This window comes from Dermacentor albipictus, chromosome 1 (genome assembly GCF_038994185.2).
Source record: "Dermacentor albipictus isolate Rhodes 1998 colony chromosome 1, USDA_Dalb.pri_finalv2, whole genome shotgun sequence".
Taxonomy (NCBI): Eukaryota; Metazoa; Arthropoda; class Arachnida; order Ixodida; family Ixodidae; genus Dermacentor; species Dermacentor albipictus.
In genome coordinates, this window is record NC_091821.1 from 433922666 (window position 1) to 433994754 (window position 72089).

General features: G+C 46.7%; 1 protein-coding gene across 2 annotated transcripts; it reads right to left on the reverse strand.

The window, feature by feature from the left end:
* Positions 1 to 16290: 16290 nt before the first annotated feature.
* Positions 16291 to 37772, reverse strand: LOC135907295 (lactosylceramide 4-alpha-galactosyltransferase-like). 2 transcript variants are annotated; one of them, XM_065438988.2, is made up of 3 exons: positions 37628 to 37772; positions 23362 to 23430; positions 16291 to 17160 (listed from the first exon to the last, which is right to left on the reverse strand). In XM_065438988.2, the coding sequence occupies exons 1-3, from the start codon at positions 37731 to 37733 to the stop codon at positions 16334 to 16336; spliced, it is 1002 nt and encodes a 333-aa protein (XP_065295060.1). In that variant the 5' UTR covers positions 37734 to 37772; the 3' UTR covers positions 16291 to 16333. The 2 variants fall into 2 exon arrangements, with proteins under 2 accessions (XP_065295060.1, XP_065295065.1); XM_065438993.2 differs by lacking the exon at positions 23362 to 23430.
* Between the last annotated feature and the right edge of the window lie 34317 nt (positions 37773 to 72089).

Genomic DNA, 72089 nt, shown 5'->3' on the forward strand with positions numbered 1-72089 from the left:
ACATTCTTGCACTATATAAATCTGCTTCACTGAGAGTTGAACGCTCCGCGCCGCAGCTGCGTAGCCAGTCGCGCCGACGCGAGGCAACCCAAGCGCGCGATAACAGAGAGGAGCTGTTCCCCGAGTTCACGCCGCGTTTCGACACGTACGAGCCATGCCGCGCCGTGTGCACATGCGTGGGCGCGTGAACGCGAGCTTGCGCGCGTCCGCAAGCGTACGTGTGGCCTGGGCTTTACTTCGCGAAGCCGTGCGCTCTTTGCCACTTCCCCGAAGTCAGTCCGCCCGATCCATCGAATCCACACTTCTTCTTGCGTTGCGCCCGCTGGACGGCAAAACAAAAAGCTTTTTGCCCTCGCTGTGTCTGTTGCGGCAACCGATGGCGTAGCAGCATGGCATCGCAATTAAGTTCTCGGCCCTACACATTCTATCACGCTAATGCACTCCGTCAGACCGCCTGCCGTACTTTCGTCGCGCAGGCCCAACAATGGAGGTCGGCGCGCTCTGGGAAGAAAAAATATACAGGATGTGTAGAAAAAAGCGCGGCCGCAGAACACCTACACAAACTTAGAGAAGCGAAACTGCACCTTCCACAGTGCTACGGAAATAAGCATAGAGTTACTGTACTGACTCTAGAGGACAAGCTACCCATAGGGCCCATGCTTTGAAATCGGGAACCGAAAGAGCACCGCCATGTTGCTACGAGCCGACGTTGCCAGCTCCTGAGACGCTTGCTAGACTTGGTGACAGCAGTCAGTTTTAATCCGGCAACCGTAGCAGCGTAGCAGTGGTAGCAGCATGGCGTCTCGCTTGTAGTATCGTGATGCGTGCGTGGAGCCGTGTGTTTGGGCTTTATAAGTTGGTTCTTTATTCTATGTTGGGGGATGGTATGGGTGTGGTTTTTCAGCGGTCACGCCTGTTGCAGGAGTGTCACTGGACAAGGTTACGAGCTCGAAGATGTGGTCAGATTCCTCGTTGGCGTTCCGTAATTCTCTTCGCACGAGCGCGGTATGTTGCAAAAGCCGCTTTCGCGATCTATCGTCGCGGCGATAGATCGTTTTTTTTTTATTCTTACAAGTACTGATCCATCTGTAGGGCATGTGTAACCGACAAACGGTAATCTCTGGAGAGCACCTGAACTAATAAAAAAGCAGGCGGCGCAGGAACTACAGGGCACCCAAGGGACAGTGGGGGGATCAAAGCTCGAAGCAGAACGGTACGTAGGTTGGGGCCGCCGAGGCAGGTGTGTGCCAGGGAGTGTTCGCACGGACAGCTCCCCTGACACGCGCAGCAGTGCCTCGCAAGGTCGAGATACTCTAAAGGCACCTGCGCCCATGATCTTTCTTTGGCCTCGGTGCAGTGTGCACGATTAACGAGAATAATATGGAGGGTATCCAGTGCAGTCGCGAATGCGTCATGGCAAATGTAGCTCGCGTCGCCTGTCGTGTGTAGTAACATCAGAGTTGGTTGTACGAACTATATGCATAATATACTTTGTTACGGTACTTTAACGGAAGGGACTAGAGGACGGTGTTGGTGCATATTTTCGTGCCGCCCTAATCCTCTACCCCCACTACAGACACACACACATGCCCCCCTTTTTTCAATGTATACATACAATTCCTTGCCATGACGGATCACAGCCTCCTTTATTTTTGAAAAATAGAAAAGGCTGTGAACGGATTGACCACCTCAAGTTGTCAACGTATCAGTAACTGTCATAGGAATCACTGTAATAAACAATTCCACGATCGGATTGTTTACTTTCATTTTTTATTGTAACACTGAGGACTACGTAGAACTCTATTTTGCATATGTGAATGAACCATGTCGATATCCCGATCTTAAGCCAATGTGCGATACACAAAGCAGCTGCTACAACATGAACTGCATTGAGGGCCACACAACATATACGTAATTAAAGGTGCAAAATATAGGCGGAAGCTTCAAAATACGCTCCGTAGCACTTCAAAGTATAACATATATAGTATGTGTACAATAGATGTTCAAAAATACAATGCATCAATGTCCCATTTGCCTTCAAGTTTATTATCAAGTTCAAGTTTACTGAAGTTTATTATGAGCATATGTTCAACAGGAATCTACTGACACACCCGCAGTCAAGGTGGCTGTTCGAGGTGTGCTGGCTGCCTCAGTGTAAGAAAAAGAAATTGGGTGAATGTCGACACCAGTGCCACTGCTTCTTGCCTCTGACCTGCACGTGCATACGCGACATCTTTGTGCACAAGTGTGCTGGCGTGGCGAGGCGTAGGAGTCATCCGAGAGAAAGAGTATCGTTTACATGGAGAAGTGGCTGTTCACATTGCCTGTCGCTTTCCCTCAAATGTTTCCTTGGCGACTAGGGTGACACATCCGCAGTCAAGGTGGCTGTTCGAGGTGTGCTGGCTGCCTAAACGAAAGAAAAAGAAGGAAATTAGATGAATGTTGATACCAGTGCTATTGCTTCTTGCCTCTTACCTGCATTTGCCACCACGGCCTCTTGGCTTGCGGAGTCATTATGAGGGAGCTGCTGGGGCTAGGCGTAGGCATTGTCTAAGCAAAATGAAAAGGCCATTCAAATGGGGAATTATGCAAATAAATGCAGTTGTTATGTCTGCTTCTTGCACCCATTGCCTAAAAATTTTCAAACATAGTGTACAGAACACACCAGCACTTTGACTGCTTCTGCTTTTTACCTGCAGGTGTTGCTGCGAGATCCTTAGTATGGCTGCGTGCAGCATTGTAACACTTGGTGGAGACATTTGAAGTGGTAGCCAAAAATGTAAAGAATCATCCTTGTCTGCATGAATGCTTTCAATTTCTAAATGCAGTGGTAACTATCACTATTAGTGCAAGGCCCCCCACATCCATGCGGCAAGTGCCATAGCTTGAAACTGAATTTTTCCTTTAGTGTTTCACAAGCGTATCATATGTCCACATTAGATGTGATGTGTTTGTTTTTATTTATCCCTGTGTGGAGAGAGCATCATTAAATTGTTTTTTATTTTTGCGTGTCTTGTTTTTTGGTTTATTTCTGAATTTATCAAGCAGCAGTGTCATGATGCGCAAGTGACTCGTGTAATGGCAATCATCTTTTGTTTTGCAGAAAAACAATGCATTTCCTGACCCATTGTTTGACATCGCCTCACTCGCATTATTTTGCAGAGTATTCTACCTATAGTGACTTGCTTGACCTCCACTAAAGAGTCTTGCATTTTGAAATAGCATTCTTTCCTTAAAATCATTCAACACTTCTCATAATTTCTCCACCTTGTGCTTCTGATACTCTGCAATCACTATTTTTGCTTGTTTCTGACTAGAAATGTCTTCTTTAATTTAGAGCTTAAGTTTTACCTTTCGAACACACAGAAGGGCTTGCCATTGCATATCTGCATAAAAAGGAAACATGTTTCATTAAACATTTGCAAAATCTAATTGAAGATTGATGAATGCAGCTTGCAGTGTGATATGACTGAATGAGCCATAAAAGTGACTCATCTCACTTGGTAAATTAAAGCACATATTAGTGTGATGTACAAGATACGTTACACTAACCTGGTGGGTTCTCTTGCTTATACAGCAAAATAATCGGTGCGCGAGAAAAAAAATTATTTTTCCATACCCCTTGTACACACTGATTTAAGGAAAATGAGCTGGAGCTGTCCACATAATCTACTTATTTTACCTGCGAGTATGGTCAACAAAAATCTGTCCCAGCTGCTTAGTGGTATTTGAGATTGTGTCAGTATTGCATATGTGCCTGTTGTCTAAAATAATTGAATTTTGAAAATGCTCTCAGCGATCTGATCTGCATATCTGCCGTTTATGGATACATGTAAAAGACTCAGCATCAAGTGCAAGTGAACGGTCCCACAGGCCCGGAGTCGATCATTCAAATAGATTCGCTGCACAAATTTGTGACCAGAAAAGATATACCACATGAAATGGCATGAAAGGAAGTGTTGAAAATAGTGCACAGTTAATAAAGCGCCTATGCTATTAATATGTGGGTTGCTGCACTCGTTATGCAAAACGGAGGTGAGGCGCGCAGACAGGACACAAGAGTAGAGAACTGGACGACACGAGCGCCGTCCATTTCTCTACTCTTGTGTCCTGTCTGCACGCCTCAACTCTGTTTTGCATAATGAATCCTTACCAACTAGCTCAGCTTTCTGTCGTTCCAAGTCTCGATGCACTCGATTTCGTCCGCATTAGGCGCTCGCCTCTTGATTACTTCGTCGCACCGAAACACTCGGCATGTGACTGTTTTTCTGCTGTGGCCTTTGTAGAAGCATGATTGTTCAAAGTGCAACAATTAAACAGATTCTATGAGTTGCTTGTGGCTTCGCCAGTACAATTCCGGTGCGCTGGTCCGCCTGTCCAGATTTCCTACAGAAGGGAAACCTGCAAGTAAAAACACCGCTCCGCATGCAGAAAAATGCTCTACTGTGACGCTTCTCAACGATTGTGATGCACCACAAGAACTGCCTACTCGCATGATATTCTCAACAAGGAGATACGTTCGTTTACTTACGTGAGAAGGTATATGCCAGAGCACTTCGGGTCTTCAGTGGCACATCAGGCACGAGTGTGCCATAGCGTCCGCTGTCGACGCGCGATCGCATGTCAAACCTAAACTGCCTAAATTGTACGAAACGACTACGCTTCCAAAAAACAGATTCGCAACCGAAATTCGCGTCATCTTTTATTGCACGAATGCGTGCATCGTAATTTACATAAGTAATGGACGTAGCGATCGCTTTCTGTAAACCCAATATTAACGTACCACTTTCATAAAGCCATCAGGTATGCGTTTTTAGATGACACAGCATAAGGTTACCTGTCGTTGTTTTCAGCTCTTTCAATAATAATTGCGCTGGCCACATTGACCAGTAGCAACAGGGCGGCGCCCTAGAGATTCCCACTTTTCCGGCCCAGCTTTTCCTCTAGAGTGGTTCTACTAACTCCATGGAAATAAGCGTAGCGGTGACGTCGTGAACTAAAGTATGCGACCACAGGTGGTGCTGTACAACAGGAAACGGAAACGGGGTTTTGCACTGCTTACCAGGTGTTCTGTGGCTATACTGGGTTTCTGGCTGCTGCGCCTCGATCGTGCTCCCGCCAGTTAACGCCTACATAAATGAAGGCGCTACCATTGCCACACAGCAACCAAACTGGCGGGAACACGATTGAGGCGCAGCAGAATACATGTAGCGCTGAGTCATATCGAGTTAGGACACACTCTGAACTGACGTTTAAGAGCATCCCGAGCGGTTTTTTGTTTATTACGCCGCCGTTACCTCGAGTTGTGCCGCCGCGCTCCAGCTGTTGCATTTCGTATAGGGCTACTGACAGAATGCGGTTTCCAGGTGGCACGAAGGCCCAGACTGGAATAAACGCACACGACACCAAAGATTGAGTAAGCCTGAGAATATTTTATTTGCATTTTTCAAGTACAACCAAAATCACCTGTCTACGCATCCACACAAACGCGGTTACATAGTCAAATACATAGTCAAGAAATGGCTCATTAATAAGGGTAGCACAAACGCACAAGAAAGAAGACCTAAGCTACAAAATGTACGGTCGGCTGCTAAGTATAATAATTTCCCTGTCACCGCGTGTCACTTTTATAGAGCATATTTACAGCACTACCAGGCCGGGTAGTTTTGCGGAAAGAACGCAACAGCTCACGGCCGTCAGCTGCCTCTTCCTTACGGGTGTCATAATTATCCTAATCTCCGCATCAACGTCGTGCAACTCCGCATACAGGCATCTGTATCTGAACCATATATGCCAGTCTAATACATGTATATAGTGAAATTATGATAACCACTGCGTCTTATCAAACGTATTGGTTTTGCAAATGCGCATTACAGCTGAGGGAACGACATACTGTAAGTGAAGCACTAGAGAACAAGGACAAAAGGAGGATACAACATTTGAAGAAATGAAGAATTAGTAGGCCTTCAGCAAACAAGCGATGACGGAGAACACACAATGATGCTTCGGGTGTTCTGTGATATCGGTTTGCATACATACGGTGTTGTGGAGATCAACGGCATAAAAACGTACCTTCATGCGTACTCCCTACACCTCCAGCGCATTCATTATGATAATCAACGCCTAAACAAAATGAGGCACTATTTTTTGCCAAGAGTAGACCTCTTTATAGCAAGTCTATGTAATGACTCGCAGACGAAACCAGCATGCTTTCGGAAATGTTTCGGAAAACGCCAACGGCCAGGAAACACATCGATACCAATAGGCTGTCGGTGGCTAATCAAGTACAAAAATATTGACGCTATGACTAAAAAGCAGCTTGAACAATCAAATTAAAAAAAAATCAACTGACTATTTGCGTAAGGTAACAAAACATCCTTAGACACCTCGATTGTTTATGTCAATGGTTTGTGTAAAGTAAAAAATTCAACATGCTCAGCGCCCCTAGCAGAAACAGCACAAATTAAAAATTAAAGTATGCGACCAAATAAGAGTACCTCCACTTGCGCGCTTACGCTGAAACACGCATCGATTGATTTTGCGCCCTCTGTGGCCATTTGTTGAACTTGAGAGTGTGCGGGGCCTGGCGCGGCGCCTGCTCCGCACTGGAAAGAAAAAATATATAAAAGCGCGGCGCCTGCTTCCGCGTGACTATTTTTTACTTTGCACAAACCATTGACATAAACAATCGAGGTGTCTAAGGATGTTTTGTTACCATAGGCAAATAGTCAGTTGATTTTTTTTTTAATTTGATTGTTCAAGCTGCTAGATTGGCCAATGGGGCAGCGGAGGAGGCTGGGGCGACAGGAGGCGTGGAGGAAGAGGCGCCAGGGTGAGCGCGGTGGCGGAAAGATCTTAGAATGGCGCTACTTTTGAAAAATTTAGGGGCTTTAGCTGTACCACGATGGGTGACGCCAGGGCTGCCATTGGGGGATGACTTGGTGACAATGTTCCTTGTCGTCTCAGGCAAAAGTCCGTGCTCGGGGGGCAGTTGTTGCAGCCTGCGGCCACCTCGCTGGTTCTTGGCGACGTTGGTGTTGTCGTCCCCGTTCGAGCTTGGATCACGGCTTTGTGGGGGAGTCCGGTACATGAACGCAAAGCACCTCCACCAAATGTCACGTGGTAGGGACTCTAAAGAACGCAGTAGCAATACGCTGAAACACGAAGCGAACTTTTATTGGGTGAACCTGTCCCCACAAAAACAGGCTACGCTCAAAGAATGGCGACAGCGGCGAACACAGTGTGCGATCATCTAAACCTGATCATCGGGTCAAGCGCGTCGGCTTTTATACATCAGTCGTCGAACGTTGCAGAGTTATCGCTGGAACCCGCGTGCCTTCGCCAAAGTTCTACACCATTCGCCTCGAGCATACATGCAATTAGATTACACAATGTTCGGCGACAACAGACAGCAGATAGAAGCATCGATAACATCCTAGAAACTTCCAATACATGTGGCGCTTCCTGCGCTGAGCGATAAACTTTTTTAGATGGCAAAAGCGTGCATCTGTAAAAGATAAACGAGTTCCCGTGTCAGTATACTACTGGTATCTTTGACTGGTCGCCTGTATTCCGCGAAGCAGAGTCGGGTAGATCGGGCGTTTCCCGAGCTCAAAGGTAGAGGACAAGCGCGCAAGCCGAACGTGCGACTCGCTCTCGGAGGAGGGAATTGCTGATGCGAAACCACGTGACAACTGCCAACGTCCGATGATTCGCCTGTCCAAAGCTCCTGGCGCTGCCGGAACAACCGGCGGATGTGCCGGCGGGACGAGCGTTCGTCGAGACACGAGCATGCAGTGGCCTAGGTTGCCAAGGTTATGGTGGGCCGTCGCCAACCGCAGCGACGCGGCGCAGCGATGACGTTTCAATCTCGATGACTGCTCCGATGACAGGGCTCGGAGTGCCTCAGAGCGCCCCAAGATGGAGGAGAGCAATCGAGAAGAACCAGCCGAACGCAGGGCGCGCACCCTCGTTCAACCAGCCGAAGACAACGCCGCTCGCGAGAGCGCTCCAGAGCGCTCAGAAACGACCAGACGACGATAGCGCATTTCTGGCTTTATTGACACGGTCGTGTTTCCCCCCCAAAAAATGTGTATCCCAGGCACTGTGGGATTCGATGTGCGCGAAGTTTTCTTTGCTGTTTGTTTTGATTGGCCATAAGTAGCGACGATGTTCACGGCGCATGAATAATTTATTCAGCTCTGAGTCCAACCCAGAGGGGTGAGTTGATGTTAAACGTTACTTTGCGTGTACCACTGCTGATTGTCTGCATAGTACACAAAACACATAGGGGGAGGTGTTAGCTCGCGGCGTTCTAGCAGACTGTACTTCATAACCTCATAAAGGGTTTAGTATATTCGTTGCCTGACATGGTACATCTTATCGTGGCGAAAGTTGAAAATTTTATTTGAATTATGGGGCTATATCACATTTGTGGCTCACATCACATTTCACTAAATGATAGGAATCAAGCTCCAATCAGTGCCAAGGAATGCCCAGTCGTCTTTAATGAATTTTTTTCATCCATATTCACAATAGAAGACCATTCTAATCTGCCGGAAGTCACTGATCTAGATTACCAGTACATGCAATCCATCGATGTAACAGAGGATGGTATCACAGGTCTCATAAATAACCTTAAGTTGACTACTTCTTCGGGTGTCGATAATATTAACTCAAAAATTTTAAAGAATACAGTCACGTTATCTAGCAAATTCTTATGCAATATATTCCGCCAGTCGTTGTCATCAGGCCAGCTTCCCTTAGACTGGAAAATTGCAAAAGTGATACCAGTTCACAAAAATGGTAGCGAGAATTCCCCAGAAAACTATCGGCCTATATTATTGACAAGTATTTGCTGCAAAATGCTTGAACATATCATTGCATCTCACATATATCATCATCTGGAATCAAATATTTTTTTCTTTATTAACCAACATGGGTTTAGGAAAGGTTTGTCATGTGAGACGCAGTTACTAGAATTCACTACAGACTTGCATTTTAACATGGACCATAATCTTCAAACAGATTGCTTTTTTCTCGACTTCTCCAAAGCCTTCGACCGTGTGGCTCACTGTCGTTTAATTTCCAAGTTATCCGTTCTCAAATTAGACTGCTTAACGCTCTCCTGGATTCGTAACTTCCTCACAAACCGTCAGCAATTTACAGTCGTTAATAATTTTACGTCACCCCTTGCATATGTCAGTTCCGGTGTACCGCAGGGTAGCGTACTAGGACCCTTGCTTTTTCTTATTTACATCAATGATCTGCCCAATAACATCTCATCCTGCATGCGTGTTTTCGCCGATGATTGTATAATATATCGACCCATTCGCAGCCTTGATGACCATCGCATTCTTCAAGAGGACCTTCATCTCGTTACCAAATGGTGTGAAGACTGGCAAATGAAACTTAACTCATCTAAATGCCAACTAATGACATTCACGCGAAAAACAACAACTCATAGGTTTTCCTATTATATCAACTCAAATATAGTATCTCAGGCATCAGCATATAAATATCTAGGCGTAAATCTTACACCGAGCCTTTCCTGGGCCTTTCACATTGCAACTATATGCGCAAACGCTTCCAAATCTCTTGGGTATATTCGCCGCAACTTGCGTAATTGCCCGTCTAACATCCGTAAATTAGCATTCGTATCATTTGTACGCCCTCAGCTCGAATTCGCGTCCCCTATATGGTCTCCCTACCATGAATACCTAATCCACATGTTAGAAGCCATCCAAAACCGAGCTAGTCGATTTATTTCCCGAAATTACAGCTACCAGTCAAGCATTACTCAAATAAAACTCGACCTCTCACTTCAATCACTGAGTAGCCGACGTGACATAGCCCTCCTGTCCTTGCTCCATAGATATGTTCACCAAGTCAAGCCATCAAACTTGCCACTGGAACGCGCGTCTTGCACATCACGACGACTTTATAATGATTTAAGCCTCACTCGCATTTATGGCAACACTAACGCATTTAACTTCTCGGCTTTACCACGAGCGATTCGGTAATGGAATTCGCTTCCTAATAGCACTGTCGCTCAAATGAGCAATGATAAATTCAGACAACTACTAAACCTACAGTCTTCATCATAACAAATATATTCATCTGTACATATGTCATGTCATATAATACGTGACTTTCTTGTTATTGTGGTTTCAATTTTGTTTGCTTTATGTACTCGCGCAATGTACGTCATTTCGCGGAAGTGTTACATTGCCTTTTATGTTAGAGTGAATTGCCCTTTTCATTCCTTTTCCGATAACGCTTTGTATTGATTTAGCGTTTTTTTAAACACTGTTTGGAAGCATGTGATCATTACAAACGTTTTTAGCTCACATTTTTTAGCGCTCATATATATGTTTTCTCTTGTCATTTGTTCAATGACGCCCCCCTTACTCAATGCTCCCCTTGGGGCCTGTAAGGTACTTTGAAATAAATAAATAAATCAATATGTGCCAAAACCACAATCGGATTATGAGGCCAGCCGTAGTTGTGTACTACGGATTCATTTTAAAACCATAATGTTCTTTAACGTGTCCGTAAATCTAAGTGCACGAGACTTGTTTTTTATTTCACCCCCGTCGAAATGCGGCTGCCACGGTCGTGAGCAAACCCGGCATCCCGAGCAATGCCATAGCCGCAAAGCTGCCGCTGCGAGGACATAAATGTTCATTTGACGTGTGACCGCTTCTACAGTGTCGCCTAGACCGGCACAATGAGCTTTAATGCCGCTGTGCTGCAGTACGCCCTGCGTAAGTTGTCCGCTTGACATATATTTATGGTGTTTAATTTCATAAATAGCTGAAACGTACTCTACCTTCAACTTAAATATATCCCATTTATCTGCTACCACTGTTGTGTCTCTAGTAGTAGCGCTACCTTGCCTTCTCACGTCATCTTTTCACCATTACCACCCCCCTCCTTCCATGGGAACTGCGAGCGAAGAGGGGTAAGGCTGCTTGTTATTCACTCGTTTCGCGACTGCATCGCTTCTGCTCACTCTATGTTTCCTCTCCCCCTCCTCTTTGCCATTCCATCTAGCTTCACTCTGCACTTGCACGTTAGTCGAAAGGTAAGCGCTCCAATTACTGCCAGGCCACGGATAAGTATACCCCTCAAGACGCTAATGTGCCGACGCCCAGAGAGCTCCACAGAGCATAGTGTACATTCGACGCGGTGCAAACGTCAAGAGTGTTTCTCTCGCCGCATTTATGCTCTGTCGCGCTCCTGTCATGTGTACACACACTTTGTACCACCCCCTGACGCGGTGTGCCAGACAGCAGCAGCAGCAGTAGCGTAAATATCGAAGGAAGATGAAGCGAAAGCTTCCCTTTCAAAAAAGCGGCATGGAAAGTTATTAAATAACCTGTGTCCCGAAAACGGGAAATATTTCGCAGCTATGAAGACATTTTAGAACATACAGTTTGCAGAGTGAAAGAACACTATGACGTCAAGCACTGATCTTCTGGCCGACAGAAGATGAGCTTCCATGGTTCAGTTTTCTTCGTATACATAGTAGACAAGTAATTCTGCGACCAACCAATATTGACTCTGTAGTATTATGTAGTCAAGAACTGTCTGAGTCATAGGAAGGAATTGTGAAGGGATTAGAAATTAGATGCATTTATCTGTTGTCAACAAAGTTCCAAATTGCGAAATCTATCAGTTGATTGTATAAGGTTTATGTTTGAGAATTGGCTGAAATCATGGAACGAGTGCCAAATTCCGGCTCAGTATCAGGTGGTGTACCCTATCTTTTGACAAAAAAAATATTTTGGAATCTCGTAATTACGTTTTAGTTGTGTTGAATCATTCAGATAAATTTTCAAGAATTTCATGTGTATGGAAAATTGCAGGTTCAATTGCCATTATCGAAATTATGGGTAAGGATACACAATAAACAACATTAAACTAATTGAGCTAACCAAAACTTTAGCAAAATTAATGCTGCCCATTAAGTTACGCTCTTGCATCACGGCTAAGTTCGACAGAATGCCGAAGGTAAAACGTGCAAATTTCCTCAGTATGGTATAAAAATAAAGAAATGAACAAGGGTTCAGTGATTACTTCCAAAACTCCTAAATAGGCACTCAAAACTCAATTTACTCAATATATTTCAGTAACATCCCAGCGGTTATAACCGAATTTGAAATCAGCGTCTCCTACAGTTGCCTTATGGCAAGGGTACACATTACGGACAGTGGCGGTGTGACATTGGAGAATGCTTGAGTAAACAATTTTCCACGACGGCTATAATTAACGCGGACAGCTTAAACATTCATCGTTCGTGCACTTGCTACTTCAACGAAATATAAACAAATTGCACTGCATAGTCAACCAAGGAGTCCTGTAAGATCAGCTACATGGCTAGTACTCAAATAGCGAGTTAATGCTTATTCAATATTACTGCGAAAAAGATTCGTCGGCATTCCCATCCACATATCTTCCTAGCTGTATATCTATCTAAGTCATTATATAGGCTGATTTCAAAGATACTGCAGAATGAAAACGTGTGTCCCAACCTGGGTCACGGGTTATCCGCCATTCAATACCTGTCACTGAGTACGTTTCAACGATCCTCAACGATCCTCTTTCAACGATCCTCTTCGACACCAACTTTACTTACTGTCATATACAGTAGCAATGTGGTATGTGCCAGGGAGTATGCACTTTGAGTAAGTGCACAGTGTAATAGGATTCGCGTACTTGAATAGTTGTCTAGATGAATTTTGCCCAAGATGTGCATTTGATCTACATAAATTATTTTCAAAACTTGCCTACACTATGAATGACGCGCAGCCAAAGTTCAATACACACATGGAACTTTCACTGCGCGTCATTCATAGTGCATCCCCCTTTTTTTAATATGAAATTCCTTCAGTATTCAGTGCTTCTAGGGCAGTGGGAAACTGGTTGGTTCATATGACCCTCTAAATAGGCAAAAAAGAATGCTGAAGCAATTTTTACGCACTTCATAAATAACACGCAAACTTCAAAATCCGCCCGCTTATCACATCTAGTATTTCCTGCAAATACAAACTTGCATAACTTTCGTTCCACAACTGTACCTAGTGCCGATTACAAAATTACCCACGACAGTGGACGGGAGCATAGCCTGAGCCGTAGCTCAATTCATAGAGCATCTCGTACACAATGCTGCAGATGCGGTTTACGCTCCCACTGGCGGCAAGACTGTCGTTTAAGGTGCAGCTCTCAGGCGCCCATTCCTGCGGCGAGCGTCAGGGTCGGCGTTACCGAGCGAACGAGCGCGCCGAAGAATGAAGGAGCGAGAGCAGAGCACCGCGGAAGATGAAATACCCCGGTAGCGGAGAGTGTACGAGGAAGAAAGCAGTGGGGGACCGTGCAGCGGTACCAGGAGGCGGAAAGCGGAGGAGGAGGGTATGGCGAAAGCGTGATACGAAAAGCGTAGTACCGCGCAAGACATGCGCCGATGGCTACGAGATGGCACCGGAGTAGCGCGCGTCGTCTGAGAGGTCTCCGTGGGAGGTCTGAAGGCAGCTGACGATTTGCATGACTTGGACGATGGTCTGCTTGAGAGGTTGGATGGTGTATTCGCCTCTGCCGTCCTGTTGCATGTGGAGGCCGAGGTTGCGGACGCGGTTTACTATAGGTATTACTTTGCCGTAGAGAGTGAGTGTGACGTGGGGCATTCTATTGAGCTTTCATCGTGATTTCTGTCGAAGACTAATAGTTCCGACTTCTCGGGGGAGCATCGGAGACCACTTGTTTTTGCATATTGCTGGACGACGTCAGTCGCTTATTGGAGAGAGTCTTATTTATCTCCTTCGGAACCAGTGGTGCTCCACATAGTGATATCATCGGTGTAAACTGCATGCTCTATTCCTGGTACTGCGTTGAGTTTGTCAGCAAATTTACTCAGAGCAATGTTGGAAAGGGTGGGTGATAGAACCGCATCTTGTGAGGTTCCATTGTTGCGGGTAGGTAACGCCGGGGTTCGGAGTGAGCCAATGCCTACTGTGGCCGTGTCTTTGCTTAGAAAGGCGCGTATGTAATTTTCGGTGCTACGACCACAGTTCGTGAGACAGATGTGTAAGGATAGCATAGTGAGCCATATTGTCGAAAGCACCTTTGAGGTCGAGTGCTAGAATTGCTCCGTTGCTGTGTGGGGAGATGCGTTCAAGGACTTGTTTCTTCAGCTGAAGAAGGATGCCATGGTTAGAAAGGTAGGGCACGAATCGAAACATTGTTTCGGGAAAGAGGTCACTGAAATATAGATAATGTAGAAGTCCGTTCAAAATGACATATTTCCGAGGCATGAAGTCTGATATTGTTCTCATATTTTCCATGGTGGAGGGTTTGCCTCGCTTAGGAATGAGTAAGATGTTCGCATGATTCCAATTTGCTGGTAGCGTACGCGCTTACCAAAGATGATTAAAGAGCTAAGTAAGAGATTGAATGGTGCCGTCATTAAAATTGCGCAGGAACTTGTTCGATATTTTGTCCTTGCCTGGGGTGGTGCTTCGTGTCAGTGCATGGGTTGCTTGTTGCACCTCAGAGAGAGTGATCGGCTCGTCGAGGCCGTAGTTCTCGCTCTCGCTGTACGTTGAGGTTGTCCCTGTGCGGGTTCGAAATGGCCTATGTACCGCACCCAAAACTCCTCCCGGATGCGTCATCAGAACTCAAATGGTTGTGGATGATACGTTGGATTGTTTGCTGGCTACCTGCTTTGCTTTGGGGAAGGGGGGGGGATAAGTAACATGGCGTAGCAGCGACCATGTTTTGGCCGTGCTACGAATGCCCTGCAACTTCTTTCATAGTTGTCGCCAGTTGTGACGGGTGAGCTCCCCAGCTTAAAATTCTGCTGTTGCCGTGAGTTTCGCTATACGTAGTTTCAGTTCGCGATTATGTTTTTGGCGCTTCCATCTCCCGTTCCCCACAGTGGGATTACGCTTGGTGTCATTTTGGCTTTACTTATGTACTGTCTCAATGATCTTTCCTTGCCTTTGTAGGTGCGACAATTCCATTGTCAGATGAGAAGTGGGTTTTTGTCCCTATGGTTAGTTTTGCTGTTCATCCTGGTTTACGGGTGGACCGGCAGGGTGTGCCTGCTCTACTTATTCCTGTTGTGCCGATGTTCTCACTTTCTTCCGTCGCTGGTATTTTGCGAGCCCTGTGTCTTCGATTACGCTTGCCAATTGGTGGATTCTTTGTTGCATTGCTAGCAGCTGCTTTTGCAGTACATCGACTTTCTTCTCGACCTGTGCGATACCTGTCGGTTTTGAACATTCCACGAGAATCATGTGTTCAGAACGTTCCGAAGATGACGGCTTTGAGGGTGCGCTTATTGGTGTAGACTGCCGAGTGGCAGTACGACGGGCCTATAGTTCCGCAATGTGCCTGCGAAGTTTGTTGTATTCCACATGAAGGCGTTTCTCTTCCTCTCTCATGGCATTTAGTTCAGCTAGAATTTGCTGTTGAATATCAGTATTGTGTATGGGTAAAGAATTGATAAAGGAATTTGATAAAGAAAATTAGTAATAAAGTTGAAAAAAAATGTTACAAGCATGTTTATAGGTCAAGGAATAAAACGTCGGTAGGATGTTGGTATACGATTTCTATGAAGTATTAAGGTAGTAAATCCTGCTTTTATTGCTTGAAGCATGTTCATTTATGGTTTAGAGAAAGGTCCTTAATATTTTTTTTATTCAATATAGGTGGCCAATAGTCGAAAGAATGTTGCTATGAAGTATTTAGGAATGAAGAAAGCGGTACGAAAACATTTAATAAACCTTTGGTAGCTTCTAGAAACTTTTCTCTAGAAAATATTTATTCAAGCTTACTACAAATTTTTGTAAGGGCAGAAGCAGCTGTGTCCAATGGACGCGCGTGTGACATATCGATGCTCATGCCACCTGCAATGCTTCACTAAGGAGCTTACATAGTAAACCTCTTTTCGCGAAACCACTTCTTTCATAGAAAATGAAAAATGTAGGCGCATTTATGGTGTGTACTGTGGAACATATGAAAATCCTTATTATCATCCTCTTTTGGCATCGTATCTACGACAAGTAACAGCACGAAATCACATTCCAGAAAAAAAATACACCCGTTTTTTTAGCGTGGAGGACATCATTTATTAGTGGATGATTGCAATGCAGGCTTTAATGTGCACAATTTCTGCTCAATCGTGTCCAGCATCACACCAGGGGTCATGGGGAACATTGTTTGCTAGGACCAAGTGAAGGCATTCGTCATGGCAGGATGCATCAAAAGAAATAATTATTATGGCATTCCTTCGCCTACACAAGGTAGGCTAGAATTTCCGGATGAAATTTATTCAAATATATTTCTTTGAGGCGGCTAACTTGTAGACTTGCGGACAGTGATTACGGGCGAGAATGTCTATGGCACAACCAGATCCGGCTACCACCCGTTTCTTTACGCTCAACTTGTTCCAAATGTGAACGCCGTGGCTGCCGTTTATTGCCCTGAACACCGCGGGTACTTTTGAGGGATCGAACAATGTCCGCCAGGATGGAAATCCAACGCCGAAGAAGGTGGACGGGTGCAGGAAATTTATGCGCCGAGAGAATACAGCGTCTGAAGGCAGCCGCGACATCAAAAGGGGCCCGCATGAGGTCCAAACACCGGGATTGTATTCGCGCGCGCATTCATCGATAAGCTCTCTGAGCACGGGGTGCTTCTTGTCGAAGGATAGTATACTATTACCCACACTCCCATTTTCGTACTGGTAGACGACACTATTTCTTATTCCTTTCAGCGACTTCATTACGATCACGTCCGTGTCCAAATATACACCACCGCGCTTCCAGAGCACGACAAGGCGCAGAAAGTCACTCAGATGTTCCACTTTATGAGGACTCCGATTTAGTGCTCCCTCTTTGGCATGTATTTTGGCTAACGGAGTCCCCGCGAGTTCTCTGCTCGCATTGAGCCCCGCCGAGCGAAAATTCGGCAGTTTTGAAAGTAGGCGATGGTAAGGGCAGTAAGAGGAGCTGATGTTTCCTGACGAAAGCAGATGCACCGTGTAGTCGGCATTGTGTCGGCAAGCCGACTCAATGCTGCAGGCTTCCCTGGCGTTGAGTCTCCGTCTATAGGATGTTTCGAGGAACCATATGTGGTCTTGCTTGTTCTTGAGAGACTCTGCAATAAGAATAAAGAAGAAAGGTAAAGGCTCCAGTGACAGTTTGATATCCTGATGTTAACTATTATGAAAAGCACTTCGGTGCTTCTCGCATTATAGTAGTCAGATTCCCACTTGATTTTGTAGAGAACCCCAGGTATATTTTAAACCCATGACTTTGAACTTTTCGTAAAATTTTGCTAATGCTGGGGCCATATATGAGGAAACTATATGATTTTAATTTTGTGTCAATGTTCTAACGTCAAACTAACGCAACCCCTGACGCCATGCAATAGTAGCCGAGGGCCCACAGCGCTGTTTGAACAGATTAGGCAAGAACTCTTCTCGTTAATAGGAGGTTAGTTTAGTGTGCTTTCAACGCGAGTATCACGGCCTACTTTGACAGCTTCTTCTTATCTAATTATCTCACAAAAGGTGAGCAGCACGTAAAAGGGAAGACGGTTTCTGTGGGGCTGAGCTGACGCAGTGAGAGCAGATGAACTTTGGAGGAAAATGGTGCCGACGTGTGTAATTGGTGCGCTTCCCCTTGCTTAGATTGTGGCGGCTAGTCGAAAATCGCGGCGGTGTGAAACGATGAGTTAAGACCGCTATATCGAATCCTCAGCAGAGTTCGTAAAGCGATGTCGTATACGTGCTGAGCGGGCTCTGCAACGTTTTACTGCTACGGAAAATAATTTATTCTTAGTAAAGGAATCCATTCTCTCCGGCAGCTCCGAGTAGCTCGTGGCGAAGCAATTGGCAGTTGCGCTAAAATATCATGACACAGGAGCGCGACAGAAATATTAGTAGCCAAAGTTGTACAAGAATGTCATAGGACAGAGCAAGTAATCACGCTAACGATTACTAGATCGCACCCGTACACACTGTTCATCTTATCTAGGTGTACATTAAACAATTTTCGTGGCACTATTGTTTTGCTCATTGTTGACACCTTCCGAGTATCGAAGAAGAATTAGAATTTGAATAGTATCATTTCGCTTGCACAAAACCGTAGTGGCGTAGCGACTAAGAGTTACGATTGTAACATTCTGCATAAGACCCCAGATTTTTGCTCTCAGTAGAGAAAGCCAGGTGTTGTGTTAGGAACGCTGTCAGGCGGATTGGCTTTGTATTGTTACGTGTAGCTGGAGCCCAATATTGTATACAGTTTGTTTACAGGGAAGCTAACCGAAGGCCACATTGGCGACGCTATATCAAGTGGGCCCACGTCGTCTTCTTCCTCCTCAGTGCAGCCTCACTGTGGCGGCTGTTCCGTAGCATCACCCCCTGTGGTAGAAGCACCGTCCCGGGGCTTAATCTACACATCCGCGGTGAAAGGTGTCCAGTAACGCTCTAGTCTCGCCACGTGAATGATGTCACTTGCCGCCGATGATGACGCTGACAAGTCGGCGGGGATGACTTCATACGTGACATCGCTCACTTGTCGCACCTTACGGTATGGACCAGTCTAGTGGGACAGCAGCTTTTCTGAAAGGCCCACACATCGAATGGGTGACCAGAGAAGCACCAGAGAACCCGGAGTAAAGTGCACGTCGCAATGGTGGCAATCTTAGAGGCGTCTCTGATGCTCCTGTGAGGCCTCGAGGCGGGTGCGGGCGAGCTAGCGCGTGCGGTCGGCGTGTGCGATCGCGTCGCGGGCGTATTCAGTGGTTGAACGTGTGGTCGAGGGCAACAATTTATCCAAGGGCAACGCGGGTTCTCGGCCATATAGGAGATGGAATGGTGAATAGCCGGCGGTGTCGTGACGCGATGAATTATACGTGAACGTCACATATGGCAAGTGAAGATCCAAGTCGTGGTGGTCGGTCACAACGTACTTTGAAAGCATGTCGGTGATGGTCCGGTTGAGGCTCTCCGTGAGGCCATTGGTCTGTGGGTGGTAGGACGTGCTGAACTTGTGCTTTGTCGAGCAGGAGCGGAGGATGTCCTCGACGACTGCCGACAGAAAGCTGCGGCCACTGTCAGTGAGTCATTGGCGCGGAGCACCATGCACTAAAATGATGTCATAGAGCAGAAAGTCAGTAACGTCAGTAGCACAACTTGTCGGGAGGACTCTGGTGATTGCGTACCGCATTGCATAATCAGTAGCGACGACGACCCATTTATTTCCGGAGCCCGAGAGAGGAAACGGTCCAAGAAGGTCTAGACCAACACTGCAAAAGGGTTCCGGTGGGATGTCGATCGGCGGGAGACATCCATCTGGAGGTGTGGAGGTCTTGTTCCGGCGCTGACAGGGCCCACAAGTGGCAACGTAGTGCCGCATGGAGTGGGCGAGACCCGGCCAAAAGAATCAACGGCGTACACAGTCGCATGTGCGCGAGACGCCCAAGTGTCCACTCAAGGGAGCGTCGTGAAGTTGTTGGTGGACACTCGAACGCAGGTGTGATGGGATTACGAGCAGAAGGTCAAGGCCCTGTAGATGGAGATTGCGGCGGTATAATGTCCCCTCCTTAAGGAGAAACATCCTGGGAGAGGCGTCGCCAGGCGTTGACTCCAGATGGTCGATGAGGGCTCGTAATGAAGGATCGCGGCGTTGCTCGTTGCCGATTGCAAGCCACTGGGAGACAGAAAACGCAAGCGATGGCGTCCGCATCAGCCGGTTCGTCGACGGGGTAGCGGGACAAACAATCGGCATCCTGGTGCAAGCGTCCCGTCTTATATACCACGGAGAAGGTATATTCTTGCAGGCGTAATGCCCAGCGAGCGAGTCGTCCCGTGGGGTCCTTGAGTGAGGATAGCCAGCAGAGCGCGTGGTGATCAGTGATAACACAGAAGGGCCGTCCATACAAGTATGGACGAAACTTCGTAACAGCCCCCACAAGAGCGAAGCACTCGCGCTCTGTGATTGAATAATTGCGCTCAGCGGGTGATAGAAGGCGGCTGGCGTAGGCTATAACGCATTCACAAAGCATCGGAAATATGAGCACAGCCATTCGAAACTACGAACGTCCTTGGTAGACTTCGGAACAGGAAAGTTTGTACCGGCGCGAATATTCTCCGGATCAGGTCGCACGCCTCTGGCGTCTACGAGGTGTCCAAGGACGGTGATTTGGAGGCGAGCGAAGTGACGTTTTGACGAGTTCAACTGGAGACCGGCGTGGCGAAACACGTCAAGAATAGCTAAAAGGCGGTCTAGATGCGTTTCAAATGTGGGCGAATAAACGATGACGTCGTCCAGATAGCACAAACAGGTGGACCACTTGAACCCCTGAAGCAAAGAGTCCATCATTCGTTCGAATATGGCGGACGCGTTACAGAGACCGAAAGGCATCACCTTGAACTGATAAAGGCCGTCAGGGATAATAAATGAAGTCTTCTCTCGGTCCATGTCGTCGACGGATATCTGCCGGTAGCCGGACCGTAAGTCGATAGAAGAAAGATCGGTGGCATCGTACAAGCAGTCTATAGCGTCGTCAATACGTGGCAAAGGGTGCACATCCTTTTTTGTGATTTTGTTCAGGTGGTGATAATCTACACAAAAACGCCACGTTCCATCCTTCTTCTTGACAAGAACGACGGGAGAAGCCCAGGGACTACAGGAAGGCTCAATAATGTCCTTTGCAAGCATCTTTTTGACTTCCTGTTGGATAACAGCTCATTCGGACGCAGAAACACGATATGGACGTCGGTGAATAGGGTTCGCATCGCCAGTGTTTATGCGATGAATCACGACGGACGTTTGACCTAAGGATCGATTGTCAAAGTCAAAAATGTCGCGATAGCCGTCAAGAACGCGGCAAAGGGCTTCAGCTTGAACAGGTGTAAGGTCAGAGGAAACCATCTTCTCGATGTTGACGTCATTACCGTGCGATGACGTCACGGTATGGGCTGAGCTGTGACGATCTTCCACTGTGAATGGCTCGATCTCATCATCCTGCAAAGCACCAATTATAGCCAATGAAATCCCCTGAGCCATAACTTGCGCGGTTAGCGCGAAATTGGCAATAGGAAGGCAGGTGCGGTTGCCAGTAATTGTCAGCACAGTGTGCGGCACGGTAACACCATGTGTAAGTATAACTGCCGGAATTGGTGCGACCACATAATTACCACCAGGTACAGCTGGTGAGGACAACAAGTCGACGTGTGTCACAGATTGAGGCGGTAGGCGAATAAAATCCATGCAGCTCAAACGGCTTGGAGGCGGGTCCACAGGGTCGGCAAGGAGAGGCAAGTCAAGGTGATGTGAGCCGGCCGAACAGTCAATGAGGGACGAATGATAGGCCAGGAAATCCAGACCGAGAATGAGGCCGTGAAGGGAATGGTCGATGACGGTGAAGAGACCGGCGGTTTGTCTCTCAGCAATGGTGAGTCCGGCAGAGCACATGCCAACAATAGCGACAGTCCCTCCGTCGGCGACTTGTACAAATCGGTTCGGGGCGGGTGTCAGAACTTTCTTGAGCCGACAGCGAAGAGGAGCACTCATAATGGACATATGCGCCCCAGTGTCAATCAACGCGCACACAGGAACATTGTCGACGAGAACATCCAAAAGATTCTTGTTCGTGGGTAAGGTGAAGCGAGGATTTCGTGCCAATGTCGTCTTTGCAGCTTCACCTCCAGAAGCTGCACTGTCTAGTTTTCCGGTCGGTGGTGCGGCGAGTAGGTCGGGACTGCCGACTCCGTTGCAACATCAGGACTGCCGGCTCCGTTTAAAACACCAGGATCTCTAGGAGGGGGGGGGGGGGGGCAAACCACGACGTAGCTCGGGGCTGCAGGTGGAGACGGTGGCGTAGATTAAGTGCCGCCAGCAGGAGCCGAAGTTGCACTGTCGCCGTTGAGACCGCTGCGAAGGTCCATGACGGGTACGGGGAAAGTCCACCTCCTCCAAATTAATGTTACGTGTAGCTGGAGCCCCATACTATATACATGATTATTTACAACGAAGCTAACGGAAGGCCAAAATGGCGACGCTATATCAAGTGGGCCCACGTCGTCTTCTTCCTTCTCAGTGCAGCATCACTGTGGCGGCGGTTCCGTAGCAATATGTTTCGCAGAGGAAGAAGACAACAGAAGAAAGCTTTATCATACGAAGACTCTACTGCGAGTTAACTTTGTTTGAGGAAGTGGCACTTCCAGGCGAGCTGTGCCAGTAGAGTGCAAGTATTCTGTTTGTGTGGGCCAGCTCGCTCTTGTACAAGTTATTCGTGGTGCGTGTGACAATGATGGGTGAGGATAAAACGAAGGTACATGTCTACCACGCAAGGATGCATCTTGCATGGTTTCGGATGTCGTGTTTGTAGCATCTGGACGATGCCTTTTATCAAGGGGCACTGACACGTGTAATTATGTATTCTTTTTCCGGGGACTGCATTTGACCCGCCGACAGTCTAACGTTACGGCTATGCGCAATGCGCGCCAGCGTGTTTTCGAAATTACTCGAATGTTATCTTTTATTCAACCTGTTGTGTATGTTCTCGCCGAACCTTGTGCAGGCAGACTGTGTGTGCGACCCAAATTGTGCCGTAATTTCTTGAAGGCACGCGCACGCAAGCGATTATGGCGGAACATTTGGCAAGGCAATTATAAAAGCCGACGCGCTTGACTTGAAGATCAGGTCTTCGACGAGCCCCACGGTGTTCCCGTTATCGTTGGTCTTTTTATGTCACTTGCATTTAGGGGCACAAGTCCCTATAAAGAGTTAGTCTCGTCATTCACAGTTTCGCTACGGTGTTCCTGACAGTCACTGCAACGCGACGATATCTACCAATATATGCGTATACATATATGCGTTTGCGTGCGCGCATGTGTGTCTGTGTGTCTATGTGTGTGCGCGCGGAGAAATTGTGCGAGCACATAACGGCATCAGAAATAATCTGCACCGCTTCTACATAACAACATTGTCTCAGTGCTGCACTGAAGAATGCCGCAAGCCAGGCTCTCGACTGAGGGCCTTTCCATCACACCAACCATCATGAAAAAAAAGTTTTTTTTCTCTCTCTCTCTCTCACCATGCTCGAGCTATGACGACGAACACGACGCGACGCGCGCGGATGTTCCTGTTTACAGATGAGAAAAATTTACACGTGATGGAATCTACAGATAAGCAAACGAAGATGACATCACACGTTGCGCTGACCCTATTATAGTACAATCTATTTACTATTCTACCCACTGGTCAAGAACTAATATAATATATAATGCGGTTTAAGTATATTCAGACCAGGCATGACTTCAAGTGTGTGCATAAAATATTCACTTGCCAGAAATTAGTATCTTGTTGTACCACTTCTCGTTGAAGAATAGGGACCATGGTAGCTGTTTCTGTATACCTGAAATATAAGTGTTGATATTATTGGCAAACAGCACCAAGTGAAAAACCTCACCAACATTAAAAGCAACCGGTATTAAGAAAAATATTAGCCATTGCAATGGAAGGAAACCGGTAGGCCTCCAGCATTGTGTCATACCGTGCTATAATACAGCTACCCCAATGGGTAGGCATTAAATTAGAAAGCTGTTTCGTCCTATCTCATGTTCGACTAGTACTGCTTGCAAGCGTACCGGAGGGAAATAATATTGTCACGAAAAGACAAATGAAGATGCACCCGGCGTAGGCGAGACAGACAGTTGTTCAAGATGGCGTACACAAAGCTCAAGCCGGCGTCCTCAGTCTCTACTACTTCTTCTTCAGCGCCCACCTCTTGCCGAGCGTGCGTTCCAGTCACTTCTTTCGCAGCGCTGGCGCGTGACACCTAGCGGCATTATTCCCCCGCCAAAAAAAAAAAACATCGACCCCAATGCTTACTAAACCACGATGCTTACTAAGCGAAAGTGGAAGTGTGGAAGTCGTATGACATCGGGTTGGCGCCGCCTTAACGCGCGAAATACGTTTTGAGGCGAATAACATGCACTATCTCCGAGTGGTGCTGTCGACGCTGAGGCGACGCGGCACCGTCGGGAATGACCTCATAGTTCACTTCACTAACGGAGGCGTATCACTTTGTAAGGTCCAAAGTATCTACTAAGCAGCTTCTCAGATAAGCCCTGGCGACGGATTGGAGTGCACACCCAGATTTGGTCACCTGGCTGGTACTCAACTTGCCGATGTCGAAGGTTTTTGTGTCGTGCGTCTGTACTCTGCTGCTTCGTGATGTGTATGGGCGTGAGTTGACGAGCTTCCTCTGCGTGTTAAGTAAGTTGCTCGGAACCGAAAGTAAGTGATGCGCCGGTGTCGTGCGGGGGCATTGCGTCTAGCGTGGTCTGGCCCTCGCGCCCGTAGAAAAGACGGAACGGTGCGAATTGTGTTGTTTCCTGAATGGCAGTGTTGTACGCGAATGTAACGTACGGCAGGACTTGATCCCATGTTTTGTGCTGGACATCTACATACATAGACAGCATGTCAGCAATGGTTTTGTTTAGCTGTTCCGTCAGTCCGTTGGTCTGCGCATAATAGGCTGTGGCCTTGCGATGCCGCGTGCAGCTCAACTCGAATATGCCCGCTATCAGTTGGGCTGTAAAGGCAGTTCTTCTGCCAGTGATGACGTGTGATGGGGCACCATGTCTGAGGACTATCTGATCGATGAAGAACTGGGCAACTTCGTAGGCCGTGGCACGTTGTACAGCTTTCGTCTCGGCGTAGCGTGTTAGTCTGTGGCGACTATAATTCCACTTGTTTCCGCTGGCTGACAAGGGAAAGGGTCCCAGAATATCCCTGCCGATTTGATCAAACGGCGCGCTAGGTGGTGCGATGGGTTGGAGTAACCCCCCTTGTTTCAAAGACGGAGATTTCCTGCGTTGACACTCACGGCAGCTTTGCACGTAACGCTGCACCGTGGTAGAAAGTCTCCGCCAGTAGTACGTCTGGCGTACTCTTAAAAGTACGTGAAAATCCTAAGTGTCCAGACGTGGATTCATCATGGCAGGCTAGGAGAATTTCATCACGCAGGGCGGCAGGTACAACCAATAGATACTCTTTGTCGCTGGCACTCGAGTTTTTCATGTAGCGGACATCCTTTCGGAGGCAGAAGGTCGATAGATTGCGAGAAATGTGTCGTGGGATTGTAACATTCTTGCCTTCTAGGTGATCGATGAGAGGGCGTATTTCGGCATCCTCGCGCTGCCGTGTAATCAGGTCAGACGCGGTGAGGGCCCCAAGGAATGCGCCGTCTTCGTCCATGTCCTTATCACAATCTTTGACCGGAGCGCGCCACAACGTGTCCACATCTTCGTGTTTGCGGCCCGATTTGTAGACGATGGTAACATCGAACTCCTGCAGACGGAGACTCCATCGATCAAGTCGTCCGGACGGGTTTTGTAAGTTGGCTAACCAACATTAGGAATGGTGGTATGTCACCACCTTGAAAGGGTGACCGTAGAGATAAGGCCGAAATTTCATGATGGTCCACACAACCGCTAGACACTCATTCTCGGATGTGGAGTTGCTGATTTCGGCGCGTGAAAGGGCGCGACTGGCGTAAGCGATCACTTCCCCGACTCCATCCTGGTGTTGAACGAGTACAGCGCCAAGACCGATGTTGCTTGCGTAGGTATGTAGCTCGGTGTCAGCGTCCTCGTCAAAGTGAGCGAGGACGGGTGATTCCTGCAGGCGCTGCCGTAACTCGGTGAAAGCTCCGTCCTGCTCCTCCATCCAAACGAAGGGTGTATCTTCTCGCGTGTTGCGTATGAGTGGTTCGGCGATCCGGGAGAAGTTAGCGATGAGGCGACGATAGTACGCACACAGACTGAGGAAGCGGTGTACTGCTTTCTTGTCACGAGGAGTCGGAAAAGCAGCAACAGCAGATGTTTTGTCTGGGTCAGGCTGGACGCCATCGGCATTCACGACCTGTCCGAAAAACTTTGACTCTTCGTAACCGGAGGGACACTTTTCTGGCTTTAGTGTGAGGTTCGCGGAGCGGAGCGCCTGATGTACCGCCTCTAAACGCTTCAGATTTCCTTCGAAGGTCACCGCAAACACTACGACGTCAACTATGTATACTAAACAACTGTGCCACTTCAGACCCATCACAACAGTGTCCATAATTCTCTGGAATGAGGCCGGTGGAGAACATAGGCTGAATGGAAGTACTTTAAATTCATACAGTCCATCCGGGATAACAAAGGCAGTTTTTTCGCGATCTCGTTCGTCGACTTCAATTTCCCACTATCCACTCTTCAAATCTATGGATGAAAAATACCTGTTTCGCCGCAGTCGCCGCAGCCGCAGACAGTTGTACAAGATGGCGTAGACAAAACTCAAGCCGACGTCCTCAGCCTCTACTATTACTTCTTCTTCAGCGCCCACCTCTTGCCGAGCGCGTGTTCCAGTCACTTCTTTCGCAGCGCTGGCGCGTGACACCTAGCGGAAATATTAGGAATATTATAGTATGCTCCCTCTACTTCGTAATTGTCTTTCCCGTTAACCACCTAGGTCATATTCAAAACATAGAGCGCAAATATAAGACGTGTACATAAAAGCAGTTTCACAAAGGTTGCTGCAGCCGTTGCTTCCGTTATTCTCATCACACCAGTGCTACCGCACAGGCTCACCACGTGAGCATCGAAAGGGACCAAATGGCCATCAAGCCACGTTGCGTTACTTTCACTTCACTTCAACAGACACTACAACTTGATTTGGACAACCTTTTGGCTTGTCTTTCCAATGTTTTGGTGATTGCCCCTTTTAGAATTCATGCTAGCAGAAAAAGAAATTGAAGGATGTGCAAGTTTCTGAGAGAATTGTTACTAGACACGGCTCAGCCAGATTAGACACCTCAAGCTTGCAGAAGACCCGAGTGAACGCCGCCATTGGGCTCCAAATTTGGATTGTGGTAGGGGTCTACGCAGTCATAATCACCGCTCGTCATTGTCTCACCGATCTCGCGCGTATAGCGATCTCTATCCCGGGACACAATCACAGGGTGGTCAGAATATAGGATGCGCCCATAATTGCGGAAATGAGCCATAAGTTGACTACTTCCTCTGTTCAGTGCTTTCAATGCCTTTATCTTGAACGGCGTTAACGTAGATATCAACGCAAATCATTTATATGACGTGGCAATGCCATTACTGAACGTCATTATTAGTGCAAAAAATTCATTACCCACAGCTCCTCTTGAGCGCCACGGGATGCGAAAAGTTGTGTCTCATTAGTAGAGCGGCTCTCGTGAATCCTGTTTCATATCTGGAGTGAGATGGTGGCCGCAATTTCGTGCATGTGTGAGAAGTGGTGGTAGACTGTGCACCGTTCAGGAGACAGTGGTTGTCCCAAATAAAATGCTTGAATTCATTAAAGTGCTATCGGTAATTCTGTAAATATGCGACATTATAGTATAAGTGTTCATTATTTTGACATATTTATATTAAATGTCCATTGGCTCACTGGTTTCTTAATTTCATAGATTCTACCATTCACGTTCTGCTATCGATTTTCGTTTCTGTAGGGCAGCGCGAGCCTCACTTGTTTGAGCCGTAGAACAAGAGCGCTTACGGTGACGTTCATTGAATTCGGCTGAGATGAGAAACTTCTTGGGGCGAGCAATTTTGGTGAGGAAATGGTCCTATGGGAGGAACCGGAGACTCAGTACAGCCCTTATACGTACTGAAATGGGAAGGAACGGGTCAGTCAGTCAGTCAGTCAACAAACTTTATTGAGGTCCTAAGGAACTACTAAGTCGTAGTTGCGGGCCGCTCCCACGTTGGGGCCGGAAGACCATGGTTCTCCGCCCGTTCGCGGGCCCTTTGGACAGCCCTTAGTTGGTCCTGGGGATCGCCACTTTTAAGGGCCTCTTCCCAGTCCTCTTGTTTATTAAAAGATGTGTTTTGTAACGCAGAACATTGCCAGAGCATGTGTGCTAACGAGCAATACTCTTCATTGCACTCGGGGCAGTGTGGGTCGATGTCCGGAGCAAAGCGGCTAAACTTTCCTCTCGAAGGGAAAGATCCCGTTTGTAACATTCTCAATGTGGAAGATTGAGGTCTAGTTAGCTGTGGGTGTGGCAGCGGGAATTGCCTGCGCCCTAGCTGATAGTGTTTAACTATTTCATTAAAAGAGAGTAGAGGATCAGAGTTATGCTCACAATCCCGACTGCTTAGCGTATCAGGACCATTGCGGAATGTTAGATCTCGCGCCTGGTCATGAACTAGCTCATTCGGGTTGGGTTTGCTGGGATGTACATTGGTTCCCATGTGCGCCGGGAACCATGCGATAGTGTGAACAGCATCAGGCGGTCTGTGCTTGATTATAGCCGCCGCCTCCTTCGAGATTAGGCCAGTTAGAAAGGCTCGTATGGCTGATCTCGAGTCAGTGTAGATGTAAGGCCGCGAGGGGTCATTCATAGCTAGCGCGATGGCAGCCTGTTCAGCCGCCGCTACCGTGGTGTGTCTTACCGAAGCTGCATTGAGAATTTTGCCGTGAGGATCAGCTGCAGCAGCTACAAATGAATCTGTGCGCCCATACTGGGCAGCATCTACATAGGTAGTTAATTGCAGGTTTTTGTGCGTAAAGTCAATGAGAGAGCGGGCTCGTGCCTTGCGTCTAGCTGCATTATATTGGGGGTGTACATTACGAGGGAAAGGGCTAACCCGAAAGGTTGCCCTAACGGTGTGAGAGAGCATGATGGCATTCTCGCCGACCGCCAAGGGGGCTAGACCTGCGGACATTAATATGCTTCTGCCTGCCTTCGAGGACGAGAAGCGGACGGTTTGTGCCGTTCTTTGTGCCTCGATTACCTCCGTCAGGGTATTGTGAACCCCTAATTGTAGGAGCTTCTCCGTGCTGGTGCTAGTGGGAATTCCCAGTATGTGTTTAATGCTTTTTCTCATCAGCGCATCAATTTTGGCTTCCTCCGAGCGGGACCAGTTGAGCGCCGATGCGACGTAGTTTATGTGACTCATGAGGAACGCATGATACAGCCTAAGGAGATTGCTCTCACTGAGGCCGCCTCTGCGGTTCGAGACTCTTGTGATTAATCGGAGCATGTTTTCCGTTTTTGCCTTGACGCGGACAATAGTTTGATTGTTGCTCCCCTTTGCATTTAGGATCAGACCTAGAATCCTGACCGATTCGACTCTAGGGATCATCTGACCAGATTCAGCGTATAGGTTAATAGGAATTTGTTCGAGAGGGGTAGAGTGCCTCTCGCCCCTTCGATCCGGTCTATAAAGCAGTAGTTCTGACTTTGAGGGTGATAGAGAGAGTCCCGTCCCTTTTAAGTACTCTTCCGTAATATCCAAGGCCTCCTGAAGGGCACGCTCCACGGCCCCCTCGGACCCCCCACCGCTCCAAACGGTGATGTCGTCCGCATAGAGCGCATGATTCGCGCCCTCGACCCTAGCCAATTTTTCCGAGAGGCCTTTCATCGCTATATTGAAAAGAAGGGGTGATATTACTGCACCCTGCGGAGTGCCCTTAGCCCCTAACTTGAACTCGTCGGATCTTAGTTGACCGATTTTAATAGTGGCTTTACGGTCTCTTAAGAAAGAGCTGACGTAAGCGTGAAAGCGTTTCCCTAAATTTAGGTGCGATATGGATTCCAAAATGAATCTATGTGTGATGGTGTCAAAGGCTTTGGCGAGATCTAACGCTAATATGCCTCTGACATCCCTGGTGTTCACGTCGATTATCTGCCTTTTAATGAGAAGCATGATATCTTGCGCGGATAGAGAGGGCCTGAAGCCTACCATGTTATACGGGAACAGTTCTCGCTCCTCGATGTATCTCATTACTCTCTCATGGAAGACGTGCTCAGCCACCTTGCCCACGCAGGACGTGAGCGAGATTGGTCTAAGATTCTCCGGTGTGAGTGTTTTACCTGATTTCGGGATAAGGACAACAGAGGCCGTTTTCCAGTCCTCTGGGACCCAGCCAGTTTCCCACGTGCGGTTGATCTGTTCCGTAAGCTTCTCAATTGATTTCTCATCTAGGTTACGCAGGAGTCTGTTGGAAATGCCATCCGGCCCGGGGGCTGAGCGGCCGTTTAGCTCGTGTAGCACCTTCCTGACTTCCGCTTTAGTCACCGGGGCATCAAGCTCCTCCATGGTTTCGCCTGTATACTCTGGGTAGTCCTCGTTCCCCGTGGGGCCTACGGGGTGATACCTGTTTGCTAGGCTCTGAAGTATGTCTACATCTGTTAGCCCCTTTCCTTTAAGATCATGAATTATTCTGTCAATAGCTAGGCCCTGATTGCTTTTGGATTGTGAGTCATCTAATAGTTGCTTCAGGAGGTTCCATTTGCCTCCCGTACGCATCTGTCCGTCAACTGCCGAGCAAACCTCGTTCCATTGCTGCTTGCTCAACTCTTGGCAATACGCTTCGATTTCACGATTTAAAATCGCTACTTTCTTACGCAGCCTCCTATTGAGCCTCTGGGTTTGCCATCTGGCGAGTAAGGAGTTTTTAGCCTCTACCAGGTGCGCCAAGTGAGCATCCATCCTGTTTACTTTTAAGTCAGTTTCGACTCTTTTAGTAACAGCCCTGACGTCCTCTTTGATTCTCCTTAAGAGGTCTTCGAAGGACGCGTACTCCTCCAAGTCCTCTCCCCGGCGTTTACGGAAGGCGTCCCAGTCTACTACGGTGAACGCCCTAAGGGGGGCTGTGGCAACTTCCAGAGAAATCTCCACAATAAAATGGTCACTTCCCAGGTTTTCTTGCTTATTGTGCCAACTAACAGAGGTGGCATTCTTAACGAAGGCCAGATCCGGCGTGGTGTCCCGCGAGACTGAATTGCCGATGCGCGTGGGAAACTGTGGGTCCGTAACTAGCTCTAATGAGCAGTTTGTAACCGCTTGAAGTAGATTTATTCCTTTAGGGGAGTGTCTCACATAACCCCATGTCTGATGCGCTGCGTTAAAGTCTCCAGCTACCACAAGTGGAGCATCCCTTGCTTTCGCCGCCGCCTTGGATATAATCGACAAGAATGCCTGGTGACGGTCTCTCGGGGAACTGTAAATGTTTAAAATGAAAACGCTGTTTTTAAGCCAGCTGCTGGGAATGATTTCGATAAGCATTACCTCCGCCCTCGTGTTGCCCAACTGCAATTTGTGCTCTTGAAAGGAACACTTCTTTGCAACTAGGACCGCCAGGCCGAGTTTGCCCTCTCCGGTTGCCGAGATAGCTCGGTAACCTGGGAATGACTTAATTTCAGTTCTAGTTTCCTGTAGTAAGATAACATGTGGTTTGTCCGACTGTGTCGCGATAAATTGCTGCAGTGGGGCCTTTCGCCTCTGAAAACTGGCGCAGTTCCACTGCCATATGATAAATTCTTTAGTGTGGCCCGCCATTGTTAAGGCTTGAGATGGCCTCTAGGACGCTACCTGTAGCTTCTCTAGCTGCCGCTGGAACGACTTCCATACTCACTGGTTCAGCGCGCTTAGTTTGCACGTTTTCTAGAACTTGGACTCTAAAGAGGAGCATTTGATTGCCCTTGATCAATTCATTCACGGATTTTTGTAAACGGTCAAGCGAGCGTTGCATCGCTGCCTCCGCCGTGACAGTTTCTTCGGCTGCCTCCTGCGAGGACGTGGCCCTACGTTTAGCGGTACGCGCCTGCGCTTCTCCGTTTGCTGAAGAGGACTCTTGCCTTTGTTGTAAGTTTGCTTGCCGAAAGGCCTCGAAATCGGCCTTCATCTTTTGGATTTCTGCCTTGAGGTTAGCGTTTTCTTGCAAGAGCTGTGTTACTCGGGGGTCTTCCCTATGCTCTGGCAATGTTATCTGCGTTACCTTTTTTGGCGCCTTGTCAGTCTTGGGCTTGACTCGGTCCGCCCATGAGGGTCCAGGTCCTTCCTGGATGCGCGCCCGGGATTGGGAACGCCCCTTGGAGCGGGAACGCCCCTTGGAGCGGGAGAGCCCTCTGGAGCGGGAAAGCCCTCTGGAGTGGGATCGGTCCCTGGAGCGAGACCGGGGACGCCCTCTGGAGAGGCTGCGTTGACGATCCACTGGCGTCAGCGAACGCGCACGTCCAGGCGCGCTTGTGAGACTGGCGTCACGTGAACGAACTTCATGGGCCGCCTGTGACATCTTGGCGCGCCTGCGCCGTCGTCGTCTTTGTCGTACTATGTAGGGCAGCTGGAATCGCTGCTTGCACTTGCGGTCCGCAGTGAGGTGAGGACCCCCGCAGATGGAACACTTTGGCGTGCACTGATGATCTTCGGCTGGGGAGGCTACACCGCATCCCCTGCATTTCTTGCTGCTTGGGTTAGGGCACACATCAGCTCGATGTCCCAAATCGCCACAGTTGTAACACACTTCCACTTGTCTTCTGTATAGCGTGCAAGGCAGCATGCCCGCGCCACACATGACGTAGTTTGGCACTCTCATACCTTCGAAGAGTACCACCACCGTCGTAGTAGTCTTGATGCGTCTCACCTCGAGCGCTTTCGGGTTCCGTTGGTTGACAATCATTGTCCGCAGCTGAGCATCGCTGAAGTCGGCGTCGACCCCGCGAACGACTCCCTTGCATGTGTTGTCCGAGGCGGCTAAATAAGCTGCCACATCGTACTTGCCTTCCCTGAGGTGTATCTGCTGAACGGACGCGTAGGCACACGCGTTGTTCCTCACTGGCGTAGAAACGACCAGAATGTTCTGAGCAGCGTTGGGGCATATAATGTCTTCACCAACTTCGTCCGGAGCTAAGGCCGCCGCCATGGCCAAAGCTTGGGCTAATCGAATGGTACTGACTTTCTTAACGTCGAGGCCTCCTCTTGGTCTGACGATGATGCGTATATGGTCCCGAGGCATTTTCGGGAGTCTTGAGGCATTCACGAGCTGCTTCATCGCGCTCTGTCGGGTGGCCGTGCGGCGGCCACCTTTCCCGCCATTGTGCGTCTCCGTGCTGGCCGTTGACTGCGGCGTCTCCGGTCGAGCCTTCTTGTTTCTGCCCACTGCTGTGGTCCAGCCCGGACAATTTGCTTCGGCGGGGTCGATCTCGACCCCTTCCACCATCTCAACTTCAGGCATGTCGCCCCACAACGCCGAGTAGGCAGTGGCTTACCACGGACGCCGCGCCGACGCTAGGCTGCGTCCGGTAGGGTGAGCCGACGAACACCTTGGTCGGTAGTTCAAAGTCTCTCAAATTGTCGAAGAGCTCACCTATCGACAAGAGTCCGGTATGGGCTGGTTCCTTGCTACATACTGCGTCGAATGATGCACAACTTTCCAGGATTTGGCAAAAAAATCACCAAGGTCATTTGAAAAAAGCAGGAGCCGATGTTTGCGCGTCCGCACTATTCGGCGCCCCCTGGCGTCCTCCTCGAAGGAACGGGTCGCTCTTTTATAGATGGCCCTGACGTCACTTGCCCGCTCATATGCCATCAGTGTAAATCGTGACTTTACGCCTAGGGCTGACGTCAACATCAGCGACCGCCACTTGCGGATGGAAGAACCACGGCGTGCTTTTTCGGGAAGCCGAAATGCGATTTGTCAACCGATAAGTGATCAAGAGAGAGAAAGGATGCGTAAAAACGCGGAGAGGCTAACCAGTTCTAGCCGATGTTGGCTACGCAGCCCGGGTTATTGACTAGGGGGACCATGAGTGAAAGAGAGTGGAAGGGGAAAGTGAGAGAAAGACGAGAAGAAACGGCGCACACGTTACAGGTGTGGGGGGCGGCGTTCCTAAAAGGTAATGGGAAGGTCTGTGGACTGCAGGAATTCCAGTGGCTCAAATAAAGCCTTCTGCGTGGGGGTTCTTTGGGAACTCTAGCCTAGAACTTTATTTCTGATAGTGAACGATTGTACTATTGGTCCAGCAGTCTGCCTGTTTGTCTCTCGGCAATTAGCATGGGAACATACAGATAATCCGACATGCTCCGGTATTATCCCACTTTACTATGGCACTCACTTGCCAACGTCGCCCACGAGCATGACGGCATGACAAATACTTATGACGCTGCCATAGTGATGACGATGAAATGCTCTAAAAGAAATTAAGGCGATGAAATCACAAAGGCATGACAATTCTGAAACGACGATGGTATAACGACGCCAAACTCATGACGGCGGCATGTGGTTAACGGGAGGATGACGAATGCATAAGGATGATGACGTCACGACGACGGTAAGAAGACATCCTGATGATGGTGGCGAGGGTTTGAAAAGGGACGAGCGATCGCGACCGTCTGACGACGTCGTAATGGCGACGATGGCATGTCAACGGTGTATAATTCCGATTAAATGACGACAGCATGATTACGATGGAATGACGAAGAAGGAACGCCGTCGATGAATTGACGAAGGCGGTTTGAAGACGAGGGAATGACATTGTAATGACGTTAATGAAGTGGTGAGAATTGTTAAAGGACACCATGACCACGATGCCAGGACAACAATGGTAGGATGACGACTGGGTGACGACGACGGCATGGCGTAAATTGGATAATGAAGTTAGAACGACAATGGAGAGGCCTGGAGGGCATCCTAAATGAGATAATGACAAATGTATGAAGACAATCGTGCGACGCCGTCTGTATCACCAAGGCTAGCATGACGAAACGGCATGGCGAGAGACCGATGACGAAGCTCGAGTGAGGATGATGGAATCACCAAGACGGCATAACGACCACGATGTGACAACGAATGTATGATGGTTGCATGATGAAGATGGCCTGACGACGACAGCGTGACGAGAGTGGGATGAAAAGGCTGAAATGCACGAGATGCAAAACCCTGACGGCACCACGGCCTCAAGCCTAGTGCCTAGTGGCCCAAAATGGTAGACAGCTTGGACCACTGGGTCCTCGTAAAAGGTTTGACGACAATAGCATGACGCGAGTGACATTGTGAAGATGGAATGACCATGATGGAAAGACCATAGTGGCATTACGACCACAAGCTTTTGCCTCGTTGCAGCTTGGCCCGCTCGATAGGCGCAAGAGACTAGACTACACTGGATTGGATAGGACTGTAAAGCCAAGCCAACACAAGACAAGACAAGACAAGACAGACAGACAGACAGACAGACAGACAGACAGACAGACAGACAGACAGACAGACAGACAGACAGACAGACAGACAGACAGACAGACAGACAGACAGACAGACAGACAGACAGACAGACAGACAGACAGACAGACAGACAGACAGACAGACAGACAGACAGACAGACAGACAGACAGACAGACAGACAGACAGACAGACAGACAGACAGACAGACAGACAGACAGACAGACAGACAGACAGACAGACAGACAGACAGACAGACATGCTCAAAATGGCTGGAGTAGGCAAAAAAACATGCAGATCCCACGCACTGTGAAAATCGATGTAGGCGAAGCTTTGTCTGCTGTTTGAGTTCGTTGACGGTATTAGGCGATTGACGATGGTGAATATGATGAGGTGGCAGCAGCCTCTCGGGATTCTCAGCTGCTGGTTATGTATCTCATGTAAATACAACGTGTAAAAGGTTTTGTACCGTGCCATATTTTTGGACTTGAAGGGTACCCGTCTTCCCCACGCAGCTCCGCAGCGGACATCTCACCCAGCCTGGAAACATCCTTCCAGCGAAAGTCCCCGCGTGTGCAGCTGCATTGCCGACTACACATAACCAGTACGTTGCTCTACCTCAGCCGCAATGTGCTGACAAGTTCACCGGCTTTGATGGTGTTTACGTAGAAAAATGGTTGACGATGTATAAGCGCGTCGGCAAGGTGAGCAGGTGCGATCTGACCCTAATGCCAGCTAGTGTTATGTTCTACCTCGACGGAATACCGCGAACATGGTTTTGCGTTCACGAGGAAGAGCTATCCAGCTGGGGGTTGTTTAAAGAGAAGCTGTCCGACATTTTTGGCAATTCCACCGGTCGACAACTAGTCGACAAACAACCACTTACCAAACGTGACCAAACTGCTACCGAGTCGTATGTCTCCTACATTCAGGTCGTCCTGGCCCTGTGTCATAAAATCGACACGTCCATGCCAGAGGCGCACAAGGTTGGACACATTATCGAAGGCATCGAGGACGACGCATTTTTTCTGTTCTTTAGAAACCTATTGACTGTCGACGCCATTGTGAAGGAATGTCGGCGCTTTGAGCAGGCTAAGAGTCGCCGTATACACAATCTGTTACACAGCTTCCAAATACTGTAGCGACCTCTTCTAGTACCGACCCCCCCAACCAATCTAGCTTTTGCGCATTTACGCCCCATTTACGCATTTGCGACCCGCATTTTACGCCGTGCACTCGAAGCAGCGTTTCCTGCCTCACCTCAAGAGGCATATTGAAACTACACTGCTGAATCCGTGATTGAGTCTGTGGTTCGCCAGGAAATCGCTGATATGGGTCTTCCCATCGTCTTCTCCTTGAGCCGTCCTGACACCGGCCCTGCTCCTATGTCTTGGTCCAATCGAAGTCCACCTTCCAGTGCCCGCTTTCCCTACACTGCCCAATATACACCGGACTCGCGTACACCTGAGGATAGGCCGATCTGTTCCTGCTGCTGCCGAATCGGTCACGTTTACCGTCACTGCTAGAGCCGTTGGCCGTCCCCGCCTCGAAACACCTTCTGGAATTCGAGTTCGCCCGAAGTTCTTAACCGTCGTGGACATTGTCCTCTTTTTCCACCGTAAGAATATATTGACGGCATACGAGAGTCGTTACGAGATCTGAAATGTTACCTTGCGTGTTCCACTTGTGTTGGTTGCTCTTGCTCCACTCGATGCTTTATGCGAGCCATCTCCTCCTCGGCCCTATGTGAACGCTTCGGCGCCATCCTGGGTTCTAGTGTTCTATCTCACAACATCCTCTCAAGTGCCCTCTCTCTATTCGCTCGCTAAGATTTCGCCCACCTACTCCCTCTACTGTCATTGCTGTTGTGGGTGAGCACGGGGGCAAGCGCGGCAGCTTCCGCACTGCATTTGTAGGGGGTCCCGCCTAGTTACGGCGTCCAGAGGACATTGCGCACATGCGACGCGGCGTAAATGCTGACACTCGAGCTTCTAGTGTAGTCTTTCCTGTGTGCCACGCTGCTGTCATGTACTAACGCGATAGCGTAATGGGCCCTCTACCAGCGAAAAATCCAGTGCGGCGACCAGGGGACATTGGACACATGCGACGCGGCGTAAATGCTGAGACGTGAGCTTCTCATGTAGTTATTTCCTGCGTGCCACGCTCCTATCATGTACTAACACGACAGCGTTAAGGGCACTGTGCCACAGCGAAATCCGGTGTCGACGCCACGGGCAACGCTTGGTGAATAATCATTCATAACCACAACGGCGTGGACCCCATATGTGGCGCAAACCTTGTCTTACATTCTTTAGAAAGTTACTCCTCGCAATTTTTAGAATGATAGCTCATAAAGAAATTTCACTAAACGAAATACCGACAGTGCATGCCTTTTATGCTTTTGTGACACACCCACGTCTCAACCCCGTCCTGACGCGACCGGCGTTAGCGGCATGGAGGACCACAGCAGCAGCACCAGCGGAATGTCGAAGAATGAGGCAAGAAAGTTGTGCTTCAAAATGATAATAACATTTATAATCAAATTAATATGTCAGAACGCACAAGGAGGGTGCTTTCGCTTCGATGTCGCTCACCGTTAGTCCACGACAGATGTCCCGCGAGGAAAATCACGAAGAGCACTGTAAGACAGGCGAACATTCGCAACTTCTTGTTGCTGACCACATCTTGTGTAGACGCCATTTTTCGAATACAGCCGCTTCTGGATAAGGTAGAACAGCGTTGTTGTCTTGTCTTGTCTTGTGTCCCAGACAGTGGCGCGCACCCACTATGGGGGATTGGCCAAGAAGCAGGCGGTTGTTGTAGGACAGCGTGGGATATACAGCGAGGAAGCTACTTCTTCTTCCTCCTTCACAATTATGGCATGTACCCACGAGTGGAGGATCTGCCATAGTTATCAATGTGAACATAATATTTATTTCCTGCTTCCTCTTAACTTATGAATCTGTACTATGTATATCTAAATAATTGTGATTAGTATTTATTTTTCTGCTCTTTTCTTTTCCTGAATAGTGGCCAAGCTAATTTTGATGAAGATACTATATTACGAAAATAACCGAGATAGTTTGGCCCCACTAGTGATAATGACGCTGTCTCTTCAAGATATGGCACGTAGCCGCAGTGGAGGATGTAGCGAAGTTCGGGGGTCGGATCCCGCTGACATACATGGGAACGAATAAATAATAAAAAATTTGAAATTTTGGGAATAAATTTGACCGAAATGGATACATAAGAATGGGACGTAGTGGTTTAGTGTGGTTTTGGTTTCGGAATTAGCATTACTTGAGCCCAGTAGACGCCCTATGTCTGGTCACATATCTAGAAAAAATAGCCTACGGGGCTATTCTAAACGCTTAAAGTTAAAATATTGAAGAGATACTAAAGCGATACTCAAACGAATAGCGTCACAGTTTCTAAAATTGAATGAAAAACAAATAACAGAGATCGCTAAAAGCACAGAGAAGAAAATGGAGGCGTATTGCTACAAAAGACTCGCAATATAAAAAAACTGGTAGACGCTATGCAGCAGGAGATAAGACAGACACGAAAGAAAATGCCCAGCAATTGCGATACTTTTTAATGCAAAATTTGAGCGGAGCTTCATACTTATTTTCATTTCGCGATATTATTGAGGCAAAGAATGTGGAACTAGTCTCATCGCATCGACTGGCAGCGAGCCAGTGCCGTCAACGCCTTCGCTGAAGGAGAAACAGTACGGGAACGCTGGCATGATGTGTGGCATCGGAGCTGGTTGTTGAAGAAGACGACGAGGAACGCGCGAGCGCTGGCACGAGCGCGTTCGCACGGTTAAGGCCAGAATACATGGAGCGAATATGCGACGAATAGTCGGCGTTCGACGCCCGGCGGCGTACGCGCGACGCGCGGCGGCGGAGAAAACGTCGTTCGCCGCCGATCTAGCTGGCGCAGAAAAGTTCGTCGGGCGTCGACGATACCGGAAGCGGCAAACGAGCGGCGCCCCAAAGCGAGCCAATCAGGTCTCACTATCCGCCCCGACTTCCGACCTGGCTTCCCCGCTTGTCCGTGTATCCCGATCCCGCTCTATCGTTCACGCTGGTCTCCCACTTTTCGTGTTCGTGGTATCCCAAGAGGCGCGGCTGGAATTCAACGACAAATTATTTCGGCTGTTCAGAAGCGTGCCATCCTGTGGGACATTTCTAAACAAAATTTTACGCGTTTTTAGAGTGTTCCGCAATTCAAAAGCAATAATAGTTGTCGTTAAAGCTTTTTTTTTGTCATGTGTTTCACTACAGCGCATTTGCCTCGTCTAGCCACACTGATAACAACGCAGCGACTCGCCGGCGGCCGCCGCCGTGTCTTCGCTCCATGTCGCGCAGCCCGACGAAGATACGGCGTCGCGCCGCGGCAGATTTTCTGCCGCCCGAACTTTGTCGTGAAAGTTCGCTCCATGTATTCTGGCCTTTACGCGGAGGGACAGTGACGCTCAACCCAGGAGCAGGCGCATTGCCCTGAAATGAAACTTGAAGCATGCTTAAGCTTCGCCTTTAAGGGTGGAAGACTGTAGCGTTCATCGGTGCACGTCTCTTACACATTTTGTTAAGTTAATGACCACAACGCACTCACTATACTGCGTCTCACAAGCAGTGGCCGAATCATAACGGTTCGGAATACGAACCGTTTACTTCACCACTTACGTCACTAAATGGGCCCCTCCAAAGGTGGAGGTGAAAGAAGGGGAGGGCGTGACCAATAGACGGGAAGGTGCCGCCTTGAAGGGCAGGTCATCATGCACTCTTAGACTATGGTACGCCCTTTGGGGTGTATGTCTGCCATACAACGATAATCGTCATCTGCCTTGCTTGAGTTTCTTTTCTTGAAAACGCTGCACCCGATTCTTTCCTGTCGGGAATGCTATGTCATGCTGATAACGCCAATGGCGTTCGTTGCTGGGAAATACCGGGCTCACAGCGGTAAAGAAAAAAAATACGGACAAAACAGATGACGTTTATTGTGTGGCAAGCTACAATCCAAAGGGTGTAATTTTGTTTTAGTGTGTATGACTAGCTAATCGAGGAACTGCAGAATGTTTATGCTTGTTCAATAAATGCGAACTATTAGTTAGTTATTGTCGTAACAGATTTCAGGTATCGTCGCTCGTTGAGATATTTTTATTGCATATTGGGAAATATAGTATTACCGTTTGTTTAAATGCTCGTCGCCAGATGGCAATCCACGCGTTAAAAATTGTAACCACTCGATACAAAAGCAATAGCCACATTGTCATCACCATCAGTAGCGTCAATTTTGAATGTTTGTTTAAACCACGACCTAGTAGGTCGTGGTTTAAACGGCGATTACCTCAAAGTTCCAAGATGTCGTCGCACAGAGACGTTGTGCTCGGGCCACACGTCTCTCACCGACAAAGGGAGCTGCTCGTCTCCTTCATGCAGGAGCACATCTTCCTGGTGAAGCTGTGCTTGTTGGGGCCGACGCTTACCGCGGCGCGGAGAAGCGAGCTATGGAAAGAGCTGGCGGCCGTCCTCAACATAAAAGGCCCGGCTGTTAAGACAGCGGCCCAGTGGCGGCAGTACTGGAAGAAGGAAACTTACAGTTCCAGTCACGACGCCGCTGTCGTATCAGCCGAGCAACAGCAAGTAATAGAGTTCCGCTCATTGAGACGAAACACTGATGTTATGCACTTCATGTGGGCGCCTGCAAGGGCTTCGCGGTGCCATTCTGGCATTGGCGGGCCGCAGTAGCGTGGCCGGAGTGTGTGCGCCATTTTTCGTACCACCGGAGCAGGTGAGAATGAAAACCACAGCCTACGTATTGCCATAGAGCAGGCAGGTTAATGGTAAGCGAGGCGTTCATGGTTCTCGCGCGATTTGTAGCTTTTACAACTTCCGTCTGCAGCTATTCAACAAAATGAGCCACCGCGCCCGTTCGTACGGCATAATAGTGTCCATTTTGGGGACAGCACGTATTTTGAAACGACTTTTACGTAGGCGCCGGAGGCTACTATCGGTGTGCCCCGTGTAGCCCGCATGTCCATCGGTACAATGTTCGGCATGAGTGGTATCGCACGTAAGCAACATTTGCACATTCTGGCAGCCCCCTTTCTTCATTCTCATTGCGTAACATTCATGTTATCCCTTCCCTATAGGATGCACCTTTATGTTAAATGGAGCTGAGTCGTACATTTGGCAATCATTTCTACAAACACATCTCAGGTGGCGCGCCGCAACAGCTGCAGCTGCCTCAGGAGCCAGCACCACCAGCAGCACCTGTACATTCTGGCAGCCTGCTGGATGATGGATAGTGCGCGGAGCCACCGACTAGGCCAAGTAACACTGAAGAGGGTTTTGTCGAATATACTTACTGAATTAGACCACTGTAGCCACTTTCAGTGGTAAACTGGAGTATAGTTTTATTATCACAATTATTACTAGTCACTGCTCACGAAATGTAATTATTATTTTTCTGGTGAATTATGCACCTTTGTACGCGAAGGTGAAGTGCAGTGTATGATGTCGCATTGTTGTACTTCCGTGGAATGCGCCTTGTCTGGCCCTTAGTATCGTGCCAGTTCTATTTTTCTTAGCTTGTAGGTACAGCCGCTATCAACCTGCCAATATGCAGAAAAAAGTGGGTGTGAAAGAAAACGACAGGAAAACCTTTTTGCCGCTCGGATCATTCCTTTATTAGCACTACAAATGCGGTTAATAACTTGTCCTTACACAGGCATAGCTGGTAAAGTACGAGGCAGTCTTATAACCTTTTATGAAGTACATACTGCTATGCAAGATAAGGATGGAAGAAGCGCACTTGAAGAAAATATTGCACAGAAATCTTGAAAATGTGCTATTACTAAGTACCAGAAACTGTTTATTATTGCTTAACAGTTGCTATTTTCTTCTAGTGTGCGCTAATGCATTTATAATGCAGTCCTGGATGCATGTCATACATGGAGGTACCATCCGTGTTGCTTTGAACAAAAAGCTTGTTTTACAAGAATGTGCAGTAAGACTGTGTCCATTCTCCCTTTTCGTAGTGCCTTCTGTCTACATTGCACGCACCTAAGATATCTTAAGTACTGATGTAAAGCCCTACATGAAGTGCTGATCACAGCAACAGTGAAGCATCATGAATGGCAGCATAAGTCACTGTGGTACAATGAATTGGTTGAGGGTGCTCCATTTTTTTCTTTTGCATTAGGAAGCCCATAAGAAATCTGTTCAGCTTAAGTGAGACTAACCACAAATGTTTAGGTCAGGTATGTGTTCAGGGGCAGGATTTATGACAAATCAAAAAGGACAAAGTGGTGGTAGTTGTCTGGTTCTACACTGCTTTGTTACCTGCGCTGCTAAATACATAAATTGTTGCGCTTTTAGAATGACTTGTTTTGAGACGTTTTCTGAATGGGGACATTGTTTGGTTTATAGTAGTGCAATGAATATATATCCCCAATTTCCTAAGTTTCCAGATTTTTGTTAACTGTGCTTGCTGTTAGTCAGTGTATTTGCGTGAAGGTTTTACGGAGTTCTAGAAAGTACCATTTTCATGTTCACAGTTCCTACACTCCAGGCACGTTCTCTTAATCGAGCTGCTCGTGTAATCATCGAGGAGGTGATGAGCGACGTCGTCGACAGCTACGTGTAGTCGGTGAGGCTGCTTGAGGAAAATAACCAGGTATGTCTATTGCGCACTGTCACACAGATATCAGCCAGTAATAAAATGATGGAAATAATGTACAATTCTAAAATTATGTGCGCATTATTCTATCTTATTTTGTGCACTGCTACACAGTCCACGGTAAATTAAAGTGCACAACTTCTCGTCGTTTATTACTACCACATGTGTGAAGCATCACTGCAGTTATTGTGTTAACTCATTGCTACCAAACAAAATGTTCTATTTCTATATCGATGCTGCCTGTCGCAGTTGTGGTTGTAGGACCAATAAGCAAATTTTGAAAAGGCTACAAGAAGCTGTTATCAACGGCAAGCTGTCTCTGGAAATGTGAGGTACAGGAGTCTTACCTATGTAAAACTGTTTCAATACAGTGTAATATGTTTTCAAATTTCATTTCATGAGCCATGAATTATTATGTTTCACAGAAATGGATCCTAGGAGCAAGATCAGATTTTATTTTCAGCTCATCTCCATCAAGTGGAGCCCATGCCTTAGGAAGTGCCTTTAAGTACTCTTAATACAAGAGGGGAAGCGATTCTGTCTTGCCGATGGAATTACGACACTACTTTAGCAGTGTGTTCACTGCCGGTAAGAAATGTGTGTAATATTTTCTTCAAAGTCAAGACAATGAAAAACTTCATAGTGGCAACATCCAGGAAATAGTATTACTCATGGGGAGGTTTATACGTCATTTCTGTGCACTGCTTAGTGACTGGTGTAGGTTTCACATGAGATTTATAAATGTTACGGTCGATTCATCACAAGTGGATACCAAAATTTGACAAAGCAAACATAACAAATTGTGATCAGGCAAGTTATGTATGCATCCGCAGATGTTACGTCAGCTATTGCCAGCAGTGCAGCGAATGGCCCCTTCTACGGAAAGGAATGCTGAAGCTGCCGAGCAGCAAAGGCTACAAAATTAAGATTTATTTATTTATTTTCCATTGTCGTCTCAATTTGTCATCAAGTGTTGTGCAGCCTTTTTTTTTCTTTTAATGTTCATGGTCGGCGTCCGTTCTACCCTTGACTGTTGTGTAGACTCCTTTTACGAAAGAACTGCTAAAGCATGGAGTTTTTTATGTTTTGTAAAGTCGAGCAGCTCTACGATACAATTACTTGTGTAAAGAAAGAATTAATCTGTCCCAGTTCTATTGTGAGCTGCGTGGTGTGCGACATTTACAGCGAAGGGATCTGTATGGTCAATTATTCTGTAGGCCCCAAAATTAATCACAAATACATTCGAGCGTAGTAAGTTCAGCTCTACAAAACTCCTCTGTCTAACTATATGAAAAACTAAATGCACATGGAGGATCCATATAACGCATACAACGCAGTTACTAACACAGTAAAATTAGGTAACAGTCCATGGATGTTTTCCCATATTTTTTTTCTAGAGGGGGTCTACTCGTGTGCATGTTATCCATGTTATCCAGGGGAGATTTTAAGTGGTTTTACAACAGCTTACCTACAGATAAGCTATCCTGATTGATGAACGTGACACAGACTGTTGCAGTTCACCTTTTAGCTGCATGCCATGCACATCCATAGCAATACCTCTTGCTACTCTGAGGGCTCAATTATTTTGTGCACTTTGTTGCAATCTGAGAACTTGGCGATCGTTACTAGACAGATTATGAAAAATGTTGTATTTTTTGGCTTACAGAGTGTGCTCATTTTGATAGGTGAATGTAACTTGAAATGCTGCATCAAATAGTCAAATTCCATTTCATATGAATTGTGATAATATGATATGTTTAATCAGAATGTGATATGACATGTTGTTTTATGAACAGTGCATTATTTATGGCATGCATGGGTACTTTGAATGTGTACTCATTCTTTGTTATTTGGTTCTATCTTGGCACCTCGTGGTTGCTCTAGTCATGCGATGAATGTTTGTTTTCAGTTTGTTTTTATCTTCTTGTGCGAGCCTGATATTTATGGCTGAATGTAATGTGAATTCTCACGCACATCAATTTTATGTAAACTCGTAACAGTCCCGATGATGTGTGGTTCTATTATGAATGTGTATGTTGTGCACGTTATGGCATCTCTAAAAGTTCATTCATTTTTTTGCTATCTGAGCAACAAGTGGTAGCTACTAGTCAGTTGATAAGTTCATTTTTTTTCATTTCTTGTTCGTTTCTGCGTTCACAAGGTTATGAACGTTGTGGTTATGACGGTATTAAAATAGCACCAATAAAAGCAGTCGCGGATTTATTATGCAGTGTTCTTTGTGACATAACAAATATTGTGTTTTCTACAGGCACATTTCCGGATAACATGAAAATTGCTAGGATCGTCGTCTTGCATAAAGGTGGCGCAACTGATTGCATCACTAATTACCGGCCGATATCAATACTTCCAGTTCTTTCAAAAATTATTGAAAAAGCCTTAAATTCTAGAATAACTGGACACATGCAAAAGCATAACCTTATATCCCCGAATCAGTATGGCTTTCAAAGGGGTAAATCCACGGAATCTGCGTTACTTGAAATACGTGATAAAATTTTTACCAATATAGAAAACCAACAATACACAATAGGCTTATTTTTAGACTTCAATAAAGCATTTGATTCAATTAAACATGACATACTTTTTTCTAAATTACCCTTTTATGGAATTAGAGGCATTGCTTTAGACTTACTGCGTAGCTATCTATCACACCGCTCCCAATTTTTGGAAATCAACAGCATAAAATCAGATTTAGCAGACATTAGGTACGGCGTCCCGCAGGGTTCTATTATAGGTCCTACGATTTTCCTTCTTTATATCAATGATATCGTGGCAATGCCAGGAACACCCGACATTGTATTATATGCCGACGATACAAACGTTTTTTTCTCCTCTGATAACATCTCTACTCTAATTCCTCTTATTAACAACTGGTTAAATTCCCTTTCAGTGTGTCTATCGGCTAATCAGTTGAGCCTAAATGTTAAAAAAACAAAGTATATTGTTTTTACTCCTATTAACAAACCAGTTAAGTTCGCATCTTCTTTAATATTTCAATCGCAGCCACTTGAAAGGGTTTCCCAGTACTAGTTCTTGGGTGTACTCTTCCATGAAAATCTGCGGTGGACGCATCACGTAAGTTATATTAAACGTAGCATAGCACAATTAATTGGTATGCTCAATAAGCATCGCACGCTGTTACCTTTAAAACTTAAACGTCAGTTATACTTTTCTACTATCCATTCTAGACTCCACTATTGTCTACTTATCTGGGGCGTCACTTCTAAGGCTAACTTGGAAACTCTATTCCGAATGCAAAAGAAGTGTGTTCGTATTATTAATAACCTATCGATGTACGAACATACCTCTGAGTACTTTCACCAGGAAGGTATTTTGAGTGTCGCTAGCCTATATAAACAAAAGTTATCCGAAAAAGCTTTTTTAGAATACATAAGTAATCGTGAGAACTTTTTGCTATATATACTAATAACACAACTAACTACACCTTAAGAGCTAGGAACTTTATTAAAGTAAAAACTAGAACAAACTACGGCAATCAGCTTTTACAGTGGCAGATTCCTAATTTACTTAATGATGAGCACGCTTTATTTGATATCATGCAAGATACCTCAACCATTTCAATATTCAGAAAGAAATCAAAACTGTATTTTTCCAACAAATGACACCTGTTTTTTGTAATTGATTTCCTGTTTTTTCGACTGATATGCAATTTCATGCGTTGCAAGACTTTTTTGTTCCCATGTGGCTTTTTGGCCTTCCTGTATCTTTCTGTACGCACTTTATTTCTTCATTTTCATTATTTGTGCTTATTGTGTTGCAATGATTTCTTGCACGTATATTTGTATCATTCGTATATATGAGTATGTATATGTGTGTATTATGTGTATATATGTATATATTTTTTGCACTGTTGTCTGCTGTGCTCGTGGCGCCAGGGGCCTAGTCAGGCGTGTATAGTCTCGCCTTTTGCTCCGGCGCCATGACAATCTTGTATTGTCAAAATTGTAATAAACTTCAAACTTCAAACAAGGCTGTAATAGGTGGGAACGTTTTCTTTTTCAACCATGAACGATGTGCCTATGCAGCAATTTCTGCAATTACCATGACCACTCATTTACAAGACCATGCCATGTCTTATAGTGGTGTAATGTGATTACTTGAGCCTGTAATTTATGTCACTGAAAATGAGTGCTGAAGTTTGTTTTTGGGTACCTACCAAGCAACAGCTAATGCGACGGCTAATAAGCCACCGCTCCATTCTGCCCATTGAAAATGTAGTTTCATCAGACCTTTTGCATCTTCAGAACCATGAAAATCATACTGCTTTTCAAAGTATTTCCAACATTTCAATGAGTTTTCTCAAGCTTACATAACACTCCACACAAGAACTACCTGCACGAAAGTCAGATACAAGAGCATCAACTTTTCACTTCGCCCTGCCATCTGCTAGCCACCTAGTTAGCTCAGATGGTAGAGCGGCTGCCCCGGCAAGGCGGTGGTCCCGGACCAGGACAAATTGTTCTTCAACTGCGAGGCTTTTCTTCCGAGGAACCTGTATGATTTTCTTCTGTAGCAATTGCTAGGAAAGCGTGGATGTCTAATTTTCCCTTTATTATTTACCTCTCTCGACCTTGAGTGTTTCCGCAGAACTATTTCGTCAAACTTGCCTTTGCTTCGAGTTGACAAATTGAACTTCGCCCTGCCATCTGCTAGCCGCCTGGTTAGCTCAGATGGTATAGCGGCTGCCCCGGAAAAGTGGTGGTTCCGGGTTCGTGTCCCGGACCAGGATGAATTTTTCTTCTACAGCGAGGCTTTTCTTTCGAGGAACCCATACGGGTTTCCTTTGTAGCAATTGCTATGAATGTGCGGATGTCTAATTTTCCCTTCATTAAGAGCATCGACTGTATCATGTCTTAAATACTTGGAAAGCGCCCATCCATTCACTTGAAATGTATCCTAGGCATAGTGCATTACGAAAAACACCTAAAAAAGTGAATCCGCTACACGACATGTTTGCACCAAGGGCGAACACCTAGGTATCTACCATCAAAATGATCTGCTACAACCTTGCGCTGCGCAACTCTGTCTTCATTGTTCACCAACATGTCTGCACTTTTTGCAGCTCTACAGCCTCAACTGCATTCTCTGCTCTGCAATATTTTCTATGATCTGTTCCTTCTGTTTGCAACTTTTTGTTTGTTTTGTAAAAATTTCCACATTTCATTGCTTTCTACAGTTCTCCAGTTATTGCTTATGACCCACTCTTGTATGAGCCTGTAAAGACTTGTAGTATTGCTAAAGAAATCGCATGACTAGAGCAAATAGCACATTTTAACCAAACTTGAGCCCACGTCTAATCACAATTTTTTCAAGGCGTTTGTGATGTTCTAAATATCCTTATTGCCTTTGGTATTGTCTTGGCATGCAGAAATGAGCAGACAGTGTCAAAAGGGATGTAAATTACTACTGAAGCGATTTCAAGATGAAAGATACAAGGCCATTATATGCGATAAACAAAAAGAAAAGAAACTACAAGGTGGTGTTTCATACTTATAAATGCTAACACATGCCGTGAAAGTTGCAATATGACATTGCAGATTGCTTCACTTAAACCATTACTGTCATATACATTGATGCAGTTGTACTTAGGTATGATCCCTACTCAAGCCATCCATTGCCAAGTTATCTATGCACATCTCCATCTAAACATTGTAAAGACTAAATTATGGGGTTTTACGTGCCAAAACCACTTTTTGATCACGAGGCTCGCCGGGTATATATACATTCATATATATATACAACCACGCCAGGTATATATACATTCTAAAAGAGCTCTCTGTGACACCTCTTTACATGCACATTTTGCTGTTCGCAGAAAGGCGAGCATAAAAGCTCCAAAGGAGTAAAGAAGTTGTTGAAATGCTGTGTAACATGAAATTACATTGCAATCAAAGTCAAACACACATTGAAATAAATGTAATTATCTAATTATACATATATTTGCGCAAACTGTACAGCCATCTTACATATGTTTGTTGTACCACATTGCCGCTGTCATACCCACATTCGTACGACAGAGCACTATATCTGATGGGCACCAGCACACATCTCACATTCTCAAGTACAATCCTATTTACAGGATGCCTTTTTAAGTTATTTACGATATGCAATATTATTGCAAACATGAAGGATATTGTGCAGAAAGGAATGGCTGCATGACGGCAAGGAAGCACCAACTCCCACTAACTGCAGCTTTGCAATGTGCCATGTTTCATTTTTCTATCAATTTCAAGATTTCAAAATTTCAATGCCTTATTTTTGGGAAAGAAAGTCCACTTGCTACTTTACATACTGTTAAAACATGAGCTTAATTGGCCTTCGTTCTGTCATACTTTACTAGTGAGGCTGCCTCAGCTAGCTTGTTGTCACCACTAAGTTGTTGTAATAACGCACCAGTGAGCGCATGTAGCACTCCACTAGACAGCAGTTGCTAAGCTTCAAATTAAAATGGTGTAATTGACATAGAGGTAGAGTGCATAATAATATCAAAAGGTACACGGCACTATAATCGCAATCCACCAACGAATAAAGGTTGATTTCGTGTTTGAGCTTCCAAAGCCATGTACATAGGATGTAACTTTGCCGCAAGTTATAAATGGCGGCCCTGTAAACTTGTTATTTGCAAATAAACATAACTTAGCGTTCACCATGCCTTTGTGTGTTTCCTTTAATGCTATATTATAAGAAGCCAACAAACACTGGCACCAAGGACAACATAGGGGAAATTACTTGTGCTTAATAAATGAAATCAAGAAATGACAAATTAATGGAAATAAAGTAGATGAAAAAACAACTTGCCGTAGGTGGGAAGGTTGTGGGTTCGAAGGTTGCGGGAAGTTGTTTTTTTCATCCACATTAGTTTCCATTATTTATCATTTCTTGATTTCCTTTATTAAGCACAAGTAATTTCCCCTATGTTGTCCTTGGTGTCAGTGTTTGTTGGCTTCTTATAATATGACTAATAAAAATCCGGACCCTCAGTTAACACCAACTCCTCCTTTAATGCTAGTGTTTTAAACTGTAGTGATTTTCTATATTGTACATTGTCCGCTTTATAAATGACAGGCTAATTGCAAAACATTATACACATGGGGCAATTGGAATTTTAACAATATCAGTTAAACTATTACTTGAATCACTTTTGGCTGCATTGGTCCTGGCAAAATCACTTTTGATCGCCTGCTTACTGTGCAAGAATGCAAAATGTTATAAAGGCCGTCAAAATGTGAATGCACTTCTTTAGGGTAAAAATGATTCTGTAGTGCAAATCACCCGTTACGACCACATGAGATCTACAAAAGGACACTTGCACCGTGATGTGGTCCTTATGCATATTTAGTGTAGCCAAACCAGGCAAAACCTTAGGGAGGCACTGTTTTCACATTTGTTATATTAAATAAATTGAGCAAGACAATTCACCTTACCAGCATATGGGAGGTGTGCCTCATGAAAGAGTATGTGATTCCTAGTGGCGCTCACTGGAGGGGCGCAGGCGCCGCCGCACCACATGCAGGTAGACAGTGTGCGGTCCCTGTCGTCCTCTAAAAAGGTTGACCACAAGATTCCTTTGCAGTGTTCCTCTCAAGAGCAAGTCGTGTAGTGGTGGGGGTCACCCTGCTTCCGGTGGCAACTATATACTCGTGCTCTGATAGGGCTGCAATACGCCTTGCAACACATCGTCATCATCATCACCAACAATACGTGACTCGCCTGCCTCCACCTCAATGTTGTGCAGAGCTGCAGAGACTCCCGCTATCAAATTTGATTTCTCAGGGCTGTAGAGCAGGGTCCGGTACCATTGAAGGCATCGGAACCTGCTCTTCAGAAGCCGAGTACACCATTCTACAACATCCGGCATGGAGACATGGACCCAATTGTACCACCACATTGTTGTGTCTGCAGCTGGGTGTCCCGGGACAGGTGTTAGTATCCAGGGCACCAGGATAGCCTGAGTCTCCTGCAAGAAGAAAATTTTACAGGTGCCAATGTCATTTAGTAACAGAAACTAATTCCTTATAACAAGACTGTGTGTGGGAGAAATAGAGTCATTGTGCACGAATGTTTGGACCAACATGCCATGGTTATGCTATTTCATGCAGACCTTGTAGTGACGACACATGACTGGTCCTCCAAGAGCCCTTTTTTTTCAGTTTCATTTCGAGAGAGGTAAATGTCCGAGTATGTTAAAATTATACGGTGAAGCTATCATGTGCACAGCTACATAAAGCATGCATTGCATACATACTGACACAACCTGCCTCAAACCATTAACTTACTTCAGTGTGCCACTTGTGCCTGGCAGAGAGCAGAGGAAAAGGCGAGACACACTGCACTTCCACGTGTACGCTATGTGTGCACACAATGTATATGCTATCAACCGTGCACTGTCTACTGCGAAAGTAATATTCATTTTTGGAAACTGCAAGAGGCACTGATACGTGCATCAAAGGAATGCATCCTACATGTATCTTTAATGTCCTCACACACATTAAAGATGGCCGTTTGGTCTCCTACCTGACACCACGTACATAGACGATTCTTTGTGACACAAAATCAGCTCTGCAAGCCTTACATTCTCACGAGAAGACGCCAGTATTACACGCTAGCATTACACGTCCTACAACCATTTTATATTGTTCAAATGAGCAGTCACTCAATTACCTCCAAATGAGTACCCTGTCACTTTGGCTTGGCCGGCAATATGCTATATGATGTGCAAGCAAGAACTCTAAAGTTCTCGACATTAAGATTCCATACTGTCGAAGCAATGTAAGTCGTCGTTGGCTGTGCTCATGTAAGATTGCACCGCACATTAATGTGTTCGACCAGACCAAAGGTCGGTACAGGCGCCTTTGGGAAATCTACTTTGGCAGGACTTTTCACTTGGGCGTCGCTTTCATTCAATGCTGCGCACAGTTTATGGGCGGTGTGGAAAGCCCAAACTGCGAACGCTGCCAAGTGTCTCAGACGGCAACATCTGTCTCGACTGCGTGCTCTATGCATCACAGCGTAAGACACTGATTTCGACGCTAGCAGGCACTGGCAGGCAAACATTGTCTGAAAGTACTGCTTTGCCCGGAATGTGTGATCATACAGCAGCATCAATAGCTGCAAGGGCTGCTCTGTACTCTTTGAAGATCACTGGACAATACGCAAGGCGTTAAGAAAGCCACTGTGTTGGTATATGTATACATCCCATCTTCCTGTCCTCATCATCATTTTTATACACTCGTTTTTGTCCCCTTTCCTTTTCTCCCTGTCCACAGCAGCAGGCTAGAGCATGCTAGGTCAGGCCGACCTCAATGCCTTTCTAATAAATTACATCGCTCTCTCACACACATGCAAGTCATGTCTGCAAGATCGACTACAGTTGCATGTTAGGTTGTGGTTGATGTCCAAATAATATCGGAGTATATATATATATATATATATATATATATATATATATATATATATATATATATATATATATATATATATATATATCTGAGTCTACGGATTGGCAGTACTCACCAAGCATGATTTCCCCAGGTCTCAGGGGAGTTTCAAGGCGGCTGCGCAGCGGGGTGTGCCGCCAGACATAGGAGTCGCGGCATGACCCCGGGAAACGGGGGCCGATAGCTAGGATGTTCATGTCTCCATCACACACCTTCAGTGCCATATGTAGAGCAAAGTGGCGACAAAGAAAGGACTGGGAGTAAGGATAGCAAATCACGCAAAACTACATGAATCTACCTGCGCCGCGATAATAACCGAAAAACCTAAGTGATATAAATTGGTGCGGTAGTTCGCGATAACTTGCCCATCTAGGGTAGTCAAAAAGTAGCCTCCATCATTGCTACTCACAACCGGAAAAAATGAAAACTTTAACTTTGCACTACCAAAACACAAACAACAGAAAACATGGATGTTGAGACCTAGCGCACATCATGTGACACGTTCAATAAAAATTGCACTGAAAACACAAATGGACTCTGGCAAAACAACAGCAAAATTTGCTAGACTGCACACTGATATATTCGTAGCTATTTACCTGTATAAATAGCCGTGCTCGATGCCAAGGCTGGCCCGTCTGAGAAATTGAACGAGCAAGTAATGATAAATAAAATGAGTGCATACGACTATGGCGTTGAGCGCATAGTACTCTTTCCGGGTCATGAAGCTCTGAGTCTCCCCTGGACTAAACCCTTTCGGTTGCTGGATGGCGATCAGCGTGCCGCCCACGCTGGCGACACCATCCGGAATTCGCCCTCTGCGTCCAAACGCCGCCTTGGCGCTGGCTTTGGCAGCGGCAGTAATAAGAGAACTAACCCATTCTTTCTGCTGGCCAACGGCATTGATCGCAAGAGGAACTTCATGAATAGCTTCGCTTACAGAGGACTCCGCCATTCTTATGAAAACTTCCACACCCACACACTTCTGGAAGCTTCCGGTAGCAAGAAAATAGAGTACGCAGTGGAGTTTATTTTCTGTGAAGAGGCCGCTAGATCGCTGGCACCCGACAATCTCCTCCAGTTCGCCGCACAGCCATTGGACGGTTCACTCTGAAAGAAGATAGTGACGCCGAAGCTCCTATTCTGTCGGCTCTAAAAACGCGTCTCGTACGTCGAGTCATTGGCGGGACCGGGAGAGCATCCGGAGACAAACGACGAGAGGCGCCGCCATGTTTGTCGTGCATTAGAGATAACCAACGCGTGCGTTGTAGGGGTTGGAGGACGGACGTCGGGATGGAAAATAAAACTTGGGAGGGATTTATTCTGCATTATGTACAGGGAGGTGAGCGACAAGTACCAGTCGTACAGTCATTACGGGCCGGCAGCAACTCGGACGCTGCGGCCCGCGGCAAGAAGTTCGAGAGAGGTGAATCAGGGAATCAGGGCATGTCCCAGCATGCTCAGGTCTCTCTGGAAGGCTTCTTACAAACCCTTCGAGCACTAGAAGTCACGTCATGTTCGGCCAATGGGAGAGTCCGCTCCGATGACGCCACTTTCAGCCAATGGTAGGTGCCCGTATCGCGGTGTCACACCTGGCGGCTCTCTGCGGTCTTGCCTCGCAGACTGGCAATGCACTTCTAACGAGGAGAAGGGGAGGGCTGCTCATGCTCCATTGTCCGAGGCCCACCTGCTAATCCCGGCGGCGCACGAACTTGTTGGCACGTGAACTTGTTGCCTTAAACTTGTTTGCTCGGCCGCTCCTCTGGAATGTGCTTTCTTGCTTCTGCATTCCTCAATTAGCTGTGCTGCGTTTCGAAGTGGTTTGGGGAACTCGAAGTAATCGCAGGAAAAAGCTCCATATCTAACAGCTCGTCCTCGCCCCGGTTGTTCTGAATGGCCGGTGAACTCAATTCGCTGGCCGTGAGGAACGCTGAAAGAAGCTGCAGGGTACTGGGTTCGAGCCTCGTTTGACAACCCTCGCAATCCTGGGCCCTGGAAAACATACGTCAAACAAACCAAACTACACAGCGCTGCACCACGCGTAAGCGCAGGCTCTTCACCCCTGACTCGCCAGGCTATTACTGAGTCAAAATCAACCCTGATCTTTTAGTTCCCCAATTTTGACAAAACAGTTCCAACCACCCTTCCAAACAGCTATCCATTTCTCCTCGATTGCCGACAAGACCAGAGTACTATTGTTGTTGCAAAACAAAAGGGTCGTTGACGATGCAAACAACAAATGAAAACAGCCGAACATAACTTAAGTGGCCTAGCTACACGAACAGCATGTTTCCAATCTATCGCGGTGGCGTACTTATCGCACGTGCCGGTGCCACTGAACAATCTGGTCAACCTCACAAGTACGTAATCACAAGTGCACTAGCCTTGTGGACACTAAACAAAACGCGTACTTGCGTTGTAGGCAAACTTTTCATTTACGCTTACTCACGTTTCTTCCCTGAAAGTCCTACAGGACACGTGACGTAAACGAACAATTAAACTTGCGGGACTTACACACTCCGCAGAACCCTTAAAATAATGCGTCTTTTAATAACTCGTTCCACGCATACTTATCAGAGAAGTCAGAATACGGCTGCCCTAACGCACACGAGCAACCCAGTCATAAATCTGCTTCCTTCCGTCCACACAGGACATGCGCTAATGGAACTAGAACGCTTCTCAGTGCAAATCATGCACTCACTGAAAATCTAAGCGCTTAACCTTAGAAAATTCAACACTTAAAAAGAAAGAAGGTTAAATAACACACGCGCTTTACCATAGGCCTTTCGACGATAACCTTGACCTTCAGGTTACTCACACACAAAAAAAAGAAAGCCTATTTACTCATTAATGGGCATTTCGCGAGACTACAGGTTTACTTAAAACGCATCTTTCAAATCTCGGAGCTTCTCAAACGAAAACACAAACAAAGCTCATACGTTTACATATTGAAAGAAATCTCAGTCTCAAATCGCAAAAACTTTCCGATGCTCAAAATAAAAAACAACACACTTCATTTCTACGGAAGCGCTCCTGGCCTCTCTTTCCAAACGCTTACGTCTGACTCATACTCTGAGCCGTCCCCGAGCTGGTCGCGGCTTGAAAACTACTCTGGCTGCCGAGGAAACACAAAAGGGCTGACTAACTATCAGCTCCCCCAAGACGTTACGGTCTCCGGCCAATTTGCGTCCTCGCGCCCCGCTTTCAACACAAACTCGATTGACCGCGTCGCTACTCCCCACCTGGTCTCGTCCTGCCACCTTGCGTTTCTTCGAACTCCACGCTGAGCTGTGAAAAGAACTACGGAACGACGAGGAGTTTAACAGCCTCGTGCCCTTTGTCCGCGTCCGTGAAGAACATTCTTCGCGGTCCCCCTTTGACCGGTGGCTCGACCATTTAGGATGCGTCAACATCGTCAGTGACGACCGCACCTTTCTCCTCGCGCCCTGCCCTTTTGGGTTTCTCGCCATTTTTGGCGGCGCTACATTCATTACCGACTTTCGGTCTCTACCGCGCTTCTTTTTACGGCGCTTTCTCTTCGCACTCACTTTCATGTCGCCTTCTCGTGCCTCGTGCTGGCCGGTACACATTTCGTCGGCCCGGATCGGTCTCTTACCCGCACAGTATGATTGATTTTCCTTTAAATCAACATTCTCTCTGCCTCGACTGGCGGACAGCCCAACCGACTCTGGAACAATGCAGCAGGCTTTACTCGAGTTAGACAACTCGCACTCTTGCGAACTGCCCTCTACTACATTGCCCAGCTCACGCTGTGCATCGGCACCCAGCCCGTCGGTATTGATCGCTGTCTCACGCGCACAGTCCGAATGATTAACAACTGAATCATCCCTATCTAGGCTATCTAGACTGGCGGAGAGCCGCACCGATCCCTGAACAATGCAGTTGTTCTCTCGTGAGCTACGGAGCTCGCCACCCCGAGAGCTATTCTCAACTGCATCGTCCAGCTCGCACTTCACTTCTGCACGCAGATCTGGCTCTACATGGGTGCTCGCGTCTGTCGCGTGAACAGTACCCTTTTCCTCGCTAGCAACCTCGCTAACCTTACCAGCGACGCACACACGCGGTAACTGTGCCAATTTGTTCGCAGCTGGCCTAGCTGTCTCCACAGTCATCTGTTGGCACAGCACCTCGTCGCTCTCACTCTGGCCTTTAACGGCCTCTATTGCCACTAAGGCATCGTTAGCAGCTAGCCTTTTCCCTTTACTTATGAATCTGCAGCTAATTTACAGGCACTACTCTTCTCGTCGGCTTCTCGCGAAAATCCGCTCGATGCTGCCTCATTCTTTCGCTCTGTATTACCTACAGAATTCTCAGACAGCCGTTGTCTCTGTGCCAATAACTGATCACAATACTGTATCTCTTTGATCAGTGCTGCCTTCTCTCTCTCAAACTTTTCCTCTCGCTCACGTTTGCGTTCATTCTCACGTCCGTGACGCTCACACCTAAGAGTAAGTTCTTGAAGCTCATGCTTCCGTTCATTCTCGCGTTCTTCACGCTGACGCTCACTCCTAAGTTCACGACGCTCTCGCAAACGTACACGACGCGCACGCTCCCGTGGCTCCTGTATCACCTCCCAAGCAAGCTCTATGCTTTTCTCATCATTGCCACTATCATTAATCGCCTTTATGATAGCTGGCGTTTCCATCCGTTCGTCCGCCTCAACTCCCAAATCGTCGCACACCAACAACAAGTCTAACCTCGTCAACCTTCTAAGATCCATGGCAGCTGCCCCGACAGGTGGTTAAAACTGTTTTCCTTAATTAATTTGTGCAAACACACAATGCATCAAACTCCCGATTCCCAGAACTATCAAAATGAACACACAACATTTGAGTCTGGCGAATCATAAAGAAAAAAACCACGCGCTCACTTACGGTTGCAGCACCCTGCCATCCGTTTCATTCGTCCGCTGTTCCCGGTTCCTCCGGACTACCTGGGTCGAAGGCTCGCTCCTTCTTCGCTACTCCCAGTTTCTTCGGACCTCTTTCGACGAAGGCTCTCTCTTCTTCGCTCTTCCCGGTTCCTTATGATCTCTCTTGACGAAGGCTTATCCGTAGCGCTGCCACCAGCTGATGCATTCGGAGGCGATCCCATCGCTGCCACCAGATGTAGGGGTTGGAGGACGGACGTCGGGATGGAAAACAAAACTTGGGAGGGATTTATTCTACATTATGTACAGGGAGGTGAGCGACAAGTACCAGTCGTACAGTCATTACAGGCCGGCAGCAACTCGGACGCTGCGGACCGCGGCAAGAAGTTCGAGAGAGGTGAATCAGGGAATCAGGGCATGTCCCAGCATGCTCAGGTCTCTCTGGAAGGCTTCTTATAAACCCTTCGAGCACTGGAAGTCACGTCATGTTCGGCCAATGGGAGAGTCCGCTCCGATGACGCCACTTTCAGCCAATGGTAGGCGCCCGTGTCGCGGTGTCACACCTGGCGGCTCTCTGCGGTCTTGCCTCGCAGACTGGCAATGCACTTCTAACGAGGAGAAGGGGAGGGCTGCTCATGCTCCATTGTCCGAGGCCCACCTGCTAATCCCGGCGGCGCACGAACTTGTTGGCACGTGAACGTGTTGCCTTAAACTTGTTTGCTCGGCCGCTCCTCTGGAATGTGCTTTCTTGCTTCTGCATTCCTCAATTAGCTGTGCTGCGTTTCGAAGTGGTTTGGGGAACTCGAAGTAATCGCAGGAAACAGCTCCATATCTAACAGCGTGCACACCACCCGTGGGTCTCCGAGGCAGCACGCCCAGCGCGCGCGGCCATAGTCGCAAGCTAACAGCCAAGGCACAGCATCGGAACCCAAAGCAGACTACCTCCTAAATTACGGGGTTTTAAGTGCCAAAACTACTTTCTGATTATGCGGCAAGCCGTAGTGGAGGACTCCGGAAATTTCGACCACGTGGTGTTCTTTAACGTGCACCTAAATCTAAACACGCCGGTGTTTTCGCATTTCGCCCCCATCGAAATGCGGCCGCCTTGACAGGGATTCGATCCCGCAACTTTGTGCTCAGCGGCCCAAACACCATAGCCACTGAGCAGCAACGGCGGGTGAGTACCCCTTCGCCGGTTCGTACAACCGGTTCGCTTTCAAGATGATTGACAAACGCGTGACGTATTCATAAATTGTGATACCACCCTGCTGCCGCTGACAACCTGTGACTTGAGCAAAATTTTGACCAATTAGGTGAGGCCAAGCGAACGGTTCCCCTTCCGAACCATTATAAGATTCGGCCACAGGTTGTAGCACTGCCAAAGATACTAGGCTCACAAGCAACATCCCTTCGCAGCCGTATATAGTTCCGCGCGTAACTGGCTGATTATTGGCTACACTGGATACATTTATTTTTGCTCCTTACACGATACGGTACATCGATACGGGACATATTAGAAACTTTGCGCATGCACGTCGTATAGCAAAAATTACTGTGGCAGTTATCGCGACTAAAGTTAATAGCCACCCTAACCTTGGCAACATGGCACCGCCCGTAAGGCACCGACCGCTAGCTTCGCCGTAAAATCTGTCATCACTAAATCTCATCTCAAGCTGAGGTCGTATAATTGGCATGTTTTGTCGCAATTATTGAGATCGGCTGTTTGTTTTCATGCTGATAGGACTAGCGACACGGCACCGAGCCGTAAAACTGATTTGATTTCAACTTACCCGATGGCGCCACTGCGTTCGCATTAGTGATGCGTAGAGGACGCAGAACGCTATAAGAACTTATTTATTCATTTGTTTGTTTGCTTGTTTGTTTATAATACCCTCAAGGCATACAAGCATCATAGAGGGTAGGGGTCAATTATTCAACATAAATACAGTTATTTGCAAATACACAATTGAAAATTTCAAAAATTGGAACGAATGTAATTTGTAATAACAATGAAATTCACACTGTCATGCAAGGCTTGTACAATCATTACGGCAAGAGAATACTATTGCAGCCGATTAAGACACTAAAAGATGAAATTTCCAACCGCCATAGAAAACGGTCACAGAAAAAAAAAGCAATGTTGGAATGCGGTAAATTGCGCTGGCAAGAGTTTCACGAAAATGGTCACAGTTGGTAATGCTAACTAATGAGGCGGAAAGATGGTTCCAGTCAAGGCTAGTTTTGGGCAGGAAGACTGTGATTATGTTACTGTGCTTTGGTGAGGGAAATGGACTTTATGGGGGTGATCAAGTCGAGATGAAACTAAATTAGGCGGTTTAATTACTCGGGTTCTAAGAAAATGGTTACGATGATAGATCTTATGAAACAAGTCGAGATAGTTTTCGTCTATTTGCAAGCGGGGGCAGAATAAGTTTCGATTTCATGTTAGTTACGCTGGAAGTTCGATGGTATTCGGATAAAACATGGTGAACGATTCTGCATTGCCTCTAAGTTATTGTTGACAGTTGCAATGCCAGGGTGCCAGATTGATTAGGCATATTCGAGATTAGATCGGACATAAGTGATATATAACTGTCGCTTGAGTGATCAAGGGGCAAGAGAGATGTATCTTTTTCGGGTAACCAAGCATGCGATTAGCCTTTGAAGTAACGTGCTTGATGTGGTACTTCCATGAAAGGTCATTAGTAATATGTACACGGAGGTATTTATATGTAGTTACGGATTCAAGCGCCATGTTGTGAAGAAAGTAGTTGGGGCAAGGCATGTTATTACGCGATACTCTCACTGATTTACATTTAAGAATGTTGTTTCATTTTCCACATTTCGCACCAAGCGGAAATATTATTTAGGTCAGTTTAAAGGATCATTGTGTCAGTATAATTAGAAATGGTGCGGTAGATAACGCAATCATCAGCAAAAAGACAGACAGAAGCGATGGTAGTAGGTAAATCATTAATGTGAAATCAAAAATAGTAATGGGCCTACAGCTGAGCCCTGTGGCACTCCGGGGGAAACAGATGCCTCTAGAAAATCGGTTCCATTCACCGTGACGAATTGAGGGCGGGCAAAAAGAAAGTCGCGTATCCAGGGTTGTACTGAACTGTCAACGTTTTGGCTGGTTAGTTTTAGCATAAGGAGCTCATGGTTTACACTATCAAAGGCTTTCGCAAAATCCAAGTATATGCGATCAGTGATGATGCCGGCGTCAAGGAATGCGTGAAGGTCATTACTAATTGCAAGTAGCAATGTTTGAAAAGAAAAATGTTTACGAGAACCATGCTGGCATGGATCAAAGAAGTTATTCGACCCCAAGAAATTAGCTAAGTGAGTAGAGATGACGTGTTCTAATATTTAGCAAGGAACAGATGTTAGCAATTTCGCACGATAATTACTTGGGTTGTGTGCGTCACCAGACTTGTAGAAAGGCGCGACCTTGGCTATTTTCCAATCCTTGGGTAAGCATCCATCGCTGAGCGATATGGTGAAAATGTAATTCAGAATGATAGATGAAGCGGTATGAGCCTTCGAATAGAAGATGAAGAAGCGCGAGAACCGGGAGACAGGAGAAGAGAAGAATGAAGTGGGAATAAAAATGTAGACAAGATGGACGCCAGTTCGACAGCAATGCTTTACGTCTACTGTGTCCTTTAAATAGGAACGCTACATTATTTTGGCGCAGTCGACAGCGAACTCCAACATGTGGGTGAGATTTTTCCTTGAGTAGACCTCCGCGGACAAGATCATCTTTTCGAGATACCAAGCTGAAGATGAACCAGCGGTGGAACTACCTCGCGAACTCAACTCGGCAGAACTCATGAACCTGGTTTTAGAGAAGGCTTCCATGGACCCTGATGAACTACGTCGGAAGGGTGCTGTGAACGTGAACTTGCCTCTGGTGATCTTCGACGAATTAGTTCTTCAACCGATGCGTCGACAGGACTCTGGATCACAGTCGTCGACGGAAGAGGTGAGCCTCGTTTTGAAAGCACTTCGGCTACAACAAGAACAGATTTCGCAACAAAACCAGCTGGTGACATCGCTTATAAGCTCTTTAAACGCTGAGAAGTCAGTGACTAAATTTGTAGAACCCGATGCATTCGACGGCATGTCATCAAGTCCAGAAGGTTGGCTTGAATTCTATGACTATGCTGCTGGGAAGAACAACTGGCACTCTAATGAGGACAAGATTACTAACATGCGTAGTTACTTAAGCGGTGTTGCACGGAAGTGGTATGATTTGCACATTATTGAAGAGGCTGGCAACTCTTGGAATCAGTGGAAAGAAAAATTCTTGACGACATTCCGAAGCAACCCAGTGCAAAGGTGGGACGCCGCGCTTAATTTCAAATTCAAGCAAGGCTCCCTCGTCGAGTATTTCTTTGACAAATGCCGCCTTTTAAAGCTGGCCGAGCCTCTGCTTCCTCCGTCTGCCGTAGTAGCACTAATAATGCACGGACTGAACGCGCAAGTCCTGAAGCAAGTGCAAATACGGTCACCTAAAACTATGGACGGGCTCCTGGAGTGCCTTCACGACATATCATTTACTTCAGAAGAAAATATAAACGCTAGCTCAAGCGGTCGCTTCACACGGTCCGGCGCGGATTGGTCAAGCCGTAATCAGCGAGAACCGCGCCGCCTTGCAGGCGGCACAGAGAACTTGGGTTGGCGCGCTCCCAGAGGTCGGGTGCATAACGTCGACAGCGACCCCGTTCCCCTCCTTTCGGACGCTGAAGAGGCTCCGACGACAACAAAACTGATAAACAAGGGTGATCAGTCCGACCCGATGACCACAACTGAGACTGTTTATTTAACTTGCTCTAGCCTACTTCACATCCCTGTCAAAGTGGGAAACAGACATATGATGGCTTTGGTTGACAGCGGTGCCTCTGTGTCTATAATTAATGCCAAGCTGGTAGATGCAAGCCACCTGCATAGTGGAAGAGTACTACGGGTGCAAGGCTACGACGGAAAAGTGACAATGCATAATCAATGGGCCTCAGTAAACATCGAGTTCCAAGGTCATCAAATAGAGAGTGAAGTACTGGTGATTGAGGGGGTGACGTATGACTTTCTGCTATCCAGACCAGATATAAAGAAACTAAAAATCAACGTTTACTGGGACGATGCTGTTTTAGTGGAAGGACTATCAAGGCAAGAGACACAGCCTGATAGAAAAGATAACCTGCGAGTTGTCAAGTGCGCGAGGGATATTGCAACGACCTATCCTGAACTGGTATGCATAGGAAGCTACCCACCAGCGATGACGTCACACAAGGTGCCTTTCGAACCAACCGACAAGACTGTCATACGAAAATCGCCTTATAACATGTCAAGAGAGCGCAAGATATGGTTGAAGAAGGAATTGCAGGAGATGCTAGACGCGAATATAATCCGGCCTTCGGTGTCACCCTTCGCCTCTCCCATAACTATTGCGCCGAAAGAAGATGGAACTTTCAGACTGTGCACAGATTACAGGGTTCTCAACCGCCAGACAGAGCTTATACCATTTCCCATGCCGAAGATAGACACGATTATAGATGAGACAGGTGGTTGCCGATGTTTTTCACGTATTGACTTGTGCAAAGGTTTCTGGCAGATCCCGCTAACCGAAGAAACAAAAATGTACACTGCTTTTATCACGCCCTTCGACCTGTACGAGTATAACCGGCTTCCTTTCGGCTGGAAAAACTCACCAGCATGGTTCCAGAAGATAATGAACGAAGTCCTGAAGCCTTTCCTAGGTGTCTTTTGTAACGTGTACATCGACGATATTATCGTCTTCTCCAAAACAGAGGCAGAGCATCAGGAACACCTGTCCCAGGTATTAAATGCCTTGAGCTTGGCACACCTCAAGGTTAATTTTAAGAAAAGTGCGTTCTTTCAAAGAAAAGTTGTGTTTCTTGGAAGAGTCTTTGATGGGACTACCAAAAGCACGAAACAAGAGTCCGTTGAGAGGATATCCCAACTGGTAAAACCATATGACGTCCACTCATTGCGTGTGTTTTTGGGATTAGCAGGACATTTCAGACCTTTCATAAAAGACTTTGCCATAAAAACAAGATGCCTCACGCGCCTAACGCAGAAAGCAGTTCCATTTGTGTGGGATGAGGAATGTGAGAGAGTCTACCGTGATCTGGTGCACAGAATCTCTGCTGACCCTATTCTACGCATACCAGATTTCACTTTACCCTTTGAACTGAATACCGACGCCTCACATTATGGAACAGGTGCAGTCTTGTACCAGAAATGTCCAGAAGCATCCGGCCGAGAAAAGCGACACCTAGTAGGCTACTACAGCTACACCCTCAAGCCACCTGAAGTCAACTACACCACTACTGAAAAGGAAGCGCTTGCAGTCCTTAAAGCAATTCAGTACTTCCGTACGTACCTAGAAGGTGCGAAGTTTACTTTGTTCACCGATCACCAGGCCCTCACTCATCTCTTGAATATGACCCAACCTAAGGGACGTATCGCCAGATGGGTGAACTATTTGCAGCAATTTGATTTCACCATCTCCCACAGACCTGGACCCCTTTTGACTGATGCAGATGCATTGTCTAGACTGATGATACAGGCCGAACAATCTGAAGAAATCAATGAAGTAAAATTGTGGGAAGGCACTGAACAATTGATGTTTATGCAAGGTCGCTATGAAGTCCCGCCAACGCTGATTTCAAAGGTTCTTTATTTGTACCACGATAGCCCAGAATCTGGAGGACACGACGGATTTTGGCGCACCTACAACAAGCTAGTCAAGAGATTTACGTGGCCTCACATGAAAGAAGACGTCAAGCAATACGTTCGTTCATGCCACCTTTGTCAAGTCAACAAAGTGAAATATAAGCAGCCTACGGACGCCATGATAATACCTTGCCACTCGAACGTGCCTTTTCAAGTTATACACCTTGATTTTGCCGAGCTGAATAAGAAACGAGAAGGAGTCCGAAAAACGCAAGCTTTTCTTCTGGCCAGAGATGAATGCACCAGGATGGTCGCGGCACGGGCAGGAAAAGAAGATGCGAATAGTGTCATCGCCCTTCTCGAACGGGAAATGTTTAGGACAACCAGGACGATTGTATGTGACAACGGTCCAGCGTTCAAGAGTGAAAAGCTAGCAAGATGGGCTCGAGACCATAATATATCAATCAAATTCTGTGCGCCATACCATCCCGCAGCGAATGGGCTTGCAGAGCGTGCTATACGTGATGTAAAACAATACATCAGGATGTACGATAGTTTCCCTGGTGGTTGGAAATGCTCTTTAGAAGCAGCTGTACGACATCACAATCGCTCCTACCCCAGTGGCTTGGGATGTAGCCCGCAGTTCGCTTCTTCAGGAGAGACCCCTATTCTTCAGGCGGACCGTGAATTGGGGCTGTTAGAAAATCTCAAGATCGTCGAGGAGAGGAAACAAAAATCGCAGGAGGAGAGGTACCGTAAACGAATGAAACAAAATTTTGACAAGAGACATTGCTTAGATATCCCAGACATTCAAGTCACCGACCTCATTCTAGTTAGGAAAGGAGTAAGAGAATCCAGTGCCAAATTTTATGGTCCTTACTCTGTGACAAAGACAGCCACTCAGAAAGGAATATTGAAGACTCTGTGGTACATTGGTGAACGGGGCGCAGTTGAATGTGCTTCGATTGGAAACGTTTTCAAGTATTACCCCAGGAGGGGTTAGCAAAAGAAACCTGGAAGGGTGAAGCGGTATGAGCCTTCGAATAGAAGATGAAGAAGCGCGAGAACCGGGAGACAGGAGAAGAGAAGAATGAAGTGGGAATAAAAATGTAGACAAGATGGACGCCAGTTCCACAGCAATGCTTTACGTCTACTGTATCCTTTAAATAGGAACGCTACAATAGAGCTGTAGTCATTAATGTTTTGCAAAAATGTAGCGTTGATGCCATCCCGGCCACATGAAGATGATCGTTTTAGTCTGGTAATAATAGCAGGAATGCCGCCTGGGTTAAGCATGATGGGATCCATTTGTGTAAGATGTGCTCTCGGATACGAAAGAAGAGTGAATATTGGCTCCCAGAACAGGTTTGTAAAGGTCTCATTAAAGGTTGAGGCGCAAAGATACTTCGGAAGTGGTTCACCATTGTTGTTGAGAAATACGTCGTTGTTGCTGTTTTTCATTACATTCAAAAAGCGTTTAGGGTTAGTTTTGAGTAAGGACGGAAGCGTTGGATAGAAAAAGGCCAATTTTGGCGTTTTAAGTGCCTCTGAATATGCCGTAGAATCGGCCTTGTATACAGTCCATTTATCTATCCGGGTTCGGCGATTTCTTCCCACTACGAAACAGCCTGCTTTTTTTATTCGATAACCGCTCGAGATATCTGTTCTACCAGGAAGCGTTCTTGTCGTAAACAGCTCGTAAAAGAATAAATTTGTTAGTAAGATCAACTGCTTTTGTTCTAGAAAACTTCCAAATTTCTTCGACGGGCTGCTCATTGTAGGTTTGAATTAAGGTTTCAAAGAAGGAGGAAAGTTCAATGCTAATAGCATCGTAAATGCCACCGAGGTAGTCCCTTATTTCCTTTCACTCACGACGGAGCAAGCGGCTCCTTTGTCTACCAAGGCGGTGACTGCATGGCCGTCGAGAAGCACGTCGAGGTCGGTGGTTCTTTGTCTTGCGTTACAGTTAGGCCTTAGCGTCGGATCAAGGCTGCGTCGCGTTGAGCGGTGCCTGGTACGTGGCGTCATCATGTTCTCTTTCGTCGGCGTATTCTTTGCTTCCAGACTTCTTCGCGACGGCGGCGTGTCGTTGTTATGTCATCGAAATAGTCCCTTCGTAATCTTCATAGGTGGCGGAGGACCTTCATCAGTTCGACGAACAGCAACCGCATCTCCATCGGTTGCTGCCTTTAGTTTTCCGGATATGGGCTCACGGACCGGGCCCCGGGATGGGCTAATGTATGGATGGCGCTGCGGCGACAGGTAGCAGCCTGGTTACAGCGAACAGGATGGTCGTCGAGGGCTCCAATCAGTAGCGGCGAGGTAGTAGGCGATGTCACGAGGGCGTTCACCTTCACGAAGGCGCGGTGCGTTGACGGCGAAGCCTCGCAATCACAGGTCGCGGTATGGGCTTCGGCAATACATGTGGCCGGCTTCGCCGCAGCGGTAGCAGAGCGGGCGGTGGTCGGGGGCGCGCCAAATGTCCGTCTTCCTCGCTCAGCTGTGCTAGGCGACGGGTGGTCTGCTGGCGGCGGCGGCGGTGATAGACGGAATCGCGGCGTTGAAGGGCCGTGGCGCGGTCGTGGAGGGGGATCTAGACGGCGGGCGACGGCGGCGTAGGTTGGAGCTGTGGTGATTGTGGTTGCACCTCGGGAACTCCAAGCGATCGCTATACCTCTTATTTGACGATTGAGGCGATTGAGGCCACTTGAGCCTGCGACGAAGGGAAGAGCTTCTGAATCTGAAGCTTCTCTTGTACGACCGCCCTGACTGTCTTGCGCAGGTCGTCGGTGGCAAGTGATTGAACTCCGGCGTAGCTTGTTGGGTTGCTGTGGCAGTCGAATTTCGGTTCCGCATTTCCAGTGTCTTCTTGATGCTCGTGGCCTCGCGAAGAAATTCGTAAACGGTATTTGGTGGCTTCTTGTCATTCCAGCGAAAAGTTCCTCTTTTACACCACGCATGAGTAGGTGGACTTTCTTCTCTTCGGACATTTCCGGGTCGACGTGGCGGAATAGACGGGCCATCTCCTCCCTTAAGATCGCGATCGTCTCTTTGGGCAGCTGCGCTCTGGTTTCTACTAGAGCTTCATCATCATCATCATCAGCCTGGTTACGCCCACTGCAGAGCAAAGGCCTCTCCCATACTTCTCCAACAACCCCGGTCATATACTTATTGTGGCCATGCCGTGCCTGCAAACTTCTTAATCTCATCCGCCCACCTAACTTTCTGCCGCCCCCTGCTACGCTTCCCTTCCCTTGGAATCCAGTCCGTAACCCTTAATGACCATCGGTTATCTTCCCTCCTCATTACATGTCCTGCCCATGCCCATTTCTTTTTCTTGGTTTCAACTAAGATGTCATTAACTCGCGTTTGTTCCCTCACCCAATCTGCTCTTTTCTTATCCCTTAATGTTACACCTATCATTCTTCTTTCCATAGCTCGTTGCGTCGTCCTCAATTTCAGTAGAACCCTTTTCGTAAGCCTCCAGGTTTCTGCCCCGTAAGTGAGTACTGGTAAGACACAGCTATTATATACTTTTCTCTAGAGGGATAATGGCAACCTGCTGTTCATGATCTGAGAATGCCTGCCAAATGCACCCCAGCCCATTCTTATTCTTCTGATTATTTCCATCTCATGATCCGGATCCGCCGTCACTACCTGCCCTAAGTAGATGTATTCCCTTACGACTTCCAGTGCCTCGCTGCCTATTGTAAATTCATGTTCTCTTCCGAGACTCTCTTCCGAGACTCTCTTCCGCACGATTAACGAGAATAATATGGAGGGCATCCGGTGCAGTCGCGAATGCGTCATGGCAAATGTAGCTCGCGTCGCCTGGCGTGTGTTGTAATATCAGAGTTGGTTGTACGAACTATATGCATAATACGCTTTGTTACGGTACCTTAACGGAATGGGACTAGAGGACGGTGTTGGTGCATATTTTCGTACCGCCCTAATCATATACCCCCCCTACAAACACACACATATGCCCCCCTTTTTTATAGTATACATACAATTCCTTGCCATGACGGATCACAGCCTCCTTTATTTTTGAAAAATAGAGGAGGCTGGGAACGAATTGACCAGTTCAAGTTGTCAACTTATCAGTAACTGTCATAGGAATTACTGTAATAAACAATTCCACGATCGGATTGTTTACTTTCATTTTTTATTGTAACACTGAGTACTACGTAGAACTTTATTTTGTATATGTGAGAGAAGCATGTGGATATCCCGATCTTAAGCCAATGTGCGATACACAAAGCAGCTGCTACAACATGAACTGCATTGAGGGCCACACAACATATACCTAATTAAAGGTGCAAAACATAGGCGGAAACTTCAAAATATGCTCTGTAGCACTTCAAAGTATAACATATATTCTATGTGTACAATAGATGTTCAAAAATACAATGCATCAATGTCCCATTTGCCTTCAAGTTTATTATCAAGTTCAAGTTTACTAAAGTTTATTATGAGCATACGTTCAACAGGAATCTACTGACACACACGCAGTCAAGGTGGCTGTTCGAGGTGTGCTGGCTGCCTCAGTGTAAGAAAAAGAAATTGGGTGAATGTCGACCCAATGTGCCACTGCTTCTTGCCCTTGACCTGCACGTGCCTCCGCGGCATCTTTGTGCACAAGTGTGCTGGCGTGGCGAGGTGTAGGAGTCATCCGAGTGAAAGAGTATCGTTTACATGGAGAAGTGGCTGTTCACATTGCCTGTTGCTTTCCTTCAAATGTTTCCTTGGCGACTAGGGTGACACATCCGCAGTCAAGGTGGCTGTTCGAGGTGTGCTGGCTGCGTAAACGAAAGAAAAAGAAAGAAATTAGATGAATGTCGATATCAGTGCTATTGCTTCTTGCCTCTTACCTGCATTTGCCTCCACGGCCTCTTGGCTTGCGGAGTCTGTATGAGGGAGCTGCTGTGGCTAGGCGTAGGCATTGTCTAAGCAAAATGAAAAGGCCATTGAAATGGGGAAATATGTAAATAAATGCAGTTGTTACGTCTGCTTCTTGCACTCTTCTTGCCTAAAAATTTTCAAACATAGTGTACAGAACACACCAGCACTTTGACTGCTTCTGCTTTTTACCTGCAGGTGTTGCTGCGAGATCCTTAGTATGGCTGCGTGCAGCATTGTAACACTTGGTGGAGGCATTTGAAGTGGTAGCCAAAAATATAAAGAATCATCCTTGTCTGCATGAATGCTTTCAATTTCTAAATGCAGTGGTAACTATCACTATTAGTGCAACGCCCCCCCACATCCATGCGGCAAGTGCCATAGCTTGAAACTGAATTTTTCCTTTAGTGTTTCACAAGCGTATCATATGTCCACACTAGATGTGATGTGTTTGTTTTTTATTTATCCCTGTGTGGAGAGAGCATCATTAAATTGTTTTTTTTTATTTTTGCGTGTCTTGTTTTTTGGTTTATTTCTGAATTTATCAAGCAGCAGTGCCATGATGCGAAAGTGACTCCTGTAATGGCAATCAGCTTTTGTTTTGCAGAAAAACAATGCATTTCCTGACTTATTGTTTGACATCCCCTCACTCGCATTATTTTGCAGAGTATTCTACCTATAGTGACTTGCTTGACCTCCACTAAAGAGTCTTGCACTTTGAAATAGCATTCTTTCCTTAAAATCATTCAACACTTCTCATAATTTCTGTACCTTGTGCTTCTGATACTCTGCATTCACTATTTTTTCTTGTTTACGACTAGAAATGTCTTCTTTATTTTAGAGCTTAAGTTTTACCTTTGGAACACACGGAAGGGCTTGCCATTGCATATCTGCATAAAAAGGAAACATGTTTCATGAAACATTTGCAAAATCTAATTGAAGATTGATGAATGCAGCTTGCAGTGTGATATGACGAATGAGCCATAAAAGTAACTCATCTCACTTGGTAAATTAAAGCACATATTAGTCTGATGTACAAGACACGTTACACTAACGTGGTGGGTTCTCTTGCTTATACAGCAAAATAATCGGTGCGCGAAAAAAAATTATTTTTGCATACCCCTTGTACACACTAACTTAAGAAAAAAGAGCTGGAGCAGTCCACATGATGTACTTATTTTACCTGCGAGTATGGTCAACAAAAATCTGTCCCAGCCGCTTAGTGGTATTTGAGATTGTGTCAATATTGCATATGTGCCTGTTGTCTAAAATAATTGAATTTTGAAAATGCTCGCAGGGATCTGATGTTGCATATCTGCAGTTTATGGATAAATGTCAAAGACTCAGCATCAAATGCAAGTGAACGGTCCCACAGGCCCGGAGTCGATCATTCAAATAGATTCGCTCCACAAATTTGTCGCTAGAAAAGATATGCCACATGAAATGGCATGCAAGGAAGTATTGAAAATATTGCACAGTTAATAAAACGCCTATGCTATTAATATGTGGGTTGCTGCACTCGTTATGCAAAACGGAAGTGAGGCGCGCATACAGGACACAAGAGTAGAGAACTGGACGACACGAGCGCCGTCCATTTCTCTACTCTTGTGTCCTGTCTGCACGCCTCAACTCTGTTTTGCATAATGAATCCTTACCAACTAGCTCAGCTTTCTGTCGTTCCAAGTCTCGATGCACTCGATTTCGTCCGCATTAGGCGCTCGCCTCTTGATTACTTCGTCGCACCGAAACACTCGGCATCAGACTGTTTTTCTGCTGTGGCCTTTGTAGAAGCATGATTGCTCAAAGTGCAACAATTAAACAGATTCTATGAGTTGCTTGTGGCTTCGCCAGTACAATTCCGGTGCGCTGGTCCGCCTGTCCAGATTTCCTACAGAAGGGAAACCTGCAAATAAAAACACCGCTCCGCATGCAGAAAAATGCTCTACTGTGACGCTTCTCAACGATTGTGATGCACCACAAGAGCTGCCTACTCGCGTGATATTCTCAACAAGGAGATACATTCGTTTACTTACATGAGAAGGTATATGCCAGAGCACTTCGGGGCTTCAGTGGCACATCAGGCACGAGTGTGCCATAGCGTCCGCTGTCGACGCGCGATCGCATGTGAAACCTAAACTGCCTAAACTGTACGAAACGACTACACTTCCAAAAAACAGATTCGAAACCGAAATTCGCGTCATCGTTTATTGCACGAATGCGTACATCGTAATTTACATAAGCCATGGACGTAGCGATCGCTTTCTGTAGACTTAATATTAACGTACCACTTTCATAAAGCCATCAGGTATGCGTTTTTAGATGACAAAGCATAAGGTGACCTGTCGTTGTTTTCAGCTCTTTCAATAATAATTGCGCTGGCCGCATTGACCAGTAGCAACAGGGCGGCGCCCTAGATGTTCCCACTTTTCCGGCCCAGCTTTTCCTCTAGAGTGGTTCTACTAACACCATGGAAATAAGCGTAGCGGTGGCGTCGTGAACTAAAGTATGCGACCACAGGGGGTGCTGCACAACAGGAAACGGAAACGGGGTTTTGCACAGTTTACCAGGTGTTCTGTGGCTTTACTGGGTTTCTGGCTGCTGCGCCTCGATCGTGCTCCCGCCAGTTAGCGCCTACATAAATGAAGGCGCTACCATTGCCACGCAGCAACCAAACTGGCGGGAGCACGATTGAGGCGCAGCAGAATACATGTAGCGCTGAGTCATATCGAGTTAAGACACACTCTGAACTGACTTTTAAGTGCATTCCGAGCGGTTTTTTGTTTATTACGCCGCCGTTACCTCGAGTTGTGCAGCCGCGCTCCAGCTGTTGCATTTCGTGTAGGGCTACTGACAGAATGCGGTTTCCAGGTGGCACGAAGGCCTGGACTGGAATAAACGCACACGACACCAAAGATTTAGTAAGCCTGAAAATATTTTATTTGCATTTTTCAAGTACAACACAAAGCACACGTCTACGCATCCACACAAACGCGGTTACATGGTCAAATACATAGTCAAGAAATGGCTCATTAATAAGGGTAGCACAAACGCACAAGAAAGAACACCTAAGCTACAAAACCTACGGTCGGTTGCTAAGTATAATAATTTCCCTGTCACCGCGTGTCACTTTTATAGAGCATATTTACAGCACTACCGGGCCGGGTAGTTTGGTGAAAAGAACGCAACAGCTTACGGCCGTCAGCTGCCTCTTCCTTACGGGTGTCATAATTATCCTAATTTCCGCATCAACGTCGTGCAACTCCGCATACAGGCATCTGTATCTGAACCATATGTGCCAGCCTAATACATGTATATAGTGAAATTATGATAACCACTGCGTCTTATCAAAGTATTGGTTTTGCAAATGCGCATTACAGCTGAGGGAACGACATACTGTAAGTG

Excerpts from the sequence above, each read along its gene's own strand:
- LOC135907295 (XM_065438988.2), bottom strand. The coding sequence starts at position 37,733 with ATGGCGTCTACACAAGATGTGGTCAGCAACAAGAAGTTGCGAATGTTC. Across the intron at positions 23,431-37,627 it reads ACATCTGTCGTGGACTAACG|GTATACAGAAACAGCTACCA; the intron begins GTGAGCGACATC and ends CTTATATTTCAG. Across the intron at positions 17,161-23,361 it reads CAACAAGATACTAATTTCTG|AGTCTCTCAAGAACAAGCAA; the intron begins GCAAGTGAATAT and ends TTCTTATTGCAG.